Raw genomic sequence first — 72089 nt, 5'->3', positions numbered from 1 at the left:
TTGCCCGAGCACATGATCTGGCTGGTATTTCTGTCGATTTGCAGGCAACGAGTGAGGAGCAGCTTTATAGCCTGCAGGGAAAAGTGAGAGATAAACGTTGATCCTGACAATCAAAAACTACAGAGGTAAGTAACTCTGGAAGCTTGAATGGCTTTTCTGTCTTTGAAGGCTATGGAAGACAAATCAACCAACAAAAGCATTATTAATGAAGCTGCACAGTTGCTCTGCTTTTTTTAGAGGCTGAAGCTCATATCACTCAAGAAGAGCATTTACTTTAACACTGTAAAACATTTTGAGTTGGTTCAACAAATTATTATTAAGTAACTGGTTCCACAGCTTTTTTTTGGTTAGCGGGAACTTGGGAAAACGTTGGCAAAAATTCTGTCAACTTAAAATGATGTTTGTCCAAATTGTCTAAACTAGAAATTATTATCTTACCTAAAAAACGCTGTGGAATTAGTTACACACACACAGTGCTTTTAACATACAATGTTTTCAACTTACATATTTGACACACGTTGACATTGAGCATGTTCATTTATATAGTAATTCATATTCAACTGTTGTTCAACTCATGTTCTCACCTGGGATTTGAATTTACAACCTTTCGGTTCACGGCATTCCAATCTTCCTGCTATGCTACCATGTCTGTGTCAATGACTGATTTCACCTGTATTGCTACACTTTGCACTTCAAAGTAAATCTCAGCTCTTTTAAAAGTACACTCAAGAAAAACTATTTTATTTATCATAGTGATTAAGGAGTAACATTAAAATAGCTGAAATAGGTCAATAAAATCAATGATGAGAGAAGTAAAATTAACTGATAATTGACACAGACATGGGGATTTCCAATGAAAACATTTATGTGGACATACAAAAGCAAAACCATTAATACTGACAGCAAAATGAAAAAAATAGCACATTTTGCATTGACGTGACTCAGAATCAATGCAGCACTTTTGTCAAGTTAATACTACTCCTTACATAATGTTAATACATCTCTCAAATAATTACATCTCTTTAAAAGTATTCATCCCTTAAAGAATGTAAACTAGCTTTGGTACTATTATTGCTCACACAAACTCTATTTGGCGCAATATTGAAAAACAATGCAACTGGGAATCAAAATGGCATGCCCATACGCCAATATTTCACAATAATGCTTGCGATCTGGAGGGCGGCCTTTTGCATCCCCCAATGGTCCAAATATGACATCCGTACCCTTGCTGATATCATGGATAGTAATGGTTTAAGAACATTCCATGATTTGATAGGCACATACACATTACCCGGAAACTCATTTATTTCTATATTTAAAACTTAGATCAGCTATTCTGGCCTATAAATCCCTTGGGAAATCCAACTACCGAACCATCCAATGATGGGATTCATAAATTAATTATCTAGGCTCCCGAAAGGACTAATCTCTATAATATACACTGACTGTACAAAACATTAAGGACACCTGTTCATTCCATGACAGACTGACCAGGTGAATCCAGGTGAAAGCTATGATCCCTTATTGATGTCACTTGTTAAATCCATTTCAATCAGTGTAGATGAAGGGGCGGAGACAGGTTAAAGAAGGATTTTTAAGCCTTGAGACAATTGAGACATGAATTGTGTATGTGTGCCATTCAGAGGGTGAATGGGAAAGACAAAATATTTAAATGCCTTTGAATGGGGTATGGTAGTGGGTGCCAGGTGTACAGGTTTGTGTAAAGAACTGCAACTCTGCTGGGTTTTTCACACTCAACAGTTTCCCGTGTGTATGAAGAATGCTCCACCACCCAAAGGACATCCAGCCAATTTGACACAACTGTGGGAAGCATTGGAGTCTGTTCTGAGGACAAAAAGTATGGTCCACAGATCTAAGTGAATCTGAACAACCCTTTAATTGGAACAGTATATGGAAAAATATGACCTTGGCATCCCATAATCCGAACTATCAATTTATACATTTTAAGTTTGTTCACAGACTCTATTTAAAACCAAGGAAACGTTTTACGATGAAATTGGCCCCAACTGTTCACTGTGTCCCCTAAATCAGGTAGGCACATTCCTTCATATGATGTGGGAGTGCCCTGCAGTTAGAAGTGCATGAATGTAAATATTCAGTGTGTTGCATCTACAATGTTACTTAATGATGATAGCTCCTTGTATCTCAATTAATCAGAGACGATTACTGCTGGCAGGCAGCACTGCCGCAAAACAAGATGTTGGCTCTTAGAGGGCAATTACCTCACCCTTTCCCAATTCACCAGTGGATACAGTTACTATTAGAAGCCCAACATATACAAATAAACAACCTACAAAGCCCAACACATACAAAGAATATATATATACACACAATTGTTTTACTTTCTTTGCTTTCAGGACCATGGGGAAGGGGTGGGTGGGTGGGGGGGGCTCACTTCTTTTTGTTTATTTTCCTTTAATACAACAATGATAAATACTTTATATTTATGTACTTTTTTCCCCCAGGTGAATACGAACTAAATATAAAATGATATGAATTTGGATATTGTTACCTGTAACCCCCCCCCCAATGAAAAAAAGGCTAAATAAATCCATTTTTGGTCATTAAAAAACGATTCAACTCTGGTCAAAGAGCTATTTTATCATACATATTATGAACGGTTTATAACTTATTTTTGTATGGTGGACGCCATTTACGCATTGGATTATTAAGATTATATAAAAAGCTAAAGGCTTTGCATGCATTCCTTTAAAATAAATTACTCCAACATTTGTCTCACACAGCATATGGGGCAAATAATGCAAATTACCTGCAGAGTAAAGATAATATAAACCAATTAATTGAATTTCAAATTTCACAACTTAAATTGAGCACATTAAATACAGTAAATTAGCATATTTTCTTTATGGTATATTTTCTTCATATAAATTCATGGCAATACAATTCATACAAGGTATTTAATACCTCACGATCAGATTCATTTATGTTAGATAGACAGCTTTGATTTTATTTATTTGTGAATATTTTATTTTGGATAATACTTTGTCTGAAAATCCTACCCACACAGGGTTATAATCCACCATTTTCATCCAGATTTTTTTGGGCCAGAATGAAATATCTTTATGTTCAGTTCCTGTAACCGTTTTCATAAATTTCATAACTACTAGGTATTATGATTTCAAATAAAAAATAATTGAAAATTAACGAAACAAAGGACATTTAGAGGAAATGCTATAGCTAATCAATCATTACATTTATTCTAGCTTTACAAGTTTTAAAGGCACTTAAGGGGGCGGTATCCTAGACACACTTATCCAGGATTTAAAAGCATTTTTTAATGGAGATTCAAGTTTCAAGTTGTATTTGTCACATGCACAAGTACAGTGACATGCTTCACTTGCAAGCCCTACCCAACAGTGCAGTAGCAAAATTGGGTCGGAGCACGCAAGACGGCAGCGATACAGCACGGTGCCATCGTATATTCTCCATTTAGTTGGATTTTTTGTCCAGCACTCGGCTTAATCTGTGTCCTGGAAACCGCCCCTAGATGTCTATTTGAAGACTATTATTGAGACTACTTCCTTGCGTTAAGTTTAACTAATTTTATAAGCAAGAAGCAGCTCAGCTTGACTAGGCATAGGCTCCCACAGAAAGCTTCATCCAAGCTGAAAGAAACCGTATAGTGAAGTTATGCTGAGGACAGTCAAAACAGTCAAAGGCCTGAGATTGTATTCAAAATGTTCTCATTGTAGCACTTGCATGTTGGATACAGTTACAGAATTCGTCTAGATATCATTCTTTAAACATCAATGTAAAGCTTTATTTATGAAATGGATATGTGCTGATTATTAGATGTTTGTATTTTTTTTTGCTGTGCATGTGGTCAGTTTTGTGCCAATTATAGTTCATTTGCTATACAATAACAATCTTGAACTGCTGGGTAAATTGTGACATTCAAATTATTTATCTGATATGAATATGTTTACAACCACAACACAATCACAATGGGCTCTATAGGCCTACTTTCTAACACTCTGTCCTCACTACAGTCTTTAGGCCGACCTTGCAGACAGAAAAGCACTGAGATGAATTCCCTGTTTCTCCTGAGCTGTCTAAGCTCTACCTGGTTTCTCATGGTATACTCACACATGGTACTGGAGGACAAGCTATCCACCAATAAGTCTTCTTTCCGGAGTCTACAGAATGGGAGCCTGTCAGATGCTCCACCCATCGTCATTGTAGGTCAGTTAATCATTAGGTCTGGCATATAATCAGTATGTGGAATAAAAATAAATGGGCTGCTAAAAATTACTGCATTCTTTGAAATGTGCTGATATCTTGTAATATCTCCATTTTGTTGTTGTTATATGAAGGAAATATTATTGTAAAATGCAGATACATTTTGCTCGGTATTTAAGTATTCCAAGGCTGACTTCAAAAGCAAAGCCGTCAGTATGACTAACACCAACCTTGATAAGCTGCTAAATTATATACATTATGAAAATATGTCAACTACATTTATTTTTCAGAGTTGCCCAAAACCGCAAAGAAAAAAAACAAGAAACCAAGAAAGGTAAACTATATTGTGAAAATAATTGTCCAAATTATGCATGTTTGTGTCATATTGATAAATTGGTGGAATTAAGTCTAAAATACACATAGCCAATAGTGTAAATAATGCTTATTGTGACATGAATGTAAAAACATTTCAGTGTGAATGAAGGCATGTTTCTACATGATGAAAAGTATGAGTGAAGTGGTAACACTTTACAATACGGGTACATTATTAAACATTAGTAAATGCAGGAGTTAACATGAATACATCATATATTAATGCATTTTTCAAAGCAACATGCATTCTGTTGACTAGACTATTACTAAAGACATTCATGATCATATTAGTAAAGAGGTGAAAATGCTTCAAATAGCTCGTATGCTAATTAAGTTCATGTTATCTAAATATTAGTTGAGTCACTTTGTAGGGCCCTATTGTAAAGTGGACACTGTTAATGCTTTATAAAGTGTTGTAGGCTATTCATCGTTAATGAACTATGGCATTCATTCATGTTCATTGATGTACCCTTAGTGTAAGTGCAGGCAAGGCTAAATCCTTAACCTTCTTTCACAGAACAAATTCAGCGTCAAAAACAAACGTCCACCTCCTCCCGCCAACTGCGTGCCATTGTGGGGAAGCTGCAAAACCCCTAATAATGTGTGCTGTGAGTACTGCGCTTTCTGCCACTGCCGCCTCTTCAAGACTGTGTGCTTTTGTCGAATGGGAAACCCGCGGTGTTGAAGACATGAAAGAAAAAGAACAAAATATTGGCATATTTACACGGAGAGAAAATGTCTATGAGTAGTGAGACATCTTGTTTGATGTCTCACTTCTGAGGATAATGACCAAGACTACTTGAGGACATAGCCTGCATGTGTAGGCATAAAACCACACAAATCCTTGGACGATCATTCAAAATTTGAGACATTACAAATAATTGGAATAATATTTATCTCAAAATGTAGATGTCTTATGAGGTAAAAAAGCGGCAGCAGACGAGTTCCAAAATGCTGTACTCGAATTTGCAAAAGGGATTTTAAAGAGACTATTGGCCTTGAACAGCCTTGGTGCCCTTTACGTAGGCTACCTTTCCATAAATGGAGAAGTTGACCTAGTCCAAGGCCTATTAAATCATAGCCTATATTAGCGGATATGCAACTGGTTTCCTGACAAAACTAAATACATTTCGTAATTCTATTCCATTAATAAAGACTTTGTTGTGAGACATGTACATGAAGCAGTAGCTTACACATCACGCCAGTGCTGTAAAAGTGACAGTGTGTAGGATTTACTGTCTTGAGTAGTTTTCAAGTCCAGGGGCCAAGTTGTCTGTCTCTTTGATAAAACGTGGCAAGCACTTTAAAAGAAGCACAAATTGTGTTCCCCTACCTGGTTTTCATAGATTGATGCTGCTAGTGTTCACAAGCTCATATTGATCAGCAGTGTTGTATTGCATGCATGTGATGGCTTGACCGACAGCAGAAATTTAACTAGCACTGGAGAAATACAAATGTTTTATAGTTCTATATTAATATGACATGTTAATTACAGAAAGACAAACTGGCAAAAGCACTCCAGGAACCAAAATGTCTGTTGAGTAAAATAAATAAAAAACTGTACAATATTTACAGCGAGGCATTTACTGAAGGCCAATAGTATTTCATTTTTCTATGGCAAATGGCTTGTATTAACACTTATTTTATTGATGTAACGAAACATCTAATCAACACATATTTTGAAATAAACTTCTATTTACATTTTTGGCAACTATTTATTTATGTGCATTGAAGTCATCTTCACATTTAAACACATTTGAACTGCTGTGCTTGTCAAGATCATGGCTGTGAATCATCACACTGCAGCAGTACTGGACGCCTGCTTTCTATTGCACTTGTGTTGCGCCCACGAAAGCGTAAATCATAGTCCACAGACGCTGAGACGGGATAGTCCTGCGTCTCATTGTGACATAGCTACGGAGCTCTGAGACCACCATCCACAGAAGCACAGCGCAAACACACACCTCTCCACAATTCCCAACCAACGCGGCTCCGGTATGTGTCCTCTTCATTTGAATGTGTTGACAGTTGGAGAAATTGCTTGAGCTGCTCTGAGAATTAGAAAAGTATGAAAGCCAACAATCCAATATTGTAGAACACTACTGTGCATAATAATACACGTTTTGGACTATGATAAACCCTTAAAAAGCCCACATGCTACAAAAACATTGCCCATCTCATCAGTTTCTCCTTAGGGGTTCAAGCAGCGAAGCTGGGTGAAACCCTATTGTGTTTTTTGCTGTTCTTTCAATTCTTCTTCCGTAAGAAAAAATTCACATGCAAATTCCCATGAGATGGTAAGACGTACAAGGTTGAGACTTTGCAAAAAAGGTTAAGGACCAAGGGCCACACCCTCTCAAACAATGCCATGTCAATTGGCCTGGCACATGAATGGATATGAGGATATACTCTGATGAATTGTGTAAGGACAATTGCAGAACACTTGCTTGCTTCTTTGACCCTGCAAAGTCGCGGTTACCAGAGGCAAAGTTCTGTATAGCCTCTTTAAGGTTCTGGTAGCGACAAGAAAGAAGATTAATTGTCCGAAAAGAGCAGCTAATAGTATGAGGATTCAGCTGATTTGATGCCACCTTTTAGTTTGCTTGAGCTTTGAGATATCAAATCAAATAAATTTGTCACATGCGCCTAATACAACAGGTGTAGACCTTACTGTGAAATGCTTAATTACAAGCCCTTAACCAACAATAAAGTTCAAGAAATAGAGTTACGAAAATATTTACTAAATAAACTAAAGTAAAAAGTAAAATAAAAAGTAACACAATAAAATAACAATAATGAGGCTATATACAGGGGGTACCGGTAACGAGTCAATGTGCGGGGGTAGAGGTTGGGTGAGGTAATTTGTACATGTAGGTAGGGGTAAAGTGACGATGCATAGAGGAACAGTTTATGACTTGGGTGACTGGAGTCTTTGACAATTTTTTGGGCCTTCCTCTGACACCGCCTAGTATATAGGTCCTGGATGGCAGGAAGCTTGGCCCCAGTGATGTACTGGGCCGTACGCACTACCCTCTGTAGCGCCTTACGGTCGGATGCTGAGCAGTTGCCATACCAGGCGGTGATGCAACCGGTCAGGATGCTCTTGATGGTGCAGCTGTATAACTTTTTGAGGATCTGGGGACCCATGCCAAATATTTTCAGTCTCCTGAGGGGGAAAAGGAATTGTTGTGCCCTCTTCAATATGTACGTATGGTCACTGTTGGGACGACGTCGTTGATGCACTTATTGATGAAGTCGGTGACTGAGGTGGTATACCCCTCAATGCCATTGGATGAAGCCCGGAACATATTCTAGTCTGTGCTAGCAAAACAGTTCTGGAGCGTAGCATCCGCGTCATCTGACCACTTCCGTATTGAGCGAGTCACTGGTGCTTCCTGCTTTAGTTTTTGCTTGTAAGCAGGAATCAGGAGGATAGAGTTATGGTCAGATTTGCCAAATGGAGAGCGAGGGAGAGCTTTGTATGCGTCTCTGTGTGTGGCGTAAAGGTGGTCTAGTTTTTTTCCCTTTAGTTGCACATGTGACATGCTGGTAGAAATTAGGTAAAACAGATTTAAGTTTGCCTGCATTAATGTCCCCGGCCACAAGGAGGGGCGCTTCTGGATGAGCATTTTCTTGTTTGCTTATGGTCTTATACAGCTCGTTGAGTGTGGTCTTAGTGCCAGCATCGGTTTGTGGTGGTAAAAAGACAGCTTGGTAGATAGTGTGGTCTACAGCTTATCATGAGGTACTCTACCTCAGGCGAGCAATACCTTGAGACTTCCTTAACATTAGACATCGACAAATTGACAAATAGACACACACCACCACCCCTCGTCTTACCAGACGTAGCTGTTCTGTCCTGCCGATGCACAGAAAACCCAGCCAACTGTATATTATCCGTGTCGTTGTTCAGCCCTGACTCGGTGAAACATAAGATATTATCGTTTTTAATGTCCCGTTGGTAGGATAGTCTCGAACGGAGATCATACAGTTTATTCTCCAGTGATTGCACGTTGGCCAATAGAACGGATGGTAGAGGTGGGTTACCCACTCGCCGACGAAATCTCACAAGGCACCCCAATCTCCGCCCCCAGTATTTCCGTCTTTTCTTCACACGAATGACAGGGATTTGGGCCTGGTCTCGGAGAAGCAGTATATCCTTCGCGTCGGACTCATTAAAGAAAACATCTTTGTCCAGTTCGAGGGTAGTAATCGCTGTTTTGATATCCAGAAGCTCTTTTCGGTCATAAGAGACGGTAGCAGCAACATTATGTACAAAATAAGTTAAAAACAATGCGAAAACACACACAAAATATGACAGTTGGTTAGGAGCCTGTAAAACGGCGCCATTGTCCTTCCAGTGAAATAGTTACTGGTATCAAAACTCTTTTAGCGCAATTCAGAATCCACAGCCGCAGAGCTGCGATAGACCAGCAGCCCATTGTGACGTATTGTAGCTATCCGCCTCTGCGACCTCCCCAAAATTCCCATCCAACTCGGCTCTGTGTGCTTGGCTCCCATTCAACTGATTGTGATGACAGACACATTGCTTGAGCCTGCCTGAGAATTAAAAAAGTATGAAAGCCAACGGTTCAATATTCTAGAACATTGCTGTGCAGACTCGGACACTTTCAATGACAAAACCTTCCGGTAAACAGCATTCTATAGATCAAAGTCAGGCCAGTGGACCTCATGATTGAGGACTGAGCAGCTCAGAGCAGTGTAATGAGCTGGGCTGTAAACATTGACCAGGCCCAGCCAGTACAAGTCATAAAAGTGTGGAGCCAAAACACATCAACGGGAGGGAGTGACACTTTGGGTACCACAGCTGTTTCCCATTCACAGGCAAAATAAAAGAATCTTAGAAAAAGGTTGGTTGAGCAGTTACGTACCGCAGGAAAACACTTTGGCAGCAATCTCAACGTTTCAGTCTAATGGCCCACAGGGTTGCTCAGGGTACTTTGGTTATCCCTAAAGTTACCTCTTGCATTCCCACCCTTACAAAAAAAGATTACAGATTATTGAAAGTGCAGTAACTGCAGTCGACTGCGGTATGTTGGACGCAGTAATTGCAGTATACTGCAGTTATACTGCACTCTGACTGCAATCTTTTTTCGTAATACACCCCTAAAGTCCCACTATGCACATTGTGTTTTGATAGATGTTTACAATGGTGAAATAAACTTAAGAACAACCTGTAACACTTTATATTAAGGTACCCTTTATAAAGGGTTTATAATGAGGTAATGTGTATTTAATCATTTATTAATGCATATATATTATCATTATACCATGGCATTGTTGAATACTCGTTTCTGATTGGCTTGAAAGGCATTCTAGAGTGTGCATTATTTCCCTATTGCACGATATAATTAAATGGCTATGAAGTTCATTCGTGCATGTTCTATTTGAACTGCTTTCGAAAGTAAAAGTCGAATTGAAAACCTTAACGGCATTGTTGAATTAGATTTTCATAATAGTAAACTAGGATGATTGTTTGGATACCAAGGCAACTACTGTAGCAATCTAGCTAGTTGTTACATTTCTGGCTGTTCAGTGCCTGCCAAATAGTGAACCAATATTAACCTGTAGCTAGCTATAAATGTACTTACAAATGCTTATAAAATGTGACATTGTGAACCCTTTATAAAGGGTACCTTAATGTAAAGTGTTTGCCAAACAATCACATACAATAAAGCAAAAGAAAGCTAGGCCTATGTTTATGTCAAGATTTCAAGTGACAACTTCTGTCCACAAAAAAGCGAGAGCAAAACAATATAAAGACCATGATATATTGGCAATTCTTTAGGGCAATTTTACCGCGCATTGTTGCTGGCAATGGAGAGGGGTATCAACCTTTCTTATTTGCAGCAATTACTGTGGGGAGATGACCGATGTAGTTCATGGAAGTGCTGATATGATGTCAATTTTTTTTACTTTCAAATTATAGATTTTTTTGGCGTATTGATTCTGTTTAGCATAGGCAAATTTGTCTATTTATTAACCTCAGGGCCGGCTCTAGTCTTTTGGGGGCCCAAAGCGAGATTTGGTTGGGGGGCCCCTCACCTCCTGCAAAATAGGACTGCAATTCTACACATTTTGTCATGATTTATACATTTACATTTACATTTACGTCATTTAGCAGACGCTCTTATCCAGAGCGACTTACAAATTGGTGCATTCACCCTATAGCCAGTGGGATAACCACTTTACAATTTTTTATTTATTATTATTATTATTTTATTTTTTTGGGGGGGTAGAAGGATTACTTTATCCTATCCCAGGTATTCCTTAAAGAGGTGGGGTTTCAAATGTCTCCGGAAGGTGGTGAATGACTCCGCTGTCCTGGCGTCGTGAGGGAGCTTGTTCCACCATTGGGGTGCCAGAGCAGCGAACAGTTTTGACTGGGCTGAGCGGGAACTATGCTTCCGCAGAGGAAGGGGAGCCAGCAGGCCAGAGGTGGATGAACGCAATGCCCTCGTTTGGGTGTAGGGACTGATCAGAGCCTGAAGGTACGGAGGTGCCGTTCCCCTCACAGCTCCATAGGCAAGCACCATGGTCTTGTAACAGATGCGAGCTTCAACTGGAAGCCAGTGGAGTGTGCGGAGGAGCGGGGTGACGTGAGAGAACTTGGGAAGGTTGAACACCAGACGGGCTGCGGCATTCTGGATGAGTTGTAGGGGTTTAATGGCACAGGCAGGGAGCCCAGCCAACAGCGAGTTGCAGTAATCCAGACGGGAGATGACAAGTGCCTGGATTAGGACCTGTGCCGCTTCCTGTGTAAGGCAGGGTCGTACTCTCCGAATGTTGTAGAGCATGAACCTGCAGGATCGGGTCACCGCCTTGATGTTAGCGGAGAACGACAGGGTGTTGTCCAGGGTCACGCCAAGGCTCTTCGCACTCTGGGAGGAGGACACAACGGAGTTGTCAACCGTGATGGCGAGATCATGGAACGGGCAGTCCTTCCCCGGGAGGAAGAGCAGCTCCATCTTGCCAGGGTTCAGCTTGAGGTGGTGATCCGTCATCCATACTGATATGTCTTTCAGACATGCAGAGATGCGATTCGCCACCTGGTTATCAGAAGGGGGATTTATGCCATGTTAATATGATATCTGAGTGAGAATCAGGGCCCCTGGGCACATGCCCTGCGTGCTCGGTTGGTATTCGGCCACGATTACTACAAGTTTAGATAGCTGGCTAGACTAACTACCAATCTAAAAATTGTTAGCTCACATGGCTAATTGAGTGGCTGTCAGTTACTGAAATAAGATAAACTGCTAATGCACAACCACATTTCAAAATTGCACCTGGTATATTCTACTATTCTAGTAAATTGAGTTACAAAAGACTCAGTCAGCAGCCGCAGGCCCTAAGCGACCGCTTATGTCGCTTATGCCTGGAACCGGCCCTGATGAACCTTTTATCAATGTTGTTTAAGAATTCCATACCTTAACTGTCATACTACCAACCAGTGGAGGCTGCTGAGGGGAGAACGGCTCATAATAATGGCTAGAACAGCGCAAACGGAATAGCATCAACATTTCCTGTCAGATTTCTCTGAGAATACACATCAATACAGCACTACATATAGAGGGGAGCTGGTTTCTGAATTACAGTTCTACCAAGTATTCATATCACTGACAGACCTCTATGAGCCATTTTGATTGCAACTAAGCATACAGTGAGTGTACAAAAACATTAAGAACACCTTCCTAATATTGAGTTGCATCCCCCCTTTTGCCCTCAGAAGAGCCTCAATTTGTCGGGCATGGACTCTACAAGGTGTCGAAAGCGTTCCACAGGGATGCTGGCCCATGTTGACTCCAATGCTTCCCACTGTTGTGTCAAGTTGGCTGCAGGACCATTCTTGATACACACGGGAAACTGTTGAGCGTGAAAAGCCCAGTAGCGTTGCAGTTCTTGACACAAACCAGTGCGCCTGGCACCTACTACCATACCCCGTTCAAAGGCACTTAAATATTTTGTCTTGTCCATTCACCCTTAATGGCACACATACAATCATCCCCAGCTTCCAATTGGCTCATTCATCCCCCCTCCTCTCCCCTGTAACTATTCCCCAGGTCGTTGCTGTAAATGAGAATATGTTCTCAGCTTACCTGGTAAAATAATCAATTGTCTCAAGACTTAAAAATCATTATTTAACCTGTCTCCTCCCCTTCATCTACACTGATTGAAATGGATTTAACAAGTGGCATCAATAACGGATCATAGCTTTTACCTGGATTGACCTGGTTAGTCTCATGGAAAGAGCAGGTGTTCATAATGTTTTGTACACTCAGTGTATATGTAAGGTAATATTGATTTTGTACACTGTCTTACCTAGTTATAACCATAGGTGAGTTCCTAAGGTCTGCCATCTCTGCAGGTGAGCTGTATACAGGTCCTCCTTCACCCTCTGGTGGTATGGATAACTTAATATTTTCTCCAGAGAAACCTAGATTCAAATGAATATTTTTTAGATTTTCCCTAGAATGACTACCTTTTAGAGAATACACACCAATACAGCTCTGGATGTAGATTGAGTGTATCCGAGTTCTGTGTTGCAGTTCTATCAAGTATTTATACCATTGGCTGATTTTTATATGCACTAAAATAAGGTTATTTTTGGTTTTGTAGACAGCCATATACGTGGTATAGAAAAGTGCAATTTTAGGCGATTACATGGGGAGCTATATCTTTGCAGATGATCGGGTCAAAATCACTGATGCAGGTCCCCCTCCACCCTCTTGGTGGTATGGATAACTTATGTCTCCAGAGAAACCTAGATTCAAATAAAAAGGTCCCATCTATCAAATTACTATAGACAGAATTGGGTGTTTTTAGCTGGGGTCAAAATGACCCCAAAGGACTTGACTTTTTAAAAAGGTCCATATTGATACAGAAACACAAAACAATTATTTATATTACAAACAAGTTGATTGACAAAGTAATTAAACATTTAATAAACCACCTTTGGGCTATGATCAAAACATATGTCGATAGTATGAGAGTTAAGCAGACTGTAGTTTAAGATTTTCAAGCCTTGAAAATATTTGTTTCATACCTTGTCTTGACGAACATTCAAACCCAAATGCTTCTAAAGCATACTGTAGAGTTGTTCACAGAGTGTGTGGAGTCGGCGGAGAGAAGCACAGCGAATAACGAAGCAAGTAAGTAGGCTTGCGCGAGCCGGAACGGTTCATATTTCTATAGCGTGAGGTAGCTTGATGTACAAGTACACCCCCTGGACAGGACGCTAGTCTATCGCAGGGCTTTACCCCCAATCTATATCCTTAATAGTGAGTGTCAAGCGGAGAAGGATCAGGTCCCATTTTTACAGTCTTTGGTATGACTCGATCAGGGATTAAACTCACAACCTTCCAATCTCAGGGCGGACACTCACCACAAGGCCACTGAGTTGGTGCCAATAACGGCGAAAGAAACGCCAGTATTCAATTAGTTGATGGATCCTCCTGAGCCAAGTAGCATTGAATCAAAAGCAAAATCTCAAAGTTGATGGGAGATTGCAGCCTAAATTTAGTTTAATTAATAGCGTTCACCCACACGATCCCCCAACGCATAGCTTTGCACAGCTCCAGTTTGGTTCCAACGTGTCATAATTTTCACCGGTTTGGAATAGATTTACAGTACCAGTCAAAAGTTTGGACACACCTACTCATTCAAAGGGTTTTTCTTTATTTTTTACTATTTGTCAAAGATGTCAAAACTAAGAAATAACACATGAAATCATGTAGTAACCAAAAAAGTGTTAAAACAAATCAAAATATATTTTAGATTCTTCAAAGTAGCCACCCTTTGCCTTGATGACAGCTTTGCACACTCTTGGCATTCTCTCCACCAGCTTCACCTGGAATGCTTTTCCAACAGTCTTGAAGGAGTTCCCACATATGCTTAGCACTTGTTGGCTGCTTTTCCTTCACTCTGCAGTCCAACTCATCCCAAACCATTTCAATTGGGTTGAGATCGGGTGATTGTGGAGGCCAGGTGATCTGATGCAGCCCTCCATCACTCACCTTCTTGGTCAAATAGCCCTTACACAGCCTGGAGGTGTGTTGGGTCATTGTCCTGTTGGAAAACAAATGATTGTCCCACTAAGCGCAAACCAGCTGGGATGGCGTATCCATGCTGGTTAAGTGTGCCTTGAATTCTAAATAAATCAGACAGTGTCACCAGCAAAGCCCCCCACATAATCACACCTCCTCCATGCTGCACGGTGGGAACCACACATGCGCAGATCATCTGTTCACCTACTCTGCATCTCACAAAGTCACTGCGGTTGGAACCAAAAATATCACATTTGGACTCAGACCAAAGGACAGATTTCCACTGGTCTAATGTCCATTGCTCGTGTTTCTTGGCCCAAGCAAGTCTTCTTATTGGTGTCTTTTAGTAGTGGTTTCTTTGCAGCAATTCAACCATGAAGGCCTGATTCACGCAGTCTCCTCTGAACAGTTGATGTTGAGATGAGTCTTTACTTGAACTCTGAAGCATTTATTTGGGCTGCAATTTCTGAGGCTGGTAATTCTAATGAACTCTACAGCAGAGGTAACTCTGGGTCTTCCTTTCCTGTGGTGGTCCTCATGAGACAGTTTCTTCATAGCGCTTGATGGTTTTTACGACTGCACTTGAAGAAATGTTTAACGTTTTTGAAATTTTCCAGATTGACTGACCTTCATGTCTTAAAAGTGATGTACTGTCATTTCTCTTTGCTTATTTGAGCTGTTCTTGCCATAATATGGACTTGGTCTATTACCAAATAGGGCTATCTTCTGTATACCAACCCTACCTTGTCACAACAACTGATTGGCTCAAACACATAAAGGAAAGAAATTCCACAAATTAACTAAGGCACACCTGTTAATTGAAATGCATTCCAGGTGACTACCTCATGAAGCTGGTTGAGAGAATGCCAAGTGTGCAAAGCTGTCAAGGCAAAGGGTGGCTACTTTGAAGAATCTCAAATATATTTTGATTTGTTGAACACGTTTTTGGTTACTACATGCTTCCATATGTGTCATTTCACAGTTTTGATGTCTTCACTATTATTCTGCAATGTAGAAAATAGTGTAAATAAAGAAAACCCCTGGAATGAGTAGGTGTCCAAACTTTTGACTGGTACTGTATGCCACGTGCAGACAAACTACGGTAATGAAGTGTACTGGCAGAATCTGTCGTTTGAGGGGTCCGTCAGGTTGCCCTCTGCAGTGCCGCAAGCGTTGCATTATTTCAACTCTTGCTTTGCATTTGCCATGCGGCAAAAGTTAATTATTTAAAAAAATAAGAAAATTACAACCCAGTAAAATGTGATATTTATTGCATCGTATTTCACAATAGTACAAGTCCTGTATGAAATGCAACACTTGAGAAATACATGATGTAACCGTTAAACATGGCAGTATAGTTGACCTGACCATGACCCATTCTATCTCAGCTGAGCTAAGAACACAGGCCAGATAATGATACAAAAAGTCATTACAGATGTTCTAGAACTTAGACGTTTTCTGTCCCTTCAGCCAGAATCCTAGACTAGTAAAGTGGGGAAAACTGAGTAAGTGTGTACTTGAAGCCAGGCAAGAACTGCTTTGGTGGTACTTTGGATAGTTTTCCTTAAGACAATGATATGAAACCAGCACGTGTTGCCATATTAGCCACTACATTGTATATGTAAACCTGAATAGTACGGGATGGGGGCTTTTTCCATTATTAAAGAAGGAATTCAATTTCTAACAATGGTGCATTTAGAAGCCATTTCGCACTTGATGTTACTTGAAAGGCAATGGAGCTCTGGTTGGAATCTAAAGGCAAGGGTATACAGTGGGCAAGACAGTTTGAAGGGCAGTTGAAGCAGAGCATTGGCAAAAATGTCCTAGCCACCAGAAGACTCCTGGGAATCTTCCCCTACCCAGACCCACGTGTCTATGCACCACCTCCAGACTGCACCATGACTCTGGGCCGCTGCTCAGCCACCTTCCTGACAAACTTTTCAATAGCGGTAGTGGTCAGGCTTGAAGGGTCCTTCGCGGTTAAGTCCCAGGTATTTAGCCTGCTTATCTGACAGCTTAGTCAGCTTGACGCCGAGCTTGTCGAGATGGGCGGCAGCCACTTCCTCATCCAGCTGCAGACAAGAGAAAAATGTTTTTTTTTTAAGTCAAATTCAGAATAACACTAGGACAAAACACTTTGATTAGTAACGGGTTCAATCACTCAAATCACATTTACCCCACAAAACAAAAACATGCTTTGTTGCGCCCAAGCAGGTTGGTCAAAATCATATGAAAAATGTCAAAACTGGTCTCAATGCCAGTCTCAAGAGCAGACATAATCCACAAAGGAGCTGTCAAAACAAGGCTGAACATTAGGTTGAGCAGGAAAATGTTAATTTTTTTTCATTTTACCTTTATTTAACTAGGCAAGTCAGTTAAGAACAAATTCTTATTTACAATGACGGCCTACACCGGCCAAACCCGGACGACACTGGGCCATGGGACTCCCAATCACGGCCGGTTGTGATACAGCCTGGAATCGAACCAGGGGGTCTGTAGTGACGTCTCAAGCACTGAGATGCAGTGCCTTAGACCTCTGCGCAATTCGGAAGGGATATCACAGGGGTGGTTCTTCTCTGTTTGACAGACCATGTACTCTTCAACAAAATAAATAAAAACCACATTCTCTTACGGCAATAGATTGACCTCGAACCATCCCTGGCTTTGTTCCCAACTTCCCACAAGCATATCTCTTGCGCTCAGCTCTGAGTATATGGCTTCAGTTAAAGGCCTTAAGATGTTCACCAGAACCCATGTGTCACACAATTTAAAATGACTGTGCAACGCGCAATTTCTGCTCCAAGTACAAAGAGCCTCATTTCAGCTACCTATTACAGGGTTAATCATAAAGCCATTATGCCCATTCAGCCTAGTTTCAATTTCTTTAAAATAGTCACAAGACATGATCATAGGACTTCATCCACATCAAAAACGATGCCCAAAAAACTAAGTGAAAGCAATGCCCAACTTTTCATAACGCCTTAAAAATGACAACCAGTTTGATAATTAAATTGCCAAGACCCCATCAGATGGTAGGATTGCCAAAAGTTATGCATTAAGAATATCCTCAACTCAAGCAGAGACCAAAAAAAAAAAATACACATTACACAGTTCTGCAAACTGGATACAGGCTATGCTGTAATGTTAATGGAGCATATTTGATAACATACTACATACGTATGTCCAATTCTGAGAACTGTGTCCACTTGGTATTTCACACAGTACCCGAAACCACTTACTCTGACCAGTAGTGGGGTCAACTTAGGATACAGTGACATGACATTTCTTTCCTATTAACCTGTAGAGTTGCAGGCAAAGAAAACCTAGAACCCTTTTTAAAAACCTTTTCCAGGTTGTGAAAAACTATTACAATAAGACACTCAACTACAGAATACACGTGTCAATCGAATGAAGAAAATACAAGTGCATTTACGTCGCTTCTGTTAAAAATGGCTCACCTTTTTTGGCAGGAAGTGGACTCCCAGGGGGTACTTGCTGGTGTTCTTCCACAGCTCAATCTGGGCCAGCACTTGGTTGGTGAAAGAGTTGCTCATGACGAAGCTGGGGTGGCCCATGGCGCAGCCCAGGTTGACCAGTCTGCCCTCGGCCAGGACGATGATGTGGCGGCCGCTCTTCATGCGGTAGCGGTCCACCTGGCAGGAGGAGAACGGTAGAGTTTAGGACAAAACTGGAGAACTAAATTACTGTAGACAACATAACGTACATATCACATCTAGTGTGTATGGGATTAGTCCTACCTGCGGCTTGATGTTGATCTTCTCGGCTGAGTTGGCATTGAGCCAGCTCATGTCGATCTCACAGTCGAAGTGGCCGATGTTGCAAACGATGGAGTCGTCTTTCATTTGCTCAAAGTGTCTGGGGAGAACAGTGTATACATTAATGGCTGGTTGTAGACACGGCTGGAGTTGCATTTCCCAGAGAAGGCTGACATAGACCCTGGACACTGATTTAAGGTCAGCTTGAAGTTTCCTCCACTAATGGTTAGGGTTGGGCGAGAATAAGCCGATCCTAGATCTGTAACTACAGATGTAAGATCTTAATTTGATCACTTTTGTTGCCAAGAATTTTCCTGCACTACAGGAAATGCAAACTTGTAGTGTATTCAAGGTAAAAGAAAAAAAAGAACCTTCTAAAGTTTGTAATTTCCACTTTAACGTTTCAGACTTGATTTGCCTTAACGAAGATTGTACCAACCCATACAAAAATAAAAATCCATTAATTATAATCCACATTTCCTGTTGCTGCAGTATTATTTTCCTGCAGTTACAAACTGGCTCAAATTAAGATCCTACATATGTAGAAGTAACTTCTGAATGTTTTTTGCCTGTGTTGCATTGGATCACTTAATAATAATAATAATAATAATAATAATAATAATAATGCCTGACTAAGGCAGTCCCTGATCAAAAAAATAAAACATTTGGTAGACCGAGAGTAGTCTTATTTCGACCAATCGATTGGTTGAAATTTTAAAAATGTGTATTTTTCCATATATAATTAAGACACACCCCATGTGTTTGAATAAAATCAACTATATGCAGGCTACAGCGCTTGCCTGATGCTTTAAGCACACAGTTTGATTAAATAATTAAGACACACGAATGACACAAGAGATCAAAATACATGAAAAAAACCTGTTCCCTAACCCTCACCTCCTCCTGGCCTTCGCAGATTATGCCGTCACGCTCCTGAAGTTGGCAGTAATAGGCTGGCAAACTTCTCCATATGGAGTGACAATTTAGCTTACCATTTCTACCAATCTGCGTGCCAGTTATGATTTTCAGATGCACATTTTTATAGAACAGTGAAGAAGAAAAAATTACTTTAAGAAGCTCCACAGCGGTGGGGAGTCAAGACAGACATCCCAAATGTACAGGCCTACATTTGCGACACAGGCCAGGTAGCAAAGGCCTATTTCATTATGCGTAATCAGGTGCGCATCCTTACTCAACATTGACAGGAGCGCTTCAAACTAAATACAATAAATAAATTGAGAAAACTCATATGGAATGAAATGACCCAAAACTTGTTTCTCACAAGTGTAGCATAGGTTGTGAGATCTGCAAACAACGTGTCCACTCCAACAATGAGAACGGTAAACGACTAATAATATATTGAATGCATTAACCGTAACCAAACAACCATTGTAGATGAACAATTATGGGAATTAACGGTAAATGTACTACTGGTGATCTATGTAATGGGGAATTGATAGACACTAACAATCAAAGGGCAAACAATTCACACAATGAAGTTATGAAATAATGAATGGGACGAAATGGCGGGAGAGCGCGCATTCTGGAGAGAGACATGCCTTGTGCATCTTAGCCACACTCCCCTTCTTGGACCGTGTCATCCCTGCGGCCTCCGCAATGGCTTAGTCCAGAGACCGGCGCAAATCAGACAGGTGTCTTGTGTGGCATGAACAAAAATAATCTATTTGCGACTGCTCGACCAACAGCTTAATCGACCAAACAATCGACTAAACGGTGTCAGCCCTACTTGACTGCGTGTACTTCTGATCAGACAGTGTTTAACATGGGTTGCATGGTGCTCTACCGGACTCCAAAATGATACCTACTTGCCCAAAATGATGTCCTCACAGCCAGTGGTGGTCACAAAGATGTTCCCCTCCTTGCAAGCCTCCTCCATGGTGGTGACTTCATATCCTACAACATAGTCACAAAAGACAATTAAATACTACACAAAAACAAAGTAGGACTAGTAATCAATTACATTACTTCTACATTTGAGCTTGAAACCTCTGCTGCAGTGAACAAATGACATGGGGTCAAACAGAAATTGTTTGCATAGTATGTACGGCAGCTATAAGTGGCCCTTAAAACAAGTTCTTCCAATCATATATTTTGCTAGGCACCCAAGATAACTGAATGCATACCTATAACCAATCTCCAATAATATTTTAGGAGAATGTAAATTAAATCTGAACAATAACATAATCAAACTAAAACAGCCCAGACCCTCCATGGCGGCCTGCAGGGCGTTGATGGGGTCCACTTCGGTGACGATGACGCGGGCACCGAACCCACGGAGGGCCTGGACGCAGCCCTTGCCAACGTCACCGTAGCCGGCAACAACCGCCACCTTTCCGGCGATCATCACGTCTGTGGCCCGCTTGATCCCGTCAATCAGAGACTCTCTGCAGCCGTACAGGTTGTCAAACTTGCTCTGGAGGGGGAGCGCGAGAAATGATATAGAGAGAGGGAGTCAATGTATTGGAACCCAATACAGCTGCTTACTTAGGAGGGTGATGACATCCAGGACCATTATTTTATGGCACTTTAAGAACTGATGAGGCATGCATGGCCCTACTAAGGGAGGATGGGGGGGGGTCTACCTTGGTGACTGAGTCGTTGACATTGATGGCTGTGACCTTGAGCTCACCGTTCTTCATCATCTTGTACAGGTTGTGCACCCCGGTGGTGGTCTCCTCAGACACACCCTTGATACCTAAGGGAGACAAAATTAACATCGTTTTGATTATCTTTGACAATCTTTAATAAGCACTTTATTTTTTATGGCATCCCCATCTGGTAGGTTGGCGCCAACATAATGATCAGGGCCTTAGCCTGATTTCTTCTCAGAAAACTAGTCTGAATGGCAGGTTAACATTTCAAACAGCAGTCAAGTCTTCCCTCCATAGGAACATCATTCCCAAGGGACTGTGTTTGAAGTTAATGTTCACTGTTAAGAGTTCCTGCAGCATGTTGCTTGCCAAGCACCTTCAGTTCCTCCGAAGTTCTCAGTATTGGCTCTGGAGTATGACGAAGCTGGGGTGGCCCTGGAGTAATGCCGCCACCTAGTGTACAAGACTGAGAACTGCAGTCCCCGCTGACAATCATAGCAGTATCACCCTTGCAATTTGGGGGAGGCGTATTTCCATAGCTGACACACACTAAATTAGAGCTGAAAATACTAGTGTACAGGACTAGTCTGGAACGGTCGAGCCTATTACAAATATGCCTAGTGTTTCACATTGGGGCATAAAGTAAACCACTTTTTACATTACATGGTTACTCCCATCACTCACTTCATTCGATTGTTGGCTAAAGTGTGTCTTTGCTGTTTAAAGAAAACAAACTATGGATTACAGTTTCTTACAAACATCAAGTTGTTAAATACTGAACTTCCCCTTTAATGCTTTGCTCTGGATGGAAGTCATTCCTTTAAAAGCGCTTACAGGATACAACACACCCTAAAATCAAACTTAATAATTTGCTACACAGCTTAACAAAAGGCAAACAAAGGCTGACCAACAAATCCTTGACCGAATAAGGTAAATGATTATGACAGACAACTGTGACAAGTCCAATGCAGGGGCAATTTGCTAAATATCAAACCTCAGGTTTACATTTCTGTAAGATGAAAGCAAAAATGGGAGCGCCACCACTACACTGTCTTTCACTACAGTACCCTTCGGATCCAGTTAGGGCCAAGGGGGAGGCAGCGAATTGGGACAGGTGTATACCACTTTCCTCCCTAGCCTTTCAAATGTTTGCAGAAATATGGTGCCCTGCTTCTTTAATTAAGCTGCAGTATCGGAGAGGCCTCCGAGGCCCTGAGAGTTATCAGTCAGAGCTAGCTAGGTCCCATACCTGAGAGCAATGTGGGGTACTTCTTGTGGACCATGTTGGTGAGGTCGCCGCCGTCGTCCAGGATCATGTTGAGGGGCTGGCCGTCCTTCCAGTAGATGGTCTGCTCGATGCACCACACGTACTCCTCGTCAGTCATACCCTTCCAGGCGTAGACTGCAACGAGAGAGAGATATGAGAATCAGGGTTGATGATGAGGAGCGCTTTGCAATGGCATCAGAGCTACGGGTTGCGTTCAGTAGGGATGACGCAGGAGAAAAATGTTTTAAAAACGAAGCAGGCACTACTAATTGGAACGTTCATTTATATTCTATTTTTAAAACATTACTATACCAAATTGTACGCAACCCAGGCATTAGGCCTATAATACACCAGGGCCCGGTTTCCCGATAGCGTTGGAACTTAAACTAGCGAGTGTTAAGGATGCATCTTTCCTAAAAAAATGCAGAAGATGTAACATGGGTTTCCCAGAACACCACGCAGAGAGAACGTTCGCTAAGTGCGTTGTCGAGGCACGTGTCAAAACTAATAGGATCGAATGAAAGGCGGCACTGCTCTCGCATCAGCTTTCTCCATTAAAAATCATACCTTAATATTATAATTATTCCAAAAATACTGACGAGGGATCAGCGCAGAGATATCACCTATGGCTGAAAATATTGAGGCAGCTTATTCTAATGTGTATGCCTACCCAATAATACACTAAAATCAAGATTAGACAGTAGCCTACAATTTGTAAAATAGAACTCAATTGAATGAACATGAAATTGATTTCAATATGATTTAAATATATAGGCCTGTGTAGCCTATACTGCATTTATATTTTCATTTGAATCCTATTTTTATCCTTCGCTTGTATGTAGTCAACTGTGTTCTGAAATTGTCGGCAGTCACAGAGAGACAAACATCTTGAATCTGTGTTTAGCAGAGATCTGTGTATAAAGTGACACAGAAGGGCAACAAAAAAAAAAAGCATCCGGCGACCCACTTAACTGTTCTACGAGTTGTCTGAGGCAGTCAGTAAATAACAAGCATTTTCAAGAGAAACTTTAGTAATGATTGTTTTGGGAAACAGATTTAACAATGCTCCTACGAAGGTTCTAATGCTTTTGGGAAACTGGGCCTAGTACAATAAAATTTAGGATTGTTGATGGCTGAGAAGGGCAAAATCATTACAAATGTCATCTGTTAAACAAGCTACTGGCACTAACTGCCAAACTGGAGTTAAATTGGTATTAAATGTAATATTAGGATGGCAAGTCTCAATGGCCAAAACTGCCTTCAGATAAGAGAAGGTGCCTTGGGGTAAGAATGATGGACTTCGATAAGAGATCTGCTGATTCACAATGAGAGAGCGGTTCAACCCAACTGGCTTTGTTCTGAGGCATAGGAAATAAATGGATCAGAGGACATCTGGCCTGGTGAGGGCTTAATGTAGCTTTAGGGTGCACAGGGAGACAGGACAGGATGGGTTGACTTATTACAGCATCTGCTTTACTTCACCATCCCTACTGATTCAGCAATGAATGACAGAGTTATATAATGTGTGACAAAAAGATCCACTAGTCTGGCTCCTGTCCTACCAACACTACATTTATTTTCTGGACAAATATTGCAGAATCCATCAACAAGCCATCCATTAAATACCAATATAGATGGATAGACATGTCTTGAGTTGAAACAAGGTCAAGTTCTCTTTAGTGAAGCAAGTTATACATTCTTGGCCTATGATCAAATCCCTTGAAAAATCCAACTACTGTCGTTGATAACTGAAGTGTGAAGAGCTTTCCAAACACTCGTTTCACACATATTGGCCACGTTTCAGGCTATTTGTCTCAGCAGTCACACTGTGCACCTGCTACTCAGGAATCAACAACATGACATTCAAGCCTTGGGGCGGCAGGTAGCTTAGTGGGTAAGAGCGTTGTGCCAGTAACCGAAAGGTCGCTGGTTCTAATCCCCGAGCCGACTAGGTGAAAAATCTGTCAATGTGCCCTTGAGCAAGGCACTTAACCCTAATTGCTCCTGTAAGTCGCTCTGGATAAGAGTGTCTGCTAAATGACTAAAATGTAAATGTTAAAAACAGAGAGAGGCTGAAACTCTGCTATAAGCCAAATAAGCACCCCACTGATGAAGACGCTGCTACTTCTCTGGCTTCGTAACTTCTCCCTCAGGACACCACCCCCAAGTATTACATCACTACGTGTGGAAAATCCGTTTGGCAAGTTTATGGCTAAATAGTTACTCAGCAAATATCCTCTAGTATTTCACTGATTGAAACACTACTGCAGGGGTAACGTTGCGCTAAGCAGGGATGCTTCTTAGAGATGTCATAGGATGATGTTTTGCAAGGAATATAGGCCTACTCCCAAATTAAAAGGAATTGGAAAGTGCAACACTCCCCGCTTGGGTAAACATGTTCTGGTTTACCGAGTGGGAGTTCTATAATTGACAAATCACGATACGAGTCCATTGAGAGCAGGCCGGAACTAGTGCTAGCCACATAGTAGGTCCGGAGTGGTTTTCAAACCAACAATTGTGCATTTACCTGGAACACCGGTCTTGGCAATGGCTGAAGCGGCGTGGTCCTGGGTGGAGAAGATGTTGCAGCTGGACCATTGGACCTACGAGACAGAGGAGAAATGGACACTGGTTGACAAGGACATTCTCAAAAGCAGTCCCACACCAAGTCCATTTGTAATTCTCAGGACACTGCTTTCTGACTAAAATAACCAGTCCAGAGCGGTCCAATAAGTTTGCATACTTAGCTTTGATAAATCGAGGATAACCTTGGGGCAGTGAGTGGGGGAGGAGGGAAATTCCATGTGTCCAGGGAAAATACCAGGATGAATGCAAAGTGGACTAGAGGTTGGTCATGGGTCTTTGCATTCTTCCAATTCATGGAGGTTCTATCCTTGCCCTTACCACAGGCTGGATTTCAGTGTATATTTAGGCCTTGAAATGTTCATGCATGAGAGTCAACGACACTGCAGACAGTTGTATCAATAACAACTGGCTTGAAACACATCATTATTGACTGTTCAGCATCAAGCCCTAACCACTGGAACCAGAGTTACCTCAAATTCACATTTATCGAGGTCAAATGAGCATCTGCTTAAGCGAACGAGTTGGACTTTGAGCGGACCAAATTAAATTGAAAGTGTCATGGTGGGTGGCTACCACAGGGGCTAATCAGCAGTGACCCTTATGGCCTCCCGAATGGGCGGCCTCCCTAAGGCACTACAGACCCGGGCTGTGTCGTAGCCGGCCGCAACACACGAGGCGGTGGACAATTGTCCCAGCATCGTCCGGGTTAGGGGAGGGTTTGGCCGGCTGGGATGTCCTTGTCCCATCGCGTTCTAGCGACTCCTTGTGGCGGGTCGGGCGAATGCACGCCGACTTCGGTCGCCAGCTGAACGGCATTTCCTCCGACACATTGGTGCAAGCTGGCGTTCGGGTTAAGCGAGCAGTGAGTCAAGAAGCAGTGCGTCTTGGCGGGGTCGTGTTTCGGAGGATGCATGGCTCTCGACCGTCGCCTCTCCCGAGTCCGTACGGGAGTTGCAGCGATGGGACAAGACTAACTACCAATTGGATATCACGAAATTGGGGAGAAAAAAGGGGTAAAAAGTGCACACAAAAAAGATATAAAAAAAACAGTGACCCTTACATTTATTTGAGTCTGTCAACCGAAACACTCATGGACTTCCCCATTCCCATGGATGCCTCAGCTTGCTTTTGGTAAAATGTAGCCTTGTTTCTTTGCCATTGAGTCGCATTCAAATACATTTGTTTTCATTGGCCTTCTTGCAGTGGTTCTCCAATTTAGTTGCATATTGATGAAACCTGCATTCCAATTTAATAATGACCCACGCTAATAATCTGTTTGAGACAGAACTCAGAACCTCAGGAGGAACTAGTCATGACCCACCAGAGTCCTGACCGGATACAAGATGAGACATTCCGGCACACTGCTTGCTCAAAGTTCCACTTTCATATGAAATAGTCAACTGTCCTTTGTCAGATCGTGCAACCGAGGTCAACAGACCAGGATGTTAGCATTTCAAGTACAAAAGTGACACTATACACACAACCATTGTCAAGGAACTTACCTTGTCAAACGTTAAATGGAGGACTTTGTATGGGAGAAGAAAGTCATCCATTAAAAAGGAAAGGTTCACCCATTTTGAATGTTATATTGTTTTTGTGCATGTTCTAGCAATTCCCTGGGTCATTTCATGTAGATCTGAGTTATTGGCATTCAAGCAGGCAGAAATATGGCCGGTATGACATAGCACCGTGATAAAGTCGCTCACTACACTGGAAGTTAATTGGAATAGGAACTTTTAGATTGCGAAAACGTATATCATACATGTCAGATTTCAATACTGGCCGATGTCATACCTCAGGAGGTCTTCTCTCAAATGAGCCATTGATCATATTTTTGCGATATTCCTACTTCGAGAAATTTGTAATTTAACAGAGGGTCTAGCAAATTTTTCCTATTTGTCTACCTCTTTAGTCCAGAGTTCATTGCATGGTGCCGTTGCCATAGATATTACAGAAAGGAGATAGGAATCCAATGAATGAAGGGACGTATAACACCCCACCCAGCAGACTGTCGACCAATCGCGTTCAAATTGTCATGCGGTTGCTAAGCTAATCATCACGCAATCCCTTCAAGGTCAGTGTAGATGTCGAGAAACTTGCCTATTTTCCTTAAAAAGTACATAATGTCACAATTACAAAGCTATATGATATATGAAAAGATTTGCAATGTTCTACTTCTTGTTGACGTAATTCGTGCGAATGTTGGGTTTTTGAGTTAGTGCTCAATCGACTCCCATTCGCTCCTTGTCCCAGAATCACCCAGAATGCACCGCGCGGCCCATTGCCATAGCATGGGCAACGTTTCCCCTATCTCCTCAAAAGTATCTGCCGTTGCTAATGTTAGACGCCACTCTTTGAGGCGTATCGATCTGCAGGTTGAATGTGGAGAGATTGTAGACTCCTAAATTGATAGCTGTAAATCGCCTAAACTGCGCTAACTAGCTACGTTACATGCTGATTTGGTCTTTGGTATTATTGTGTGTAGCTACATTTGCTAGCCAGCCAGCCCATAGAGTGCATTGCATTGTGGATTTTGTAGTCGACTTGCGCTGCAGATTTCCACAACGATTTTCCATGTTGCTACCAACCTTACTACAACGCGAAAATTAAACATTTGTTCACAAAAAAATATTGTTCTCACAGTGTTATTTAACACTATATTAAAAGGAATGAGTGGTTTTGGGTGGATTTTTCCTTTAAGGTGGGAGAGGGTCTCACCTCAGCGCCGAGGACGGTGAGGGTCTCGATGAGCACAGCGGTCTGCAGGGTCATGTGGAGGCAGCCTGCAATGCGGGCACCCTTCAGTGGCTTGGACTGGCCGTACATCTCCCTCATCTTCATCAGGCCGGGCATTTCGTTCTCAGCAATGTCGATAGCCTTGCGGCCCCACTCCGCCAGGCTGATGTCAGCTAGGGAGGAAAACAAAAGGATGTTATTATGCAAACTGCTACTTTATATGAATGAAACGGGAAGACATGCACTGTCTAAAATGATCAAATAAGACAAAGTCCATTTCTCATTCATTTGAGATTTGACGTTATTTTGGAGTGAACTATCATTTTAAGTCCAAGTTAGTCCAAACTGTCCATGATCATTTCCTTCTCATGGCCATTGATTTGAAAGAATTTGTCATTTATCCAGCACTTTTATTGTGAGTGGTCATCTCATGATCAATTGGGATTGTGGGTTTGGAGAGGGCGGGCTGGCTGTGAGACATTGGCAGCTGCCTTGCACTGGCTTAACTCGCCGGAGTCAATATCACAGTTGCAGCTTCCACTGACTACTGGTTCGTAACAGCTGCAATCCAATGCCACACTCTTCAGAGGTCTCATAACTGAACCCTACTCCTTTGCTCCAGTCAGATGCAGCTAGTGAGAATGTGTGCAAACTGCAAACCCAGCCACACTGAACTGGAGCAGTCCTACATACCAGTGATTCACGGGGTCAAATAGACTGCAGACACTGCAAAACTTTTCAAGACCGAGGCAAAACAGCCTGCTCCAAATAAGAGAGGACACCTTGGAATAACTTAAAACAAAATGTGGCATTAACAAATAGTTCACCCAGAATATTGAGTGAACGATACAACGCTTCAAGTATTTGTTTGGACACCTCTGACCCAGAAGGTTGTGGGACAAAGTCTAAAGCATGCACTACTATCAAGCCATTGAGTAACTAGTCCTCTATTCCTAAAAACACCTGTGCCGGGGTGACAAGTGAGGACCGAGAAGATGCAGATGGGAGAGTTATATGTAACCAAGTAATACCCGTCTGGTAGAAAAGTGTCTACAAACACAGGTTACATAGTTTCACTTGAGTCGCTTCATGGAACCCTTTCAAACAAGTGGGGATTTTTCACTTCAGGAATAGGAACTTTCAAAACAAATGGTAATTTTCAAATCACTAAACTTGTGCCCAATTCCCAGTTAAACCGTCAAAGCACATAGTACGGATTTAGTGCACCACATGCACAATCTACAGAAGTCCAGAGAGGACATAAGAAAAATAAATTTTAAATGAAATTCCTTCGTTATGTCGAGACCACACTTATTCATCGCATGATCATGAGTGGTTTTGCAGAGATCACGAGAACCTCCATAAAACACTGGAGGTATTGATGATAGATTGCCAGTACGGCTGAGGCGGCAGAGCCCACGGTGGATCAGCACAGCCGTTTGGATTTTGATCAGGGATTAACCCAGGCAGAAAATGTCATTATGTCTGTTAATTATAGATGGCTTCCAAATCCGAATTTGCTGCATGTTATTCCAACACCCCCAGGATCAAACACACAACATGGTGGAAGCAGCATAGGGTCAGCCGCAGTAGAGCACCCCTGGAGCAGTTTAGGCGTTAAGTGTATTGCTCAAGGGCACAACAGTAGTGGATGTTAGTAATGATCTGTAGTCATTTTAGTCCCTGCCCCCAGAACATGGATTATGTAAATGTAAAAATGACAAAAACAAAAATGTAATGGTCTGAGACCAAAAATCAAGTGACTTTACTGATAGCATGCGTTTTAATCTGTCAGTGTCTTAAAGTGGCAAACTAAATGGAATAAGTAAACGTCCTCTCACTGTCAACTGCGTTTATTTTCAGCAAACTTAACGTGTGGAAATATTTGTATGAACATAAGATTCAACAGACAAACTGAACAAGTTCCACAGACATGTGACTAACAGAAATGGAATAATGTGTCCCTGAACAAGGGGGGGGGGGGGGTAACAGTCAGTATCTGGTGTGGCCACCAGCTGCATTAAGTACTGCAGTGCATCTCATGGACTGCACCAGATTTGCCAGTTCTTGCTGTGAGATGTTACCCCACTCTTCCACCAAGGCACCTGCAAGTTCCCTGACATTTCTAGCCTTCACCCTCCGATCCAACAGGTCCCAGACGCGCTCAATGGGATCGTGAACAGAACATTGACATTCCTGGATTGCCTGCAAAGACAACAAGCTCAGTCCGATGATGTGTGACACGCCGCCCCAGACCATGACAGATCCTCCACCTCTAAATCGATCCCGCTCCAGAGTACAGGCCTCTGTGTAACGCTCATTCCGTCGACGATAAACGCGAATCCGACCATCACCCCTGGTGAGACAAAACCGCGACTCGTCAGTGAAGAGCACTTTTTGCCAGTCCTGTCTGGTCCAGCGACGGTGGGTTTGTGCCCATAGGCAAAGTTGTTGCCGGTGATGTCTGGTGAGGACCTGCCTTACAACAGGCCTACAAGCCCTCAGTCCAGTCTCTCTCAGCCTATTGCGGACAGTCTGAGCACTGATGGAGGGATTGTGCGTTCCTGGTGTAACTCGGGCTGTTGTTGCCATCCTGTACCTGTCCCGCAGGTGTGCTGTTTGGGTGTACTGTGCAGGTGTTGTTACACGTTGTCTGCCACTGTGAGGACGATCAGCTGTCCGTCCTGTAGCGCTGTCTTAGGCGTCTCACAGTACGGACATTGCAATTTATTGCCCTGGCCACATCTGCAGTCCTCATGCCTCCTTGCAGCATGCCTAAGGCACGTTCCCGCAGATGAGCAGGGACCCTGGGCATCTTTCTTTTGGTGTTTATCAGAGTCAGTAGAAAGGCCTCTTTAGTGTCCTAAGTTTTCATAACTGTGACCTTAATTGCCTACCGTCTGTAAGCTGTTAGTGTCTTAACGGCCGTTCCACAGGTGCATGTTCATTAATTGTTTATGGTTCATTGAACAAGCATGGAAACCTTTTACAATGAAGATCTGTGAAGTAATTCGGATTTTCACGAATTATCTTTGAAAGACAGGGTCCTGAAAAAGGGACGTTTCTTTTTTTGCTGAGTTTATTTATCAATCTACACACAATACCCCATAATGACAAAGCAAAAACAGGTTGACATTTTTGCACATTTATAAAAAAATACTGTGATATCACATTAACATAAATATTCAGACTGTTTACTCAGTACTTTGACAGCAATTACAGCCTTGAGTCTTCTTGAGTATGACGCTACAAGCTTGGCACACCTGTATTTGGAGAGTTTCTCCCCTTCTTCTCTGCAGGTCCTCTCAAGCTTGGTAGGGTTGGACGGGGAGCGTCGCGGCACAGCTATTTTCAGGTCTCTCCAGAGATGTTTGATCGGGTTCAAGTCTGGGCCACTCAAGGACTTGTCCCGAAGCCACTCCTGAATTGTCTTGGCTGTGTGCTTAGGGTCGTTGTCCTGTTGGAGGGTGAACCTTCGCCCCAGTCTGAGGTCCTGAGCACTCTGGAGCAGGTTTTCATCAAGGATCTCTGTACTTTGCTCCGTTCATCTTTCCTGCGATCCCGACTAGTCTCCTAGTCCCTGCCGCTTAAAGAAAATTCCCACAGCATGATGCTGCAACCACCACACTTCACAGTAGGGATGGTGTCAGGTTTCCGCTGAGGTGACGCTTGGCATTCAGGCCAAAGAGTTTAATCTTGGTGTCATCAGACCAGAGAATATTGTTTCTCATGGTCAGTCCTTTAGGTGCCTTTTGGCAAACTCAAAGTGTGCCTTTTACGGAGGGTTGCTGGTATCAAATCCTAGATGCCATTTCCTGCAGTTGTGCCCTTGAGCAAGGGACTTAACCCCCCACAACAGCTCCCTGGGCGCCCAGTGTGGCAGCACCCCACACCTCTCCAAAATCTGTATATGCATCTTTCCGAGGGGTTGGGTTAACATGAGAAAAAAAAAAAAAAAAAGCACACAGAGGGGTTGGGTTAAAAGCGAAAGTAAAATTTCAGTTGAACCTTGTGTGCAATTGACCAATAAAGTGATCATAATCTTATACGTTTGTTCAGACTACTTAACACCTAGGAAACATTTTACGATTAAATTGGCCCCAACTCCCAACTGCAGTTAAATGCTTCTGGGGCAAAGTGCATGAAAGTAAATATTCAATGATTTGCATCACTTAACGATGATAGCTCATTAAATCTGAGATTATTACTGCTGGCTAATGTTGGCTCTTAGATGGCAATCACCTCACTCTATCCCAATTCGCCAGTGGATACAGCTACTATTAGGAGTTATAACATTAGAATTGACAGCGATTGGATGGAGACATGTTGGCTGGGTGGGGTTGGGTGGAGACCCACTTTGTTTATTATTTAAAACTATGCATTTCTTACTGTTTTTCTTTGTGGCAGCCTACAGGTACATGTTTTATAAACTTAAACATTTAAATGGATACATATACCTGTAAACCCCCCCCCCAACAAAAAGCTGGTAAAAAAGTAGGCCATATTTACTTTGAAGAGCTACTAAAATGATGATGATTTTGTCAGTCAGCAGCTCTAGAGATGAGATTACTTGGAATAAAATAGTCAGCAAATTAAACAAATTAATTTAGACAACTGAAATATTTTAAAGTAATGTGAATAAAAATGATGGTTAATAAGTGATGCAGTCATTACCATCATGGGACTTTTATTCATTGTTGTATTCTGTGTTGTTACAGCATTCAACCCACATAATGCATTTAAAGTAAAACATAAATAGAAAACGGTGATAAAAAAATGTAATCCAACAGACCTCAAAAAGCACTAATGGCCATGTTCGAGAGCATCAAAACAACTGCAGGCGACTGCAGACTGACTGATCAACAAATCACCTTGCATCATAAATAAAGACTCATTATTTGTAGATCAGTCAGTCAAGTTACCATGACACATTGCGGTTTTGATCCTCTTGAACACGAAGTGAAAAATTCCTTAATTGTCTGTACATCTAAAAAGGCACAACCTAGATTCGAGCCAATGTCTTAAAGGAAAAATCCACCCAAAACCACAAATTCCTTTAATTTACAGTGTTAAATATTGAGCGCTAGCTCAAAAACCCAACATTAGCATGAATTTCGTCAACAAGAAGTACAACATTTCAAATCTTTTCTGAGATAATTAACTTTGTAATCGTGACATTACGTAATTGAGGAAAATAGGCACGTTTCTCGACATACACCGACTTTGAAAAGGTATTGCGTGACGATTAGCTTAGCAACCGCGTGACACAGCATGATAACGTGAACACGATTGGTCGACAGTCTGCTGGGTGGGGTGTTATACGTCCATTCATTCATTCATTGGATTCCAACTCCTTTCTATAATATCTATGGCAACAACACCACGCAATGAACTCTGGACTAAAGAGGTAGACAAATAGGAAAAATGTTCTAGACCCACCTAAATAAAAAAAATGTCTAGAGGTAGGAATATCGCAAAAATATGATCAATGGCTCATTTGAGAGAAGACATCCTCCCGAGTTATGACGTCAGCCAGTATTGAAATCTGACATGTATGATGTTTTCCCGATCTAAAAGTCTTACATGCTGACCACACCGCTCGCGAAGCGTGCGCAAGCGTTGCAAAATAAATTTACACATCATTCAATCATTGCACCCACGTGTCAACAAGCGTCTGCGTGGCCAGGCGCTAAAATAGATCTTGGTTCCATTTGTGACACTTGAAGCGCTACAAGTCCCGCCTCTCCCATCTCCTCATTGGTTTTTAGGAACATATATTTTTATTTAATTCACCTTTATTTAACCAGGTAAGCCAGTTGAGAACAAGTTCTCATTTACAACTGTGACCTGGCCAAGATAAAGCAAAGCAGTGCGATAAAAACACAGAGTTACATATGGGGTAAAAAAAAAGAGTAAAAAAATACAACAGAAAATATATATATACAGTGTGTGCAAATGTAGCAAGTTATGGAGGTAAGGCAATAAATAGGCTATAGTGCAAAATAATTACAATTAGTATTAACACTGGAATGCTAGATGTGCAAGAGATTGTGCAAATAGAGATACTGGGGTGCAAAATAACAAAATAAATAACAATATAGGGATGAGGTAGTTGGGTGGGCTAATTTCAGATGGGCTGTGTACAGGTGCAGTGATCGGTAAGGTGCTCTGACAACTCATGCTTAAAGTTAGTGAGGGAGATAAGAGTCTCCAGCTTCAGAGATTGTTGCAATTCGTTCCAGTCATATACCCACGTGGGTGATTGAAAGATGAACTGAGGTCCACAAGCTAGTCCAGTTGGTGGTGGTAATGCACCTTAAAGTTGGTTGCCAACTGCCATATAAAGTCTTTAGCAGAAGAAGCCATTACTAGAAACAAACTCCATTAACACTTTTATCTGTGGAATAATTGTCGGAGTAGAGGACCTTGTGCATTTCTGGTAAAATAACAATGCAATGTTTACATCCCAGAAAAATTTGCTAGCAACAGCATAAATGTTTAATGCTTTCCGACCTGTCCCCAAATTAATATAGTTGGTTCAGAGTTCGTTTTGATATTTCAACCTGCGTGTCCTGATCGCGTCTGGACAAAATGAACATGCGCCCAGTCTAGTCAGCATGTTATTCTTATTAAACTTCCAGTGTAGTGCGAGCTACTCATACCTGGCCGGCTTTCTGCCTGCTTTAAAGCCAATAACTCATATACACATGAAATGATCCAGGGAATCAATAGAACGTCGCTCAGTTGCAAGAAAACAATATAACATTATTTTTTTTAAAGTGGGTGAACCTTTCCTTTAAGTTGTTGAACATGTTATTACTCCAACCTCTTGAAAGTGACTGACAGTGCCTTTGATTTGACGGCCTGCACATGCGCAGTTCGGCGCGAGACGAGCGTTTAGACCCGCTGACGTGTTTCTGCGCATGAGTTTAGCTAGCCAACGTCGCTTACAAGAGTTATCTAGTGGAGAAGCACTTTCTGCCCATCTTCATACTGTACTGTCTTTGATAGATCGTACACTCATATTTCCCTTCATTGCCTGTGCCAGAATCCAGGGTGACATACTGCCTGTCAATCAAGGAAAACTGGCGGCGTCGCGCACTGAAACTTAGGTAATGTAGTTTTACTACCAAGCTCAGAACACAAACGAAAGCACTAGGCTCGACTAAATGGACTACAACTACCAAGAACATAGATAAGTATTCTGAAAGAAACCATGCTCGTTTGTGGGCAAGTGTTGTCTGCATGTCGACTCGATTCATTCTGTAATGTAACAAAACTCTTAGCATATATGTGAATTGCATGCCAAAACTGCTGTTACTGGTTATGCATGGGTAAAGCATTGTAGTAAATAAAAGCCTGCAGGCAAATGGACCGTGTTCAGTCAGTCCGAACTGGATTATACAAGTTTATAAATGCCAGTGCACATTTGCAAATGTTTGGTTAGCCAAATGTCCAATCATAACTACTTAGCTAGCCATCACTTGATATAACAGTCAGCTAAAATAGCGCCAAGCTAGCCAAATGTGCATGCTAAAATCTGTGCTACCCGACATTAACCTAGCCGGCTAGCCACCCGTTAATCCATAATAGACTTGAAGCTCGCCTGTATGATAAAGAATATAAATAATGTAAATTCATACTGACCGACTTTGAAGGGAAGCTTCTCAGACATGATTGGTTCTTTTGGATGTCACCGTCGTGATATGTGTGGTTGTCGCTACCTGGCTTTGGACAGAGAGAGGGGGTTGAACATTTGTGAACTTGAATTTAAGTAGCCGTCAATTTGCTTCTTGTAATATTCATGAGGTCTCCGTGCCAATCTTCCACATTACGTTTCCAATTGGCTGAGAATGTTCCTGCCCCCTTATGAAAGAAATCGAGTTCGTTTTGCAATGGCTGGCGCCACGGGCGAGCAGAGTTTGCACATTACAGACAATTGCGTTGGTCCTTAAGTAAAATCTCTACTGACCAGGGGCAACGGGCCATGCAAAACGAACTGGCTCTCAGGAGAGTGGCAGCCAATAAGAAACCGAATCCCAAGGTGATTGTGTTGGCGGTTTACAGTAGAATTAAGTTTTGACAAGGCACAATGCAATTGGCACAAGTTTCTTCTGGTCTTTTGGGATTTGAAAAACCATGGGGTCTCAAAAACAGCAAAACCAGTGTCATACCATAACCTCTTTTAGCGAATAGTTAATAATTGGGTGGCAGATAGCCTAGTGGTGAGAGTGTTGTTCCAGGAACTGAAAGGTTAATGGTTCATATACCTGAGCTGACAAAGTGAAAAATATGTCTGTGCCCTTGAACAAGATACTTAACCCTAATTTGTTCCAGGGGTGCCATGCTACTATGGCTGACCAAGTAAAACAACACATTTCACTACACCTATCCAGTGTATGTGACAATAAAAATGTTTTTTTTTTTTTATAGCACTAATATTACATAGTAATAACCAAAAACAAATCACTATAGGCCTACCTTCATTAAAGTATGTGTAAGTGTTCTATTTAATTATATCCCCCTTTAGTTCTTCTGTGTTTGATAAATGGGTTTACAGTTCATGAGGAAATCACATGACACATCTGAACTGCAACACCCCATTCATGATATAACCATAAACTAGCTGTGTGTCATGATGAAACATTGTTTGATTGACCTTAGATTTCCATTCCAGTCATGAAACTCCCTTTAAAAACAACCTAAGTGGAGGGTGTAAAAAGAAACATTAGCCTCTATGCGGATGTGTACATATTTATTTACAGGCATGTTTTCTATGCACTTAAGGCATTTTACATCAAAAAAGAAAAGTTTGGGAAAGACCATGAGAAAGTAAAACACTGTTTGCAGTGTGGAGGTTAGACAGCAATGCTGGCTTTGCTATAATTGGACACCAAACCCCCCAATTACTTCTCAAATACACATTGCATGACTAAGCTCGGATGCAGCAGCATATTACAAGTGGAAGAGTCAACCAAACTCCTTCAATCAAGTATGGACATGATATTGAATAAGCCTGTTGCATAACCACTGCATATTTTCAGCCAAGTTACAAAAGGGCTGTCCATACACATTAATGATCAAAATGAGGTAACACATCCTGGAGCACCAGGTAGTCAGGTCAGGCATACAGTGTTTTCTCTGCCAAGATAAGTGACATACTATTCAACATTGTCAGGAAGGACAAAGAGGCTTCATTGAAGGTCTTTATGAATGTTACTCAAACCCTAACGACTGTGTTGTTGTGTTATGCTTTATGTATGCAACCTTCAAAGGAAGTGTTACCAAAAATGATACATTGGGGTATATTAGATTTAAATAGGGATCGTAAGAGCTGACACAGCCTAAATACACAGCTTTTTATATAAGCAATAAGGTTTTATGCAAACAAAGAAATGCATTGACAGGGCTGTGCACACACTAATTGGAAGACTGACCTAAAACTTGTGTCCCATCTATAGCGATTCCCTATAATCTGCCTCTGTTTCGTCTCTCTGAGTTATCCACACAATTCAAAGGATGAAATTACACGGAACAAAAATATAAACGCAACATGTAAAGTGTTGGTCCCATGTTTCATGAGCTGAAATAAAATATTTTCCATACACACAAAAAGCTTATTTCTCTCAAATGTTGTGCACAAATGTGTTTACATCCATGTTAGTGAGCATTTCTCCTTTGCCAATATAATCCATAAACCATATAAAGAAGCTGATTAAACAGCATGATCATTACACAGCGGCACCTTATGCTGGGGACAATAAAAGGCCACTCTAACATTTGCAGTTTTGTCACATAACACAATGCCACAGATGTCTCAAGTTTTCAGGGAGTGTGCAAATAGCATTCTGACTGCAGGAATGTCCAGCAGAGCTGTTGCCAGATAATTGAATGTTCATTTATCTACCATAAGCCTCCTCCAACGTCATTTTAGAGAATTAGGCAGTATGTCCAACCAGCCTCACAACCGCAGACCACTTGTAACCACGCCAGCCCAGGACCCCCACATCCAGCTTCTTCACCTGTGGGATCGTCTGAGACCAGCCACTTGGAGTTGATGAAACTCAGGAATGTTTCTTTCTGTAATAAAGCCCTTTTGTGGGGAAGAAACTCATTGTGATTGGCTGGCCTGGCTCCCCAGTGGGTGGGCTTATGTCCTCCCAGGCCCACCCATGGCTTCTGGCCTGGCTCCCCAGTCATGTGAAATCCATAGATTAGGGCCTAATGAATTCATTTCAATTGACTGATTTCCTTATATGAACTTTAAGTCAGTAAAATCGTTGAAATTGTTGGGTTTATATTTTTGTTCAGTATACAATTATATAATTTATTATAATTAGAACTTTCTAACTTGGGCCTTGTCAACATAATTATTTATATTTGACAAAAATAAGGTAATAAAAACAGTCCCACTGTAGTTCCCTTCCATTCCAAACAAAAATACTTTTAAGTATTTAGGTTAAAACATGGTACATGATCTCAATACTTTTTCAGCAGATGACTGTGGCCTAAGAATAGCCCTTGCCCAACCATAACCTTTGACCCAACACTTACTATTACATGAACCCTGGCCCTAGTATAGATCTCATCACAAGCTCTTGCCATAACTCTGACCAACAGTTCTTGATAAAGGAATTAACAAATTTTCTTAGTTTAAAAAAAGGAAACACACAGCGCACAACTTGGCAAAAGGTTTAATTGAGGTGTTCCATTAAAACAAGGGCAAGTTGTGATAGGCAGGGTAGGAAGACAGACCAAAGAAAAACAGGAACCAGATCGCAAGCGACAGCCCCGTGTACAAACACACACAACCTATGGTATATCAAGGCATGTCAGACATAACATAATGCCTGACATTAGTTAATTTCCCCTTCTGAAGGTGGAATTTAGACAGAAAATAGATATTTGAGAGAAACAAAGAAAATATGAAGTCTGAAGCAGCAGGTCGAATAATAAAGTAGTGGGGTAAGTTGACCAACTCAGGAAAGCCACAATGCCTGTAATTTGGAGTCTGAATACAATCAATTTATTCTTGCTTCACACACACATCACATTCCATTACTCAGAAAATCCCAAACATCCTAACAATTTTTTTTTTTTTAAACCTTCTATAGTGTTGTTTCTTAAAGATGAAAATTAACAAACACTCACAATCTCACTCAGTCACTTCAGTTGGAACAGATACAGTATAGACATATTTCAAGAGAAATGTCAATGTGTTTGCAAAATGTAACTAGTTGGTTAGGTTCTGTCACATCAAAGAAAGATAACCGTGTGAACCATTACCCAGAGAAGCATTTCAAGGATACCTTGTGGAGTTGCCCTCATAGATATTTGCACGTTTGAAAGCCAGAGTCTCTGGAAAGATATTCATGATATAGTTCAATAAATCCTGCCAAAATAAAAATGTAAGACCAACACCGATAGCCCTAAAGATGGGAATCAAATTCTCCCCGCTGGACATAGCTATTAATAAATATAATGTACAATAGGTATATTTTAAGTGCATATCTTGATAAACGGATTAAATAACAGCGGATTGCCATGTGAACACATGACGCCAAAGGGATATTGTGCATCAACAACAAAAATGAACAGGGTATTGTAATATCTTCCAACGTATTGTCGCACTACACATAAAACGGTATGAGGTATTAGAAATTCTACATTGAAGCTTATTGTCAGTGTTGCGGAGTCATTTTTACACTTTCTTTTCAAAATATATTCTGTGCGCTAAGAGAAGGGGGGTGGAAGGAGTGCAGCAATGCTTTACAGAAGAGAATGAGTTGAGGGACTTAAAGAAAAACCTATTTAATTAGCTTTTTCTGTTTGGTCGCTCCAGAGATTCAGGGTTTTCGGTTGTCGAAGGTACAACATGCCATCTTCCCTCTTTAGGAGGCTGAGATTGACAGTAAGCGAAAGGTTGTCGAGTCGATGTTTTCTCCGTTTTTTTTTTTAAAGTCTCCATTTATTCATAGACCTTTCCTATTCCTTCCTGAAACAAACATCACACTAAACCATAGAGTTCTTATTCTCCACCTGTAGAAGGTATGGAGTAACAGCAGTGACTAGTTTGCGGCCCATGCCTCCAGATCCTTCATGTCATCCTCGTCTTCCTCCTTCTTTGCTGTAAGAATTAACCACATTCATTTGATAGAGTTAGTACAATTTATAAAAAAATCGGCCTATAAAGATTGACAAAAAAAACGTTCGGATTTGAATAGAAGTCAGGTAGCATATGCTAATGTCTGGCAAAATATTGGTTGGAAACTGTAAAATCCTTCTACTACTGGGAAAACTTTACAGGTAGATGCATCCAGTTTTCAGAATAAGAAGTGTGTGTGTGTAGACAGTATTTTATAATGTCAAATCAATTCCTGTCAGTTTACTTCAGAGACATGAGCTAGCATTAAAGCTGGCTAAGGTTTAGTGGCTAAGCCAATATATCCATTACCTGCTGGTCTTGCAGGTAAGGATGTGGAGGGCACATTTGGCAGCGGTACATTCTCTGTGCCGGCGATTTCCAGCAGGTTTTTGTCTAGTTCCTCTTGTTCCAGTTCTTCCAATTCTGCTAAGAGATCATCCTAGACAAAGAAAGATACATAATTAAAAGGGTTAGACAGGTCTATATATCCAAAGAAGATAAGGATACATTTCAAAACAACGACAAACGCCTTTAGTCTGATTCAGTATGGCAGTGGTTCCCAAACATTGGGCCGTGCCCCCCCAGGGGTCAGCAGGTGGGGGAGATTAACAAATACAAAAAAAAGGAACACAGTCAGGCTTTCAACTTGAAATGTATAATAGTACATGCAGAAGGTTCAATTTCGAAATTGGGTAGTGCATCAGCAGTTTTCCTCGTTATGTCAGTCATTGCAGACCTTAGCGAGCTATTTATAACTTGTCAGAAATGTCCAGTTGATCAACTAGCCCATGTCAGCTAATGTTTTTTAGCCCATTGACATGTAATGTTTGGGTCACAAATATCACATGAACACACATAAGACATGGTCAAATGTGTATAATTGTAGGAGCTTTAAAGCTGCAACATTTCCCCTCCAAAACAAGAGGGATGTGCAGTTTCTGTCATGGACAAAGCTTGTACCCATAGAAATAGACGTGGCGCAGGTTGCGGAGGTTGCATGGGTCACGAGGTGGGGGTTTGGGACTAAGCCAATAAATGACAATATCGATCCAGACCTTCGCCACCTAGGAAATGTGTGCTGTGACCGGATCTTCTCAAATGGGGGGGGGGGGGGGGGGGGGAGTGAAAAGGTTTGGGAAGCACTGCGGTATAGGAAACATCCTAGCTCAGCTTACCTCATCAAATTCCTCTCCGAAACCTACAGGTTTAGAAATAGCATCAGAGATTTCTTGAGCCAGCTCCTGCTGCTCTGTGATGTCCTGCATTAAGTCGTCCACTTTGTCTATGTCCCTGTGGGCAAAAACACAAAAAGACCATTTAATCATCCATAGCAAAATCAGAAAGAATAGAGGCATTCTGAAAGATTTTCTGGCAGAAGCCATTTTATGATATTACTACACCATAAGCTGAAAATGATGAGATTCCCAAACATTTATATTGAAAAGATTTAGGATAGAGATATGGAAAATGAAAATCAACCTCACTGCAGATATTTATGAGAGTCACTTTGCATTCTAATAAGCTATATGGAATTGCTTTAAGGTCATACCAAGGATCATTTAGCTATTTGATTTTGAATTAAGAAATATATAAAACAATTATTTGATCAATTATATTTGGCCTTACTACTATTAGCCCATACAAATGCAATGAGTAACATATTCACTACATGGAAAAATTATAAAAAGGAAGTTTGTTCTGAAGTGTCTGTCCTATAGCTGAGGAACATATACATATATACACACTACCAGTCAAAAGTTTGGACACACCTACTCATTCAAGGGATTTTCTTTATTTTTACAATTCTTTACATTGTAGAATAACAGTGAAGACATCAAAACTATGAAATAACACATATGGAATCATGTAGTAACCAAAAAAAGTGTTAAACATATCAAAATATTTGAGATTCTTCAAATAGCCACCCTTTGCCTTGATGACAGCTTTGCACACTCTTGGTTTTATAAGCTTGGCACATCTACCCACTGGGATTTTTGCCCATTCTTCAAGGCAAAACTACTCCAGCTCCTTCAAGTTGGATGGGTTCCGCTGGTGTACAGCAATCTTTAAGTCATACCACAGATTCTCAATTGGATTGAGGTCTGGGCTTTGACTAGGCCATTCCAAGACATTTAAATGTTTCCCCTTAAACCATTTGAGTGTTGCTTTAGCAATATCCTTAGGGTCATTGTCCTGCTGGAAGGTGAACCTCCATCCCAGTCTCAAATCTCTGGAAGACTGAAACAGGTTTCCCTCAAGAATTTCCCTGTATTTAGCGCCATCCATCATTCCTTCAATTCTGACCAGTTTCCCAGTCCCTGCCGATGAAAAACATCCCCACAGCATGATGCTGCCACCACCATGCTTCACTGTGGGGATGGTGTTCTTGGGGTGATGAGAGGTGTTGGGTTTGCACCAGACATAGCGTTTTCCTTGATGGCCAAAAAGCTCAATTTTAGTCTCATCTGACCAGAGTACCTTCTTCCATATGTTTGGGGAGTCTCCCACATGGCTTTTGGCAAACACCAAACGTGTTTTCTTATTTTTTTCTTTATGCAACAGCTTTTTTCTGGCCATTCTTCCATAAAGCCCCGCTTTAAACGGCTTAAAATGGTCCTATGGACAGATACTCCAATCTCCGCTGTGGAGCTTTGCAGCTCCTTCAGGATTATCTTTGGTCTCTTTGTTGCCTCACTGATTAATTCCCTCCTTGCCTGGTCCGTGAGTTTTGGTGGGTGGCCCGCTCTTGGCAGGTTTGTTGTTGAGCAATATATTCCTTCCATTTTTAAAATTTGATTTAATGGTGCTCCGTGGGATGTTCAAAGTTTCGTATAATTGTTATAACCCAACCCTGATCTGTACTTCTCCACAACTCTGTCCCTGACCTGTTTGGAGAGCTCCTTGGTCTTCATGGTGCCGCTTGCTTGGTGGTGCCCCTTGCTTAGTGGTGTTGCAGACTCTGGGTGTTGCAGACCCTTTTTAGAACAGGTGTATATATACTGAGACCATGTGACAGATCATGTGACACTTAGATTGCACACAGGTGGACTTTAACTAATTATGTCACTTCTGAAGGTAATTGGTTGCACCAGATCTTATTTAGGGGCTTCATAGCAAAGGGGGTGAATACATATGCACGCACCACTTTTCTGTTATTTATTTTTTTGAAATAAGTAATTTTTTTCATTTCACTTCACCAATTTGGACTATTTTGTGTATGTCCATTACATGAAATCTAAATAAAAATCCATTTAAATTACAGGTTGTAATGCAACAAAATAGGAAAAACAACAAGGGGGATGAATACTTATATATATATACTTTTTTTTGTATTTAACCCCTTATTCTTTGCACTAAACTGTCTCCATATATACGTCCATATTTTATTTTGTACTGGTACCGGGGGACCTTCAGACGAGTCTTGTGAGCCGTCCTAGAGAAAAACAACTGATGTGTTCGTGAGAGTCTCACCTTTCATATTAGTGTGTAGCCCAAACTGTTCGGACGCTACAGACGAAGTTGGCAGATCGGCTGTACCAACTTCAGAAGAGTCCCAAGACGCTTGTGGGGGTCGTAGAGCAAAATGGAACACCATCGTGTTTGTGAGAGTCTCATCTTTCCATAGAGGGTTCATAATAGTTTGTAGGCTAAACCGTTCGGACACTACAGACAATTTTGTGAGAAGACCAATTTTTGGGACATCTCATGGTCTGACAAACACCGCTCTAGCTCTGTCAAGTTTCACCGCAGATGCGGAAGTGCGACGTCGGCATATACGGTGGATTGAGACGCATACAATGCAAAGAAACATATCTTTAGCTTAAACTGACAGATTTGTATGTTTTTATTTTATTTATTATGCTACTTCGATTTCCGGGTTTAACCTGTCTCCCCCCCTTCATCTACACTGATTGAAGGTGATTTAACAGGTGCCATCAATAAGGGATCACAGCTTTCACATGGTCAGTCTCATGGAAAGAATGTTTTATACACTCAGTGTAGGTACCATTGACTTGCATTGGAATTGTGACACAAATGATAAAAAGTTTGCATTTGAAACAGTGGCCAGATAAACAAAACCAAAGCATTTGTTACTTTCATACCTGGTCCATAGACTGCTCACAGGTTAATTAAACCAATATGTCATTTTGTAATTTGGGTGAACTATCCCTTTAACAATTGGCAATGGGGGGGAGGGGGGGGATTCTTTAAAACAGAATCACCTAATAGCAGGAACAGCACTATCTAGTGGTAAGAACCTGGTATTATCATGATGTAGGATGGGACATAAACCTAACAACTTCAATGACTAATTTCTCTGAACAGAAAATAAATAAATTATAATAATCACCACCAAATTCACTGAGAATACATTACATAGGATGAAGAAACAATACTCCGAGCCGCAGCTCCATGCTACTTGTCAAACATAGAGAACTGATACTATATACTCATTGTTAGGGTGGGATTGGTGTGGGGGGGGGGGGGGGGGGGGGGGGGGGGGGGGTCCGTGGATGGTTTTTGACCACTTCTTTGGATTCCTCGTCTCACTCATTAGCTAGGTTTCCATCCAATTGGCGACAGATTTTCATGCGAATATTCTAAAATCTGCATAGAAACAATACGCGCATTTTCCCACTAGTGATGCGTTTCCATCAAATTATCTTGTTGTGGATAAAAGGCTGTGCGTGATGACATAGTGCACTTAAAATTTACTTTTACGGTTAAATTCTCATGTACCGAATACAAAAAATACAAGTTAAATGGGTTTCCATTGCATTTTCAACTCTGAGGTTTAGTCACTATTTTTTTTGCCTCATGCGTTTTCCTGGACAAACGTGAAGTAGAACATTAATGTGGGTCTAGGTCAACAGAGGCACTTCTTAGAGGTGTGTGTTCACCAAGGTTATTATAGTTGTGTTTAAATTCGTTTTTATTTCTATAAAAAATTCGGTTAAATTTCAGTTAGTTTTCAGACCAGATTTACTAGTTTGTATTTCGTTTGAGTTTTATAAAAACATTAAATTTTTTAGTTTTAGTGTTAGGGACAGAAATTAGCAGATTTCTTCCCTGTTAGCTAGTGATAGCTGGTGATAGTGATGCACAAGCTAAGCCTATGTGAAACATTGCCATCTCGTGGCAGCATTTACCCGCCAGATTCAGAAGCTTGCAAACCCCATTAGAAGAAAATAAATGCTTGAAAACCACATTTGATTTTTTCCAAAAGTTTAGAGAAAAAAATCTGAACATAATCCATGATGGTTTTTATTTTAGTTAGTTTTGGAGTCAAATATAATAGTTTCAGTATAGGTTTAGTTTTTCAAAACGGTTTTGTAAATTATTTTATTTCAGTTTACAAAATATTTTTTTCAGTTCATTATAATAATAATAACAACAACAACAACAACAACAGAAGCGGCGGTGGCACTTACATGTTTTCATGGGCTGCCTTCATGGCCTTGGCGGCAAAGCCCATGTTCTTCAGCACTTCGGTGTTGGTGTTGGCGTTCTCTAGCGCCTCCCTCTGGAACTCAATGGTGGACAGCGTGCCATCGATCTGGCTCAGCTGTTGCTCGTACCGCTTTTTCCGTTTCAAGGCCTGCAGAGCAGCTGGATGCAAGAGGAGAGGAAGGAGAGGCGACTGTGAGAGGTTGTGGGATGGGAATACTAATGGAGCACAATAGCCCTAAAGCACTGCAACAGAAAATCTAACCTTGTTGTTCCATTGACTCGTTTCTTGGGTTGGTTTTGACTCTGTATTCACTGGGTGACCATGTATAAGCTTACAATAAGAAGGCTTACACAAGCTTACAATATGTACTTAATTGAGGTGAGACAGGCTGTGAAGTATCTTAGACGTGATAAGATGGTGTTACTTTGTAGCTTGTAGATTTCTGGATCACATTTTATTTGATTGAGCACATATGCTAAGAGTACTTTTTGAACACACCATTTGCCTGCTCCATTTGTGACCAAAAATGATACAAAATGTGTATTATGTCTTACTGTCCCGTGGCTTCAGCTTGCTTCTGTTTCCTAGGTTAGGCTACTCCATAAACATAGGGTAGCTTGCATACTGACATGTCAGGGACATCACCTGACATGCTAATATTTCCCCCACAACTAGGGCTACCTGAAGGCACTACCACCAGCTTCACTACCACCCCCTATAGCCCACTCAAGCATGTGGTGATCTATCATTTAGCATCAGTTCCATGCTTCCTGCATGCATGTTCATTCGGACGAGTATTAGGAGAATGGTAACGCGAGACTACCAATCATTAAGCACTGAAAGAATCAACTCAATTATTGATTATCTGAACAGTCCAATAGTTTGAAGGATTGCATTACAGCTCCATCAAAAGGACCCCTATATTTTGGTAATCAACAGGTCAATGTGTGTGAGTTAACCAAATTAGATCTAGCAAAACGTGGTACATTTTTATCATGGAACTCAGAGTGTTAGAGAGAGAAGCAGAGCCATGGAAATCGGTTACAGCTTAATCGCATTTCTAGAGCAAAACTGAGGTGTGTGTGTGTCTATTTCTATTGCTTTAATGTTGTTTTACTACCTGACCTCATAGGCCTCTCTTTTACTGCACACACCCTAACCTTGTTATGTGTCAAGTCTAATCACCTCGCTGGCCAATCATAGCTGCTCTACTATCACTCCTCAACAAGGTTTGGCCTTTGAAAAACAAATATCTGTTGTGGGAAATGGGTCCAATGTTGCAATTGTGCCCCTTAAGGCACTCACAGACAGAAAGCGGCGGGGGGGGGTGGCCCATTGATTTTCAATTAAGCCTAGGCGGGGGGGGGGGCATGCCGCTCAGCCGAGGGTGGAGAAAATAGGATTCAGGCCTTTAGACGTAAACAGCAATTGAGCCCAGACAAAATCCGCCTACCTTGTGTAGAGACCAGCGATCCCGTTTGTTGTCAGCTCCAATGTTGTCATTAAGACATTGTTTGATTGGTTGACAATATGAAATCTGCTCATTGGTCAACCATGCGCTGCGGCCGCTCAAGACTTCAGCTAATTTAATCTATAGGCTCATCGAGCGCCAAGCCAGCGGCGCAGCTTACGGGAGAGAGCACCACGAACCGCGCCGCTTGCAAAACTGCTTGCGTTTTGACGCACTACTTCCATTTAAGTTTATGAGAAGCCTTTCTGGTCTTTTCTCTATTATTGAAGCGGCGCCGTCTTTGACCAATCATAGTAGAAACGTAGCCTGTGTGGTGATACCGCAGCGCGTACGTTCCAAACAACAGGACCAGCTAGCTTGCCAACGCTAGCCAGCTGGCTAAAACTATCAGTTACAGAGTCACGTTTAACATAAAAAATCAGTTTTCTAATCTATTTTTAGATTAATCATTTATTTCGTATGTAAATAGGTTTTTATGCATCCTTATGGTGTTATAGCAATTCACTTTTCGCATGTCGATAATGTTCATTTCGTCGCCGTGGTCACTGGCGGTTGTCGCTTGTGTGTTAAACAATGATATATATATATATATATACACACACATATATATAAACCCTGGATTGCTGATGCTCTGTATTGGCCAATGATAGGCTTTGAAGCCACCGGTCGGCCATATTGGCACTCCTGGGAAGGAGCAGTCCCCTATTAGAATTAATGGAATTCTAGTGTAATTAAATGTTAAGGACCAAATTACATGTATTTAAAAAAATATATTGTGGGGACAGTAACATTAGTACATTAGTAAGGAAAATGTTTTCATTTTTATGTTAAACTCACATATGATTTTTAAGTATGCATTAAGGTGTACGTAATAGAATAAATGTGGCAATAACAAATGTAGACATTAATAAATGCATTTCTATAGCTTCCAAAATATTTTTTATGACGGTGGGGGAGTGCCAAGGTGGAGGCGCGGTGGCTTCAAAACAGTGCCTCCTGTCAGTCATCTAGTATATATATATATATATATACACAGTGGGGAGGACAAGTATTTGATACACTGCCGATTTTGCAGGTTTTCCTACTTACAAAGCATGTAGAGGTCTGTAATTTTTATCATAGGTATACTTCAACGGTGAGAGACGGAATCTAAAACAAAAATCCAGAAAATCACATTATATGATTTTTAAGTAATTAATTTGCATTTTATTGCATGACATAAGTATTTGGTCACCTACCAACCAGTAAGAATTCCGGCTCTCACAGATCTGTTAGTTTTTCTTTAAGAAGCCCTCATGTTCTCCACTCATTACCTGTATTAACTGCACCTGTTTGAACTCGTTACCTGTATAAAAGACCCCTGTCCACACACTCAATCAAACAGACTCCAACCTCTCCACAATGGCCAAGACCAGAGAGCTGTGTAAGGACATCAGGGATAAAATTGTAGACCTGCACAAGGCTGGGATGGGCTACAGGACAATAGGCAAGCAGCTTGGTGAGAAGGCAACAACCGTTGGCGCAATTATTAGAAAATGGAAGAAGTTCAAGATGACGGTCAATCACCCTCGGTCTGGGGCTCCATTCAAGATTTCACCTCGTGGGGCATCAATGATCATGAGGAAGGTGAGGGATCAGCCCAGAACTACACGGCAGGACCTGGTCAATGACCTGAAGAGAGCTGGGACCACAGTCTCAAAGAAAACCATTAGTAACACACTACGCCGTCATGGATTAAAATCCTGCAGCGCACGCAATTGGTGTGAAAGCCACTTTGACTAGAGAGACAAGTGGAGGAAGGAAAATGGCGTCCCTTGAGAGGGCAAGAACAAGATGCATGTCAGGAGAAGTGCAGCAGTATTATCATAAGGAGATGTACAGTGCATTCCGAAAGTATTCAGACCCCTTGACTTTTTCCACATTGTTACGTTACAGCCTTATTCTAAAATGGATTAAATTGTTATTTTCCCCTCAATCTACACACAATACCCCATAATGAAAAAGCAAACAGGTTTTTTTATATTTTTTGCAAAATGTGTAAAAAAAAAAAATTGAAATATCACATTTACATAAGTATTCAGACCCTTTACGCAGTACTTTGTTGAAGCACCTTTGGCAGCGATTACAGACTCGAGGCTTCTTGAGTATGACGCTACAAGTTGGCACTTGTATTTGGGGAGTTTCTCCCATTCTTCTCTGCAGATCCTCTCAAGCTCTGTCAGGTTGGATGGGGAGCATTGGTGCCCGACTATTTTCATGTCTCTCCAGAGATGTTTGATCGGGTTCAAGTCCGGGCTCTGGCTGGGCCACTCAAGGACATTCAGAGACTTGTCCCGAAGCCACTCCTGCGTTGTCTTGGCTGTGTGCTTAGGGTCGATGTCCTGTTGGAAGGTGAACCTTTGCCCCAGTTTTCATCAAGGATCTCTCTGTACTTTGCGCCGTTCATCTTTCCCTCGATCCTGACTAGTCTCCCAGTCCCTGCCGCTGAAAAACATCCCTACAGCATGACGCTGCCACCACCATGCTTCATCGTAGGGATGGTGCTAGGTTTCCTCCAGACGTGACGCTTGGCATTCAGGCCAAAGAGTTCAATCAGACCAGAGAATCTTGTTTCTCATGGTCTGAGAGTCTTTAGGTGCCTTTTGGCAAACTCCAAGCGGGCTGTCGTGTGCCTTTTACTGAGGAGTGGCTTCTGTCTGGCCACGCTACCATAAAGGCCTGATTGGTGGAGTGCTGCAGAGATAGTTGTCCTTCTGGAAGGTTCTCCCATCTCCACAGAGGAACTCTGGTTCTTGGGGACCTTCAATGCTGCAGACATTTTTTTGTACCCTTACCCAGATCAGTGCTTCGACACAATCCTGTCTCAGAGCTCTACGGACAATTCCTTCGACCTCATGGCTTGGTTTTTGCTCTTTCATGCACTGTCAACTGTGGGACCTTACATAGACAGTGTGTGTGCCTTTCCAAATCATGTCCAATCAATTGAATTTACCACAGGTGGACTCAAATCAAGTTGTAGAAACATCAAGGATGATCAATGGAAACAGGATGCACCTGAGCTCAATTTCGAGTCTCATAGCAAAGGGTCTGAATACTTATGTAAATAAGGTATCTTTATTTTATAAATGTGCTAAAATGTCTAAAAACCTGTTTTCGCTTTGTCATTATGGGGTATTGTGTGTAGATTGATGAGGGGGAAAAATAAATGTTATCGATTTTAGAATAAGGCTGTTATGTATCAAAATGTGGAAAAAGTCAAGGAGTCCGAATACTTTCCGAATGCACTTGGAATACGGAGGAGGAATGGAGGGAAAAAGAGAGGCAGAGGAGGTCGAAGAGAGAGAGGGAGGAAGAGGGTGAGCTTGAATCGGTTAAAATGGCGGGAAAAAAGGAGATGGTTTGTTAAAGAAGAATGGTAGAAAGTGTAAGTAGAGTGACTGGAGGAGAAATGGAAGTGAGTGAGGGGCGGAAGGTGTGGCGAAGTTCTCAAAACCCGAGTCTTGCACCGATGGTCAGGATAAAGATGAGTTTGTGACGGTCGGAGTGACATTTTGGGAAAAAGTGGACCCTTGCCTTTTGGCTGATCCATTTGTTGTTTCAGGGTGGGTGAAAAAATTGTTGGTGTTGTGGAATCGGTGAAGGTAACCAGAAGTGGTCTGGTGATAATTGTTTGTGTTTCTGCTGGTCAGAGGGAGCAGGTGCACCGCGTTAAACGAATGCGGATAAGAGATGTGAATTGTTTTGCTCTCAAGAAAAGGGCGCAATTGAAAAGAGATTACTGGGGGTAGCGGTAAATGTGAACGTTGACCAACTGAAGGGGAAGATTCCCGGTGTTTGGGATGCTCGTCGCTTGGTGCGACGCAGACAGGGGGGCATGAGTGGTGAAACAGAAAAGTCATTGTCTGTTCTTTTGAGTTTTGATGTTCAGTCTTTGCCCAACAAAGTGATATAAGTTATCCTGTACGAGCTTTTGTGCCGAATACATTACCTTGTTACAGGTGTCAAGTTTATGGGCATGTGGCAGCAGAATGTAGGAGAGCGGTTCCTAGGTGTGAGAAGTGTGCAGAAAGGCACGAGACAGCGGAATGTGAAGCATTGGGGAAAGTAGTGGTATGTGTTAATTGTAGGGGTGCCCATGGGGCTGGGGATCAGAAATGTCCTGTGTGAGAGAGGCAGGTTGAGGTTTCCAGGGTTAGAGTAGTGTAGTAGTTGTCGTATGCTGAGGTAGTGAAGGAAGTAGAGGAAGATGGGTCAAGGGGGAGGGATCCTGAGAGGAGTGGTGTGAGTAGTAGATCTGTACCAGTACAGAGGGATAGGCCAACAAGTGATATATGCTTCAGTAAGATTTGATTTTTTTAGCATTTATAGCAATGGTTATCAACTGTACTGCAGGGATGGAATGTAAGTCACAGAAAATTGAGGTTGTGGTGGCAGCTGCAGAGAGGTATTTGGGTGTAAAAGACTTGACGTCAGAAGAGTTACAGGGTGTGTTGAGTGGTGGTGTCCCGTCCTTTCAGGCTGTTGGCCTGATGTAGGACTAGATAGATTTAAATAGTGGAGTAGGGTGGTGCATTTTTAGTGAGTGTAGTGTTCAATGGTAGGGTATGTTGAATAAAAAATAAAAATATATTTCATTCTTCTTTTCAAGCAAAGTATAAGGGAGTTATACTCCAGTCTAGTAGGTGGCGGTAATGCAACATTTATTGGATGCCAACTGCCGTTAAACCTCATAGAAGAAAAGCTAGACATAATTGTGAAGGCTGCAAATAGATTTCTGGATCTCTAGGACTAGACGAAATGTTACAGGGAGTACTGAAAGAAGAGGTTCCCCCCTCCGAGGTTCCTGAGCAGGGATCTGAACAGACATATAATATGACTGAAGGAGTACAGTTTTTTGTTTTAAATTCAGGGTAGTAGGGTGAATTTGGTTAGTGTTGTTGTTAATTAGTATGATTTTTTTTTTCTTCATCCAAAATATATTTTACTACCCCGTACAGTAGGTGTCGGAAATACACCTTATGAGTTTAGTCTGCCAATGAATCGGGTTGTTAGAGTACATGATTAATTTATGTTTTAATAAAAGCAAACATTCCTATGTGAAAGGCTTGCAGGGACAGCAACTTTCATGACAATCAGGTTGTAGGCCTGTTTGTATAGTAGGTTAGCAGTGTATTACATATTCAGAATAGTTAAGGTAGCAAGTCACTTAGGAAGAGGCATGAAGTCTTAGGACCATGTCGTCCATGATAGTTACAACGTCAGGTGCCATGAAATGGCTTCAGAGAAGTAACGTTAGTTTCCCAGATAAAGTTACAGCTAGCTAGTAGGCTACAGAGCTATATAACGTTAGCTAGCTACTAACCTATACATAAAGCAGCAATATTTTAACGTTATCAAATCAATAATAGCATTGCCACCTGGCATATTGCTCAATAATTGTTAACGTACCATACTCGGCTAACTAGCTAGCTGTGTTAGCTAGCTAGCTACAGGCTCACACACATGCTTGAAGTTAGCGTTAGCTAAAACGAACTCTAACTATCAACTTCCTTCTTCCTGTCAAGTTGTTGGCTAACAAGCGAGCCAGATAGCTAATACATTAAGAGCGCATCTCTGATAGGTCTCACCTCTTTTATTTTTTGTGCCATTCTTTTTCGCAGTGAGGAGTTCCTGGTCAATCTTTTTCTCCAAAAATTCCTGTTTCTTCGTCAACATTTCCTCTGTGTCTCTAAGTCGCTGGATCGCCTCCTGAGGGCTAGTCGATTTCTCCCCTTTACTCCCAGTGCCAAATAACTTCCCGAACAAAGACATATTTGCGCTAAATAACAACAATGATTTATACTACAAATGCTATACAGTAGCAATGAACAGAATTCAACAAATGTTAGAAACGAGTCTCGTATCTTCTCTCTCGCTATCACTCGCACAGCAGAGCTGCTGTTGTTGATATTTCTTCTTGATCTTTATTCCAGCCAGGCCCGGGTTCTGACCAAGGGACCAGGCCAGAGATACTGTATTAGAGAGAATTCCGATCTAGATGCACGGTTTCGACTGCTCCTACAGTTTTGCTTTGGTACTGCAGTTAACTGACGCCCGGCCCAAAAAGACAATCAATATCCATAGATGGCCACATACAGTGGGGAAAAAACGTTTTTAGTCAGCCAACAATTGTGCAAGTTCTCCCACTTAAAAAGATGAGAGAGGCCTGTAATTTTCATCATAGGTACACGTCAACTATGACAGACAAAATGAGAAAATAAATTCCAGAAAATCACATTGTAGGATTTTGTTATGAATTTATTTGCAAATTATGGTGGAAAATAAGTATTTGGTCAATAACAAAAGTTTCTCAATACTTTGTTATATACCCTTTGTTGGCAATTACACAGGTCAAACGTTTTCTGTAAGTCTTCACAAGGTTTTCACACACTGTTGCTGGTATTTTGGCCCATTCCTCCATGCAGATCTCCTCTAGAGCAGTGATGTTTTGGGGCTGTCGCTGGGCAACACAGACTTTCAACTCCCTCCAAAGATTTTCTATGGGGTTGAGATCTGGAGACTGGCTAGGCCACTCCAGGACCTTGAAATGCTTCTTACGAAGCCACTCCTTCGTTGCCCGGTCGGTGTGTTTGGGATCATTGTCATGCTGAAAGACCCAGCCACGTTTCATCTTCAATGCCCTTGCTGATGGAAGGAGGTTTTCACTCAAAATCTCACGATACATGGCCCCATTCATTCTTTCCTTTACACGGATCAGTCGTCCTGATCCCTTTGCAGAAAAACAGTCCCAAAGCATGATGTTTCCACCCCCATGCTTCACAGTAGGTATGGTGTTCTTTGGATGCAACTCAGCATTCTTTGTCCTCCAAACACGACGAGTTGAGTTTTTACCAAAAAGTTATATTTTGGTTTCATCTGACATTCTCCCAATCCTCTTCTGGATCATCCAAATGCACTCTAGCAAACTTCAGACGGGCCTGGACATGTACTGGCTTAAGCAGGGGGACACGTCTGGCACTGCAGGATTTGAGTCCCTGGCGGCGTAGTGTGTTACTGATGGTAGGCTTTGTTACTTTGGTCCCAGCTCTCTGCAGGTTATTCACTAGGTCCCCCCGTGTGGTTCTGGGATTTTTGCTCACCGTTCTTGTGATCATTTTGACCCCACGGGGTGAGATCTTGCGTGGAGCTCCAGATCGAGGGAGATTATCAGTGGTCTTGTATGTCTTCCATTTCCTAATAATTGCTCCCACAGTTGATTTCTTCAAACCAAGCTGCTTACCTATTGCAGATTCAGTCTTTCCAGCCTGGTGCAGGTCTACAATTTTGTTTCTGGTGTCCTTTGACAGCTCTTTGGTCTTGGCCATAGTGGAGTTTGGAGTGTGACTGTTTGAGGTTGTGGACAGGTGTCTTTTATACTGATAACAAGTTCAAACAGGTGCCATTAATACAGGTAACGAGTGGAGGACAGAGGAGCCTCTTAAAGAAGAAGTTACAGGTCTGTGAGAGCCAGAAATCTTGCTTGTTTGTAGGTGACCAAATACTTATTTTCCACCATAATTTGCAAATAAATTCATAAAAAATCCTACAATGTGATTTTCTGGATTTTTTTTCCTCAATTTGTCTGTCATAGTTGACGTCTACCTATGATGAAAATTACAGGCCTCTCTCATGTTTTTAAGGGGGAGAACTTGCACAATTGTTGGCTGACTAAATACTTTTTTTCCCCACTGTAGAGAAGTGGTCTGTCATTATGCACTAGTGATGTGCGGGTTGACTCATAACTAGGCTGGACACATGAGATTTTTAACAACGCTTTTTCTGATTAAAATTAGTAAACTGCATCCGCCATGGAGCCCAGTTTCATAATATTACCGTATGTCCCAACTGCTTGCTGTAGTTTGAAGTAATTGCAACAAAAAAAACAGGCCTTATTTTAGGGCAATATTCCACAATTCACCCTGCCAGCTCCTCTTTGTTCTATGGAGCACCTTATCACTTAAAGTGGAACTGACAATTCTATAGCAATACAGAGTGGGAAAATGGCTCCGACAGAGAGGGCTGCCTCGCTTCTAGTACTTAGGAAACTTTGCAGTATTTTGTTTTTGCATGTATTATTTCTTACATTGTTAGCTCAGAAAATCTTAACTGTTATTACATACAGCTGGGAAGAACTATTGGATATCAGAGCGGCGTCAACTTACCAACACTATGACCAGGAATACGACTTTCCCGAAGCGGATCCTTTGTCCGCACCACCCAGGGCATTGGAACTGATTCCAGAGGCCGACCCAAAACAACGCCGCTGGAGAGGCAGCCAGAGCGGTCTTCTAGTCAGACTTAGGAGGTGCACACATCGCTTCCGAGTATATTACTTGCTAATGTCCAGTCCCTAGATAACAAAGTGGACGAGATCAGGGCAAGGGTTGCTTTCCAGAGAGACATCAGAGATTGTAACATACTCTGTTTCACGGAAACATGGCTCTCTCGGGATATACTGTCCCCGTCCATACAGCCATCTGGGTTCTCAGTACATCGCGCCGACAGGAATAAACATCTCTCCAGGAAGAAGAAGGGTGGGGGGATTTGTTTCATGATTAATGACTCATGGTATAATTGTAACAACATACAGGAACTCAAGTCATTTTGTTCACCTGACCTAGAATTCCTCACAATCAAATGCAGACCGTATTATCTCCCAAGAGAATTCGCTTCGGTTATTGTTACAGCCGTGTATATCCCTCAAGCCGATACCACAACGGCCCTCAAGGAACTTCACTGGACTTTATGCAAACAGGAAACTATATATCCTGAGGCTGCATTTATTGTAGCTGGGGATGTTAACAAAGCAAATTTGAGGAAAAGGCTACCTAAATTCTATCAGCATATTGACTGTAGCACTCGTGTAACCGGTGTGAAATGGCTAGCTAGTTAGCGGTGCGCACTAGTAGCGTTTCAATCGGTGACGTCAATCGCTCTGAGACCTTGAAGTAGTTGTTTCCCTTGCTCTGCAAGGGCCGTGGCTTTTGTGGAGCGACGGGTAACGGTGCTTCGAGGGTGACTGTTGTCGATGTGTGCAGAGGGTCCCTGGTTCAAGCCCAGGTAGGGGCGAGGAGAGGGACGGAAGCAACACTGTTACACTCACACTGGAAAAACACTGGATCACTGCTACACTAATTTCCTCTATGCTACAAGGCCCTCCCCCGACCTCCTTTCGGCAAATCTGACCACGACTCCATTTTGCTCCCCCCTTCCTATAGGCAGAAACTCAAACAGGAAGCACTCGTGCTAAGGACTACTTAATGCTGGTCTGACCAATCGGAATCCACGCTTCAAGATTGTTTTGATCACGCGGACTGGGATATGTTCTGGGTAGCCTCTGAGAATAATATAGACGTATACGCTGATTCAGTGAGTGGGTTTATAAGGAAGTGTATAGGAGATGTCGTACCCACTGTGACTATTAAAACCTACCCTAACCAGAAACCGTGGATAGATGGCAGCATTCGCAAAAAACTGAAAGCACAAACCACCGCATTTAACCACGCCGGTAGGGATGTAGCTCAGTTGGTAGAGCATGGTGTTTGCAACGCCAGGGTTGTGGGTTCGATTCCCATGGGGGGCCAGTATGAAAAAATAATCTATGCACTCTCTAACAGTAAGTCGCTCTGGATAAGAGCGTCTGCTAAAATGACTTAAAAAAATAAAATAAAAATGGCAAGGTGACGGAGAATATGGCAGAATACAAACAGAGTAGTCGTTCCCTCCGGAAAGCAATCAAACAGGCAAAACGTCAATATCGGAACAAAGTGGAGTCGCAATTCAACGGCTCAGACACGAGACGTATGTGGCAGGGTTTACAGACAATAACGGACTACAAAAGGAAAACCAGCCATGTCGCGGACACTGACGTCTTGCTGCTAAACAAGTTCTTTGCCCGCTTTGAGGATAACACAGTGCCACCAAGAACTGTGGGCTCTCCTTCTCCGTGGCCGACATGAGTAAGACATTTAAACATGTTAACCCTCGCAAGGCTGCCGGCCCAGACGGCATTCCTAGCCGCGTCCTCAGAGAATGCGCAGACCACCTGGCTGGTGTGTTTACAGACATATTCAATCTCTCCCTATCCCAGTCTGCTGTCCCCACATGCTTCAAGATGGCCACCATTGTTCCTGTACCCAAGAATGTAAAGGTAACTGAACTAAATGACTATCGCCCCATAGCACTCACTTCTGTCATCACGAAGTGTTTTGAAAGACTAGTCAAGGATCATATCACCTCCACCTTACCTGTCACCCTAGACCCATTTCAATTTGCTTACCGCCCCAATAGGTCCACAGACAATGCAATGGCCATCACACTGCACACTGCCCTATCCCATCTGGACAAGAGGAATACCTATGTAAGAATGCTGTTCATTGACTATAGCTCAGCATTCAACACCATAGTACGAGGCCCTGGGTCTCAACCCCGCCCTGTGCAATTGGGTCCTGGACTTCCTGACTGGCCGCCCCCAGGGGGGGAAGGTAGGAAACAACATCTCCACTTCACTGATCCTCAACACTGGGGCCCCAAAAGGGTGTGTGCTCAGCCCCCTCCTGTACTCCCTGTTTACCCATGAAATTTGGCTTGTCACCTAAAACACTCACAAACCTTTACAGATGCACAATTGAGAGCATCCTGTCGGGCTGTTTCACCGCCTGGTACGGCAACTGCACCGCCCACAACCGCAGGGCTCTCCAGAGGGTGGCGCGGTCTGCAAAATGCATCACCAGGGGCAAACTACCTGCCCTCCAGGACACCTACAGCACCCAATGTCACAGGAAGGCCAAAAAGATAATCAAGGACAACTACCACCCGAGCCACTGCCAGTTCTCCCCGCTATCATCCAGAAGGCAAGGTCAGTACAGGTGCATCAAACCTGGGACCGAGAGACTGAAAAACAGCTTCTATCTCAAGGCCATCAGACTGTTAAACAGCCATCACTAGCACAGAGGCGCTGCTGCCTACATACAGACTTGAAAATCACTGGCCACTTTGATAAATGTAACACTAGTCACTTTAATAATGCGACTTTAATAATGTTTACATATCTTGCATTACGCGTCATAGTAATAATGTTTACAGTTTACAGTTTAGTCATTTAGCAGACGCTCTTATCCAGAGCGACTTCCAATTAGTGAGTGCATACATTTTTCATACTGGCCCCCCGTGGGAAACGAACCCACAACCCTTGCGTTGCAAGCACCATGCTCTACCAACTGAGCTACAGGAGCTCCATATCTTGCATTACCCATCTCATATGTACAGTGAGGGAAAAAAGTATTTGATCCCCTGCTGATTTTGTACGTTTGTCCGCTGACAAAGACATGATCAGTCTATAATTTTAATGGTAGGTTTATTTGAACAGTGAGAGACAGAATAACAACAACAAAATCCAAAAAAACGCATGTCAAAAATGTTATAAATTTATTTGCATTTTAATGAGGGAAATAAGTATTTGAACCCTCTGCAAAACATGACTTAGTACTTGGTGGCAAAACCCTTGTTGGCAATCACAGAGGTCAGACGTTTCTTGTAGTTGGCCACCAGGTTTGCACACATCTCAGGAGGGATTTTGTCCCACTCCTCTTTGCAGATCTTCTCCAAGTCATTAAGGTTTCGAGGCTGACGTTTGGCAACTCGAACCTTCAGCTCCCTCCACAGATTTTCTATGGGATTAAGGTCTGGAGACTGGCTAGGCCACTCCAGGACCTTAATGTGCTTCTTCTTGAGCCACTCCTTTGTTGCCTTGGCCGTGTGTTTTGGGTCATTGTCATGCTGGAATACCCATACAAGACCCATTTTCAATGCCCTGGCTGAGGAAAGGAGGTTCTCACCCAAGATTTGACGGTACATGGCCCCGTCCATCGTCCCTTTGATGCGATGAAGTTGTCCTGTCCCCTTAGCAGAAAAACACTCCCAAATCATAATGTTTCCACCTCCATGTTTGACGGTGGGGATGGTGTTCTTGGGGTCATAGGCAGCATTCCTCCTCCTCCAAACACGGCGAGTTGAGTTGATGGCAAAGAGCTCGATTTTGGTCTCATCTGACCACAATACTTTCACCCAGTTCTCCTCTGAATCATTCAGATGTTCATTGGCAAACTTCAGACGGGCATGTATATGTGCTTTCTTGAGCAGGGGGACCTTGCGGGCGCTGCAGGATTTCAGTCCAATTGTTTTCTTGGTGACTATGGTCCCAGCTGCCTTGATATCATTGACAAGATCCTCCCATGTAGTTCTGGGCTGATTCCTCACCCTTCTCATGATCATTGCAGCTCCACAAGGTGAGATCTTGCATGGAGCCCCAGGCCGAGGGAGATTGACAGTTCTTTTGTGTTTCTTCCATTTGCGAATAATCGCACCAACTATTGTCACCTTCTCACCAAGCTGCTTGGCGATGGTCTTGTAGCCCATTCCAGCCTTGTGTAGGTCTACAATCTTGTCCCTGACATCCTTGGAGAGCTCTTTGGTCTTGGCCATGGTGGAGAGTTTGGAATCTGATTGATTAATTGCTTCTGTGGACAGGTGTCTTTTATACAGGTAACAAGATGAGATTAGGAGCACTCCCTTTAAGAGTGTGCTCCTAATCTCAGCTCGTTACCTTTATAAAAGACACCTGGGAGCCAGAAATCTTTCTGATTAAGAGGGGGTCAAATACTTATTTCCCTCATTAAAATGCAAATCAATTTATAACATTTTCGAAATGCGTTTTTCTGGATTTTGTTGTTGTTATTCTGTCTCTCACTGTTCAAATAAACCTACCATTACAATTATAGACTGATCATGTCTTTGTCAGTGGGCAAACGTACAAAATCAGCAGGGGATCAAATACTTTTTTCCCTCACTGTATATACTGTATTCTATACTAACTACTGTATCTTAGTCCATGCCGCTCTGACATCGCTCATCCATATATTTATATATTCTTATTCCATTCCTTTGCTTAGATTTGTGTGTATTAGATATTTGTTGTGGAACTGTTAGATATTACTTGCTAGATATTGCTGCACTGTCAGAACTAGAAGCACAAGCATTTCGCTACACTCGCAATAACATCTGCTAACCATGTGTATGTGACCAATACATTGGTTTTGATTTGATTTGAAAGCGGCCGTGCGTTGGACAATTAAATGCAGTAAATAAAACCTAATAAAAACATCGGTCTCGTCCAGGACCAGAGTCTATGCAGACAGGTGCGCCATAGCCAATCAGAGCTACAGTAGGCCTTTATTTTCCACACAGGCCTTCCATCATTCACTTTGAATTGGACTGTGTGTTTACAGGCAGTTGCAACCGCGTGACTTTAGATCATTAGAACACATTCGCCAAAAGCCCCAAAATACACCTGAATGGATTTCTGCAAATATGTCAATACCACTTGGGAGTCCTCTTACATTTGGGAACTTTACAGTCCTATTGATCAAACAACCATGAAAAGGTAGGCTCTCGCTCCCTCAATTATGCACATCAACAACAAATGCTAGCCAGACAAAGATGAGCTAAAATCTAATGAAGGAACATTAGATAAACCCTTTCAAACCTTTCAGTTTGTTGGCTGTCAAAAATGCACAGATAAACGATGGGGAATTGTAGCCTACTCGTCCTTATGCAGCTTGCCTGCCAACAATGCATGCTTGTCCCAACCAAGCACTTAAAGCTAACTGACTAAATGTGGATAGCTTGCTATCTAGCTACTTCCAGACATAAATGATAGAACATCTTACTCTGACCATTTTACTCGCCCTAGCAGAGCTGGTTAGGCTGTTTTCAAGTTAACTAGAGCGTTCGTGACAGTTCTGGTATCAGTCATTGTTAAGCAAACAATCAAACTTTACTCGGTGTGTCGACGGTTGGGCACGGCTGTGTTGTGACTGGGTCAGAGGGTCAGGGATGGTAGGAGATAGTGATGGAGAAGAAAGTGAAGCAAGTATAGAGCATAGCGATACAAATAAAGGGGGGAATAGGAAAGGGAAAAAGAAAGCGGGAGAGAAATGGAGTAGGGGTTTGAAGGGGAGTGAGAGGTTTATGGAGGCGGAGATGAAGAAGAAGAAAATAAAGTATGAGGAGAACAGTTTCCAACGCCAGCATCAGTTCAGAGGTAGGGAGTGCCGAGGAAGGGCAAGATAAGTCGTGAGGGGAGCATGGAGGTGAGGAGGAGCATAAAGTGATTCTGAAGTTTAGGGAGGAAGGGGGAGTTGGGGCGATAAGTCCGATAAGGTTGACAGCTGTGATAAAAGAGTTGATCGGGGAAGTTGTCAATGCTAAAGTGTTAAGAGATGGGAGCTTGTTGTGCAGAGGGAAAAAGCTCTGAGTGAAGCACATAGGGAAGTGTAAGGTGGTGTAGAGCAGCTGGACTGATGAAGTAGTGGATTAAAGGGGTGATAACAGGAGTGCCTGTGAGTATTAGCAGTAAAGAGGTAAGTGACAACTTGAGAGGAGGCATTCTGGTGAAGTTTTGAAGATTGCAAGCAACAAGGGATGTGGTTTGGGTAGATAGCCCAGCTATTCTGTTACACTTCAAGGACAGGGTACTGCCAAATAAAGTAACCATAGGATATATACGAGTTATTATGTGAGGGCTTATGTACCGAAGCCTTTAAGATGTTATAACTGCCAGGGTTTGGGCATGTGGCAACAGCCTGTAAAGAGAAAAAGAGGTGTGCCAGGTGTGGAGGGGAGCATGAGTATGGGAAGTGTGGGGATGGTGTACAACCAAAGTGCTGCAGCTGTGGGGGGGGGCTCATAGTGTGGCATATGGTGGGTGTGAGGCTATGAAGCAGGCAGTGGAGGTGCAACAAGTGAGAGTGGAGAGAAGGGTGTCATGCTGAGGCAGTGAGGGTGGTCCAGGTACAGAGAGATACAGGTTCAAGGGAGAGCTGGGTAGAAGCATCTAGAACGGGGATTACGGGGCAGGTGGGCGGCGATATGGTATACATAGACAAGAGAAAGCTGGTGACGTTCATAGCAGGAGCTATCAATAGCACTGTTAAAGTAGAGTCTAAAACAGAGAGGATTCAGCTAATATTGAAAGCAGCTGGGAGACATTTGAGTATGACAGGGTTGACATGGGAAGAGGTTTGAGATGACCTCAATCAGCCGAGGGTGGAGTCATGTATTACTGGATCTTAGTTATGGTGATAGTACTACAATGGAATGCTCGAAGCATGTTGGCTAATGGGCAGGAGTTCAAGCAGTTCATTGTGGATATGCCAGCTAAGCCTGATATGATTTGTGTGCAGGAAACATGGCTCAAACCGACTTTGGAGTTTATCATACAGGGATATGTAGTGGTTTGTAGTGACAGAGATGTAGGGGGAGGGGGGATGTGCCACCTTCATAGAGCAAGGACTTCCTTACAAGATGCTAGGCAAAGGTATTGAACAGGAATATGTGGTGGTGGTGTGGTTGAGAGGAGGGGTGCTAGTGGTAGTGAACTACTATAATCCTTGTCAGATATTGGACCTGGATATGCTGGAGAGGGTGGAGGGCCAGGATAGAAGTAAGGTAATGTGGGGATTTTAATGCCCACAACATGCTCTGGGGGGAAACAGATGGATGGAAATGGCCAAGTGAAGGCGTAACAGAGCCTCTTCAACCTCAGGAGGCTGAAGAAATTTGGCTTGGCACCTAAAACCCTCACAAACTTTTACAAATGCACAATTGAGAGCATCCTGTCGGGCTGTATCACCGCCTGGTATGGCAACTGTACCGCCCGCAACCACAGGGCTCTCCAGAGGGTGGTGAGGTCTGCCGAACGCATTACCAGGGGCAAACTACCCGCCCTCCAAGACACCTACAGCACCCGATGTCACAGGAAGGTCAAAAAGATCATCATGGACATCAACCACCCGAGCCACTGCCTGTTCACCCCGCTATCATCCAGAAGGCGAGGTCAGTACAGTTGCATCAAAGCTGGGACCGAGAGAATGAAAAACAGCTTCTATCTCAAGGCCATCATACTGTTAAATAGCCATCACTAGCACATTAGAGGCTGCTGCTGCCTATTGAAATCACTGGCCAGTTTAAGAAATGTAACACTAGTCACTTTAATAATGTTTACATATCTTGTACTACTCATCTCATATGTATATACTGTATTCTATTCTATAATATTCTACTGTATCTTAGTCCATGCTGCTCTGTCATTGCTTGTCCACATATGTATATATTCTTAAATGTCATTCCCTACTTTGTGTGTATTGGGTAGATGTTGTGAAATTGTTAGATATTACTTGTTAGATATTACTGCACTGTCGGAGCTAGAAGCACAAGCATTTCGCTACACCCGCAATAACATCTGCTAAACACGTGTATGTGACAAATAAAATATGATTTGATTTGATTTGAAGGAAAATCTGATAGAAATGAAAGATCTGGTGTGCCTGAATGATGGCCGAGGGACCAGGATTGATGTAGCCACAGGGAAAGAGTCTGCCTTGGACCTCACTCTGGTATCTAGTGCGATGGCAGGAATATGTGAGTGGGAGGTATGGGAGGAGTCGACATCATTACCCCATAGTATGCAAAGTAGGCCGGAGGGAGGAGGCAGGTGGGTGTTTGGAAGAGCAAAGTGGGACCAGTTTCAGGAGCTGAGTGAGCAGGTGATGGCTCAGGTGGCAATGAGAGGGGATGTGGATAGTATGAATAACTGGGTGAGAACAACTTTAGTGGGGGCAGCTACCATGGCTATACCTAAGAGTTCGAGGAGGAGGAGGAAAGCATTCCCATGGTGGACGGAGGAGTGTGTGGCAATGGTGAGGAGTAGGAACAGGGCATTTAGAGTACTGAAAAGGACGCATAACTTCCAACATCTGATTCAGTATAAGCAGGCCCAGGCCATGGTGAGGAGAACTATCCATCAGGCAAAAAGGTCATGTTGGAGTCGGTTCTGTGACACCATTGGAAGGGCGACACCTGTGGGAGAAGTGTGGGGGGGTGATTAAGAGGATGAGTGGGGTCATAAGCGAGTGTGATTATCCAGTGTTGACGAGTGGGGAGGATGTGGCAGTAACAGATGAGGAGAAGGCAGAGATGATGGCCAAAGCGTTTGTCCAAGTGCATAGCTCGGCAAATTTGTCAGAGGAGGGGCAGAGGGCGAGAGAGAGAACGAGAGAGGAGCACCCCGGAGTGCTCGATAGGAGGGAGGATGTAAATGATGCGTTGAATGCACCATTTACCATGGCAGAGATGAAAAGAGCAATAGGTAAGGCTGGGTTATCTTCACCTGGGAAAGATGAGGTGTGCTATGTTATGTTGGCCCATCTTAGTGATGAGGCACAGGATAAGGTATTGGTGTTGTACAACAGAGTGTAGGAGGAGGGAAAACTTCCAGGCAGCTGGAAGGATGCAGTACTGGTACCAATTCGGAAGCCAGGGAAGGACCCAACGAGGCCAACAAGGTATCGGCCAATAGCTTTAACATCACATGTATGTAAGATTATGGAACGTATGATTACGGAGAGGCTTACTTCCTGGAGAGCAGGGGGCTAGTATCGCAACATCACTGTGGGTTCAGGAAGGAGAGGGAACTATGGACCCAGTGACCCAGAGGTCAGGAAGGCTCAGGTGAACAAGGAGACTGTTGTAGCTGTCTTTTCTGATGTGGAGAAGGCGTATGATATGATGAGGAAGGTGGGGTTGTTAATCAAGCTTGATATTATCCTTATGGAAGAGGGGAAGAAATACATAGTCAGGAAGGCACAGGAAGCAATTGATGAGGTAGAGTGGTGGGCATTCATGTGGGGATTCAGATTCTCTGTAGAGAAAACTAAGACAGTGTTCTTTACCAGGTGGAAGGTGAGAGATGAGGTATGCTTGAGGTTATATGGGAGAAACTTGGAGAGGGTGGGGGGCTTCAGGTTCCTTGGGGTGTACCTTGACACTAGGCTAACCTGGGCAGAACACATTGAGAGAGTGGTGGGAAAGTGTAAGAAGGTGCTAAATGTGATGTGCTATCTAACGGGGAAGTAGTGGGGTGCAGGGCGTTCCTCATTGAGGACCATGTATGTTGCATTGATCCGATCTGTAATAGACTATGGCAGTATAGCGTATGGTTCGGCAGCCCGGACCTCATTGGAAAGGCTAGATAGAAAGGCATAGTCGCTGTGCCCAAGAACGCCAACATAACCTGCCTAAATGTATACCGCCCCGTAGCACTTACGTCTGTACCCATGAAGTGCTTTGAAAGGCTGGTCATGGCTCATATCAACACCATCATCCCAGAAACCCTAGACCCACTCCAATTCGCATACCACCCCAACAGATCCACAGATCTCAATTGCACTCCACACTGCTCTTTCCCACCTGGACAAAGGAACACCTATGTAAGAATGCTGTTCATTAACTACAGCTCAGCGTTCAACACCATAGTGCCCTCAAAGCTCATTACTAAGCTAAGGACCCTGGGACTAAACACCTCCCTCTGCAACTGGATCCTGGACTTCCTGTAGGGCTAGCCCCAGGTGGTAAGGGTAGGCAACAACACATCTGCCACGCTGAGCCTCAACACGGGGGCCCCTCAGGGGTGCGTGCTTTGTCCCCTCCTCTATTCCCTGTTCACCCACGCCTGCGTGGCCAAGCACGACTCCAACACCATCATTAAGTTTGCTGACGACACAACGGTGGTAGGCCTGATCACCGACAACGATGAGACAGCCTACAGGGAGGAGGTCAGAGACCTGGAAGTGTGGTGCCAGAACAACAACCTCTCCCTCAACGTGAGCAAGACAAAGGAACTGATCGTGGACTACATGAGAAGGAGGGCCGAACGCCCCCATTCACATTGACGGGGCTGTAGTGGAGCGGGTCGAGAGCTTCAAGTTCCTTGGTGTCCACATCACCAACAAACTATCATGGTCCAAACACACCAAGACAGTTGTGAAGAGGGCACGACACGCCAATTTCCCCTCAGGAGATCCTCTAAAAAGTTCTACAGCTGCACCATCGAGAGCATCCTGACCGGTTGCATCACCGCCTGGTATGGCAACTGCTCGGCATCCGACAGTAAGGCGCTACAGAGGGTACTGCGTATGCCCCAGTGCATCACTGGGCAAAGCTTCCTGCCATCCAGGACCTCTATACTAGGCGGTGTCAGAGGAAGGCCCAAAAAATTGTCAAAGATTCCAGCCACCCAAGTCATAGACTGTTCTCTATGCTACCACATGGCAAGCGGTACTGGAGCACCAAGTCTATGTCCAAAAAGCTCATTAACAACTTCTACCCCCAAGCCATAAGACTGCTGAACAATTCCTAAAATGGCCACCCAGACTATTAGCATTTTTTTACACTTCTGCTACTCGCTGTTTATTATCTATGCATAGTCACTTCACCCCTACCTATATGTATAGTGCATTCGGAAAGTATTCAGACCCCTTCACTTTTTCCAAATATTGTTATGTTACAGCCTTATTCTAAAATTGATTAAATTGTTTTTTCCCCTCATCAATCTACAATACCCCATAATGACAAAGAAAAAACATGTTTTTATAAATCTTTGCTAATGTATTAATAATAACAAACTTAAATATTACATTTACATAAGTATTCAGACCCTTTACTCAGTATTTTGTTGAAGCACCTTTGGCAGCGATTACAGCCTTGAGTGTTCTTGGGTATGACGCTACAAGCTTGGCACACCTGTATTTGTGGAGTTTCTTCCATTCTTCTCTGCATATCCTCTCAAGCTCTGTCAGGTGGGATGGGGAGCGTCACTGCACAGCTATTTTCAGGTCTCTCCAGAGATGTTAGATTGGGTTCAAGTCCGGGCTCTGGCTGGGCCACTCAAGGACATTCAGAAACTTGTCCCGAAGCCACTCCTGCGTTGTCTTGGCTGTGTGCTTAGGGTCGTTGTCCTGTTGGAAGGTGAACCTTCGCCCCAGTCTGAGGTCCTGAGCGCTCTGGAGCAGGTTTTCATCAAGGATCTCTCTGTACTTTGCACCGTTCATCTTTCCCTCGATCCTGACTAGTCTCCCAGTCCCTGCCTCTGAAAAACATCCCCACAGCATGATGCTGCCACCACCATGCTTCACCGTAGGGATGGTGCCAAGTTTCCTCGAGACGTGACACTTGGCATTCAGGCCAAAGAGTTCAGTTTTGGTTTCATCAGACCAGAGAATCTTGTTTCTCATGGTCTGAGAGTCCTTTAGGTGCCTTTTGGCAAACTCCAAGCGGGCTGTCATGTGTCTTTTACTGAGGAGTGGCTTCCGTCTGGCCACTCTAACATAAAGGCCTAATTGGTGGAGTGCTGCAGAGATGGTTGTCCTTCTGGAAGGTTCGCCCATCTCCACAGAGGAACTCTGGTGCTCTGTCAGAGTGATCATCGGGTTCTTGGTCACCTCCCTGACCAAGATCCTTCTCCCCCAATTGCTCAGTATGGCCGGGCAGCCAGCTCTAGGAAGAGTCTTGGTGGTTCCAAACTTCTTCCATTTAAGAATGATGGAGGCCACTGTGTTCTTGGGGAACTTCAATGCTGCAGACATTTTTGGGTACTCTTCCCCAGATCTGTGCCTCGACACAATCCTGTCTCGTAGCTCTATGGACAATTCCTTCTACCTCATGGCTTGGTTTTTGCTCTGACATGCACTGTCAACTGTGGGACCTTATATAGACAGGTGTGTGCCTTTCCAAATCATGTCCAATCAATTGAATTTACCACAGGTGGCCTCCAATCAAGTTGTAGAAACATCTCAAGGATGATCAATGGAAACAGGATACACCTGAGCTCAATTTCGAGTCTCATAGCAAAGGGTCTGAATACTTATGTAAATAAGGTATTTCAACAATTTCTAAAAACCTGCTTTCGCTTTGTCATTATGGGGTATTGTGTGATAAGGAAATAAATAAATGTAATCAATCTTAGAATAAGGCTGTAACATATTTTTTTGGGGAAAAAGTCAAGGGGTCTGAATACTTTCCGAATGCACTGTACATATTACCTCGACTAACCTGTACCCCCGCACATTGACTTGGTACTGGTACCCCCTGTATATAGCCTTGTTATTGTTATTTTAGTGTGTTACTTCTTTTGATTTATTTAGTAAATATTTTCTTAACTGTTATTTTTTTTAAGCTGCATTGTTGGTTAAGGGCTTGTAAGTAAGCATTTCACGTTAAGGTCAACACCTTTTGTATTCGGCGCATGTGACAAATAACATTTGATTTTAGATGTCATACAGGGGCAAGGACTCAAAATATGTAGTGGGGTGTTTCGGACCTCCCCAGTGTCTGCACTACAGGTGGAGATGGGGGATATGCCATTGCAGATTAGGAGACAGCAGCTGGCAATTAATTATTGGGTCAACCTACAGGGACATGGGGTGTCTCATCCTGTGAAAGGGATTTTACAGGCATGCTGGGAACATGAGCGAGGACAAAACACAAGCTTTGGGTGGGTGGGTAATACACAGGCGAGGGAGATGGGACCGTATGGAAGGGAGTTTAGTCCAACGGTAGCGATTCCTGTAAACCCACCATGGCTACTCCCACCTCCAGTTGATCTAGAAGTGTTGGCGAGACTACGGAAAAATAGGGAGGGTGTTGATCCATCTGATTGGTTTAATAGACGTCTGGATACTGTGTATCAGGATTTTGTGGCCATTTACACAGATGATTCAAAAGATCCAAGGACAGGATGTACTGGGTCAGCATTTGTAGTGCAGGAATGTGGGGTGGCAGTCAGGAAACATATTACAGATCATCTGGCTGTATATACGGCGGAGCTGATGGCCATACTGTTGGCCTTGCAGTGGGTGGAGGAAGTCAAGCCAGACTGAGTAGTTATTTGCTCTGATTCATGTGCAGTGTTGATGAGTCTGCAGTCCTTTAGCTCACATAGCAGACAAACCTGCGTTATGATATACCTCAAACCCATGACAGGATTAGACAGATGGGTATACAGATTAGATTTACTTGGGTCCCAGCCCATGTGGGGGTGGAGGGGAATGAGGCAGTTGATGTATTGGATAAACAAGCACTTAGTAGTGGGGATGTTGATATTTTAGTTTCATTGAGCAAGGCAGAGGCAAAAAGCCTGATATGGACAGTGATGGTACAGAGATGGCAGGAGCAGTGGAATATAGATATTAAGGGCAGGCATTTATTTCAAGTACAGAGGAAAGTCGGGGAGGGGGGGACGGCAGGAAGGGACAGAAGAGAGGAGGCTATTTTTTACAAGATTAAGGGTGGGACACAGCCAGTTGAATACGACTTTAAATGTGATAGGAAAGCATCCAATAGGAACGTTTGATTATTGCAAGGAAACAGAATGAGGGAAAGAGAGAGGCTTAGATCTAGTAAGAGGGAGAAGGTGATACAGGAAATTAGTTTAAAGAGTATATTGAGTAGAACGTCATTAGATACAGTCTCAAATATGTTGTTACCCTTTTTAAGAGAAACGGGGTTAGCAGGGAGCCTTTAGTTTCTCCCTGTCGCTGACCCACACTCCTGTACAGTAGGTGGCGGTAATGCACCACAACATTGGATGCCAACCGCCGATAAACCCCACCGAAAAAGATGATGCGGGGGGGAAAAAGACACTCACCCACTCCTCCAATGACATGACATCCTCCTAGCAGTTAGCTATCGTTAGGAGGCGTTTTTTTTTAGCTTGCTACATAAATAGACAAGCTAGCCTATAAGCCACATTATGACTGATTTGTGATCATTGCCCTTGCTAGTTTGATTGATTGTATTGACATTCCCAACCTAAATTACATTCGTCCGTTTTTGTCCAAAATATTTAAACCCTCTTATAAAGTTGGTTTTGTAAAATAAACTGGGAATTAGATATTTTTGACTGATATTATGATTGTCTGATTGTTTCATATCTGCAACGTAGTTAAAACGCTGTCAATTGCACTTTAAGTGCCAGTAGAAACAGGGCTTAATTTGCCTTCCTACCGTTCTATTCCCAGACCATTGTTCAGCGTCACAATGCCAGCTGCGCTATTGTTAGCGATGACATCTACCCGCGTACACCTTGGGGCTTACCTCAGGTGACTTGATATTAACTACATTACAGCTACTTGGTGCGCGATCTCACTGCTCGCCTGGGTAAACGTTCTGGTGATCCACGGTGCCAGAAATGGCTGGCGCCTACCGTTCAAAAGTGAAACATTTTCTGGTCATAGTTAATCTTTTTCTTTTTTTCCAGATCAAGGTGTAAAATCTAAACAAAACTAAAAACCCATACAGTTTTTTTTGTTGCCAATTACTACTTCAGTAAGGACTACTATACACTTATTCAGGGACCTTAGGTACAGAAACGTCTTGATGGTCTGATCAACACATTGTTGAAAAAACGAAGGTACTGCAATTGCTAAATATTTCCAGTAGACATCAGCATAAGACCACGAAGCATCATTTATAGTCTACAAGCAGCAATATGATTTACATAAAATAGCATGCAACCAAAGACTATGTGTCCCATGATTTTCTAAAATAGTCACTCTTTACACACACACAAGTATGTGGACACCCCTTCAAAAGTATGTGGACACACCTTCAAAAGTATGCGGCTATTTCAGCCACACCCGTTGCAGACTGGTATATAAAATCGAGCACACAGCCATGCAATCTTCATAGACAAACATTGGTAGTAGAATGGCCTTACTGAAGAGCTCTGTGACTTTGAACTTGGCACCGTCATAGGATGCCACCTTTCCAACAAATCAGTCCGTCAAATTTCTGCCCTGCTACAGCTGCCCTGGTCAACTGTAAGTGCTATTATTGTGAAGTGGAAACGTCTAGGAGCAACAACGGCTCGGCCGCAAAGTGGTAGGCCACACAAACTCACAGAACGGGACTGCCGAGTGCTGAGGCACGTAGCGTGTAAAAGACATCTGTCCTCGGTTGCAACACTCACTACCGAGTTTCAAACTGCCTTTGGAAGCAACGTCAGCAAAATAACTGCCTTGATTCTGACTAGTCTCCCAGTCCCTGCCACTGAAAAACATCCCCACAGCATGATGCTGCCACCACCATGCTTCACCCTAGGGATGGTGGCAGGTTTCCTCCAGACGTGACGCTTGGCATTCAGGCCATAGAATTCAATCATGGTTTCATCAGACCAGAGAATCTTGTTTCTCATGGTCTGAGAGTCCTTTAGGTGCCTTTTGGCAAACTCCAAACGGGCTGTCATGTGCCTTTTACTGAGGAGTGGCTTTCGTCGGGCCACTCTACCATAAAGGTCTGATTGGTGGAGTGCTGCAGAGATGGTTGTCCTTCTGGAAGGCTCTCCCATCTCCACAGAGGATCGCTGAAGCTCTGTCAGAGTGACCATCGGGTTCTTGGTCACCTCCCTGACCAAGGCCCTTCTCCCCCGATTGCTCAGTTTGGCCGGGCGGCCAGCTCCACGAAGAGTCCTGGTGGTTCCAAACTTCTTCCATTTAAGAATGATGGAGGCCACTGTGTTCTTGGGGTCCTTCAATGCTGCAGACAATGTTGGTTACCCTTACCCAGATCTGTGCCTCAACACAATCCCGTCTCGGAACGCTATGGACAATTCCTTCGAGGTCATGGCTTGGTTTTTGCTCTGACATGCATTGTCAACTGTGGGACCTTATATAGACAGGTGTGTGCTTTTCCAAATCATGTCCAATCAATTGAATTTACCACAGGTGGACTCCAATCAAGTTGTAGAAACATCTCAAGAATAAGTAATGGAAACAGGATGCACCTGAGCTCAATTTTGATTCTCATAGCAAAGGGTCTGAATACTTATGTAAATAAGGTTATTTCTAAAAACCAGTTTTCACTTTGTCATTATGGGATATTGTGTGTAGATTGATGAGGAAAACATTTAATTTAATTAATTTTAGAGTAAGGCTGTAACGTAACAAAATGTAGAAAAAGTGAAGGGGTCTGAATACTTTCCGAATGCACTTAATATCACCTTTAAAAAATTAGAAACGTTGTGTTTTCCTGGGACTTAAGCTTATGAAAACATGCAACTATACATAAATATCAGTACATTTAATTGCCCTTATGCCTAAAACAAATGCAATATAGACAAAAACAAATAACAATGAAATGAAATACCCATTTAAATAGCAATTCATGTTTATTTTTCCCCATTAAAAACACTCTTACATATCTGTCTAGGTTGGAACTGTTGCTGTTAAAATGCAATAAATAATTTTCATTCTGAACTGGAATAAACTGATTGATCACGTCACACAGATGTAGACCAGAAAACAAACACACACACACAGTCCTAATGAGAGGTGTGTGGCTGGTTGAAGTTTTCAACAAGTATGTCTATTCTGGGCTCGGTTTTTGACAGTGCAACCCTGAGGTCATGCTCAGCATAGAGTCTGTTTCTGTACTTGTTTTTTAAGTACACCAGAGT

General features: G+C 42.5%; 2 protein-coding genes across 2 annotated transcripts; both read right to left on the bottom strand.

Moving 5' to 3' along the window:
• Positions 1 to 15911: 15911 nt before the first annotated feature.
• ahcy (adenosylhomocysteinase) lies at positions 15912 to 35501 on the bottom strand. The gene is made up of 10 exons (XM_084173557.1): positions 35282 to 35501; positions 27617 to 27807; positions 24840 to 24915; positions 22295 to 22447; positions 21037 to 21149; positions 20660 to 20867; positions 20260 to 20347; positions 18416 to 18533; positions 18116 to 18310; positions 15912 to 16729 (listed from the first exon to the last, which is right to left on the bottom strand). Exons 1-10 carry the CDS (start codon positions 35307 to 35309, stop codon positions 16598 to 16600), a joined length of 1302 nt encoding a protein of 433 aa, XP_084029683.1. The 5' UTR covers positions 35310 to 35501; the 3' UTR covers positions 15912 to 16597.
• Positions 35502 to 38313: 2812 nt separating this feature from the next.
• LOC311138751 (charged multivesicular body protein 4b-like) lies at positions 38314 to 52712 on the bottom strand. Its single transcript, XM_084173562.1, has 5 exons — positions 52330 to 52712; positions 45212 to 45389; positions 40955 to 41069; positions 40089 to 40218; positions 38314 to 39761 (listed from the first exon to the last, which is right to left on the bottom strand). Exons 1-5 carry the CDS (start codon positions 52511 to 52513, stop codon positions 39703 to 39705), a joined length of 666 nt encoding a protein of 221 aa, XP_084029688.1. The 5' UTR covers positions 52514 to 52712; the 3' UTR covers positions 38314 to 39702.
• Positions 52713 to 72089: the final 19377 nt, after the last annotated feature.

Source organism: Coregonus lavaretus, assembly GCF_964263955.1.
Source record: "Coregonus lavaretus genome assembly, chromosome: 12".
Lineage (NCBI taxonomy): Eukaryota > Metazoa > Chordata > Actinopteri > Salmoniformes > Salmonidae > Coregonus > Coregonus lavaretus.
The sequence above is the reverse complement of the archived record's forward strand: the minus strand, read 5'-3'. Positions and strand labels throughout refer to the sequence as shown.

Excerpts from the sequence above, each read along its gene's own strand:
- ahcy (XM_084173557.1), bottom strand. The coding sequence starts at position 35,309 with ATGTCTGAGAAGCTTCCCTTCAAAGTCG. Across the intron at positions 24,916-27,616 it reads TCACCGTCCTCGGCGCTGAG|GTCCAATGGTCCAGCTGCAA; the intron begins GTGAGACCCTCT and ends TCTGTCTCGTAG. Across the intron at positions 18,311-18,415 it reads AGATCAACATCAAGCCGCAG|GTGGACCGCTACCGCATGAA; the intron begins GTAGGACTAATC and ends TCCTCCTGCCAG.
- LOC311138751 (XM_084173562.1), bottom strand. The coding sequence starts at position 52,513 with ATGTCTTTGTTCGGGAAGTTATTTGGCACTGGGAGTAAAGGGGAGAAA. Across the intron at positions 41,070-45,211 it reads AAGGCAGCCCATGAAAACAT|GGACATAGACAAAGTGGACG; the intron begins GTAAGTGCCACC and ends TTTTGCCCACAG. Across the intron at positions 39,762-40,088 it reads CTTACCTGCAAGACCAGCAG|CAAAGAAGGAGGAAGACGAG; the intron begins GTAATGGATATA and ends TAATTCTTACAG.